The 57,173-nt window shown below is 54.2% G+C and overlaps 4 protein-coding genes and 1 pseudogene across 4 annotated transcripts; 4 read left to right on the plus strand and 1 right to left on the minus strand.

Moving 5' to 3' along the window:
• Nucleotides 1-6,669: 6,669 nt before the first annotated feature.
• On the plus strand, nt 6,670-7,890 carry LOC134807094 (putative uncharacterized protein FLJ44672). Its single transcript, XM_063781234.1, has one exon. The coding sequence runs from the start codon at nt 6,903-6,905 to the stop codon at nt 7,752-7,754; it is 852 nt and encodes a 283-aa protein (XP_063637304.1). The 5' UTR covers nt 6,670-6,902; the 3' UTR covers nt 7,755-7,890.
• Nucleotides 7,891-21,450: 13,560 nt separating this feature from the next.
• LOC134807082 (putative uncharacterized protein FLJ44672) lies at nt 21,451-22,625 on the plus strand. The gene has a single exon (XM_063781222.1). It carries the CDS (start codon nt 21,638-21,640, stop codon nt 22,487-22,489), a length of 852 nt encoding a protein of 283 aa, XP_063637292.1. The 5' UTR covers nt 21,451-21,637; the 3' UTR covers nt 22,490-22,625.
• A 13,064-nt stretch (nt 22,626-35,689) lies between these two features.
• On the plus strand, nt 35,690-36,922 carry LOC134807089 (putative uncharacterized protein FLJ44672). Its single transcript, XM_063781229.1, has one exon. It carries the CDS (start codon nt 35,935-35,937, stop codon nt 36,784-36,786), a length of 852 nt encoding a protein of 283 aa, XP_063637299.1. The 5' UTR covers nt 35,690-35,934; the 3' UTR covers nt 36,787-36,922.
• A 44-nt stretch (nt 36,923-36,966) lies between these two features.
• LOC134807055 (protein capicua homolog) lies at nt 36,967-42,604 on the minus strand (annotated as a pseudogene).
• A 7,870-nt stretch (nt 42,605-50,474) lies between these two features.
• LOC134807086 (putative uncharacterized protein FLJ44672) lies at nt 50,475-51,649 on the plus strand. Its single transcript, XM_063781226.1, has one exon. The coding sequence runs from the start codon at nt 50,662-50,664 to the stop codon at nt 51,511-51,513; it is 852 nt and encodes a 283-aa protein (XP_063637296.1). The 5' UTR covers nt 50,475-50,661; the 3' UTR covers nt 51,514-51,649.
• The last annotated feature ends 5,524 nt before the right edge of the window (nt 51,650-57,173 follow it).

Here is a 57,173-nt window from a genome sequence, read left to right on the forward strand (position 1 = left end):
TCTCCAGGCCCTGAACTTTCTCCGTAAGTTGAGGTAGCTGGGACTGTAGGTATACATGACGATACTTGGGTAATTTTTAAATTGTTTTGTAGACATGGGGTCTCACTTTGTTGGCCAGGCTGGTTTCAAACTAATGGCCTCAAGTGACCCTTCCACCCCTGCCTCCCATCCTCGAGGTATTTGCCACCACAAGGAGCACTTGTTCAATTTTCTAAAAAAAAAATTTCTAAAGTAAGGCTGTGGGATGATGGCAGGAAGATAAAAGAAAAACAGAAGAATAAGTTAAAGTGACTTATTCACACATATTCTTTTGGCAGCAAGAAGAACTTTTAGTATATACATTCCTTACAAACAAACAAAGGGCAGGTAAACAATGTTGTATAGGAACTTCAACACACACTGTACAGTATTCCCACTTTGCTGACATAAGTTACGGAAATTTCGTAGTTTACTTGAGTGTCGCTACCAGTGTTTTGCTTCTCTGATGATTTTTATCAACTTCCTCATCTGTTAACTTCTCTCCAAGGTATGTCATGTCACGACATACTGCCGCTGCACGAACATGGCCAGTGTCTTCCTATTCAACATGTAGAATGCTTTCCTAATTTCTCTTTTTACTCTCTGTCTTTGTGTTCTGCATTTTCCTTACTTTTATTGTCAGAAACTCCAGAAAGTCAATCGTACTAATTTATCACGATTTGCTTTATTAATTTATACTTTGCTTATATGGAATTTTGCCCAGCAGACCTCATTACAGTTTCTAACCTGTTTTATTTATTTATTTATTTTCCGAGACAGGGTCTCCCTCTGTTGTCCAAGGCTGGAGTGTAGTAGCGCTATCGCAGCTGACTGCAGCCTCAACCTTCCAGGCTGAAGCGATCCTCCCACCTCAACCTCCCACGTGGCTGAGACTACAGGTGCTTGCCACTATGCCCAACTAATATTTGGAATTTTCGTATACGTGGATTCCAGAGGGGTGACAGCGTAACGTGAGTAAGCATGGATTTTGGTATATGCAGAGATGGGGTGCTGGAACTGATTCTGTATACTGAGGGATGACGACTGTATATGTTTTTACAATTACGCTGTAGGATACATACTGTTGCATAGCCTTGAAAATAATCATTTTTAATTGAGTGGAATAATAATAATAATATTGCTAAAAGTAGCAGCTGGCCAGGTGTGGTGGCTCACACTGGTAATCGCAACACTTTGGGAGGCTGAGGCGGGAGGATGGCTTGAGGCCAAGAGTTTGCGATAGGCCTTGGAAACAAAGGGGGAGTCACCATCCCTACAGAAAAACACATGAATTAGCCTAGTGTGGTGGCATGTTCCTGTAGTCCCAGCTACTTGGGAGGCTGAGGTGGGAGGATCACTTGAGCCCAGGGAGGCTGAGACTGCAGTGAGTCATGATCAGGCCTCTGCACTCCAGCCTGGGTGACAGAGTGAGACCCTGTCTCAAAACAACAAAAAAGTAGCAGCTAACATCAACTGACCTTTTACCAGGTGCCTACCGATACCATAGTTTAATTTCTTAGAACTGTTTCTTATTTCACTTACCAACTCTGTCTTCAGTTACTCCCAGATTTCTACTGTGTGTGTACAGATGATCTTTTGTTTGGATTGAATTGTCTCCCCAGAAGTAAGATTACTGTGAGTCATGGTGAATGGACATTCTCATTACCTTTGATGTAAATTGACAGGGTTTTGGGTGCCTCCCAGGTATAATCTTAGCACTTTGGGAGGCTAAGAGAGGAGGATTGCTTGAGGCCAAGAGTTGGAGGAGGCAGTATGGCAGTATGGTGAGACCCTGTCTCCATTATTTTAAAAAATTGACAGGCTTTACCCTGGAAGGCTTATACACAATTTAAACACCCCTCATAGTATAAGAAAGTGCCCATTTCACTGCACCTTTGCCAGCACAGGGTATTATAATTTAGTAAGTCATTTTTTGTTTGATTATTTTAAATAGACAAAAGACCTCATGTTACTCTACTTGTCACATTTCAACGTCTTTCCTCAGCTTATTAGCTCTATTTCTTTTCTGTCTGTAAATGGTTGTTGTTGTTTTGTTCTTGGAGACAGGGTCTTGCTCTGTCACCAGGCTGGACTGTAGTGGCATAATCATGCCTCACTGCAGCCTTGACCTCCCAGGCTCAAACTTCAGCATTCCGAGTAGCTGGGACTACAAGTGTGCACCACCACTCCCAGCTAACTTTTTTCTTCTTTTGGATAGAGACAGGGTCTCACTGTGTTGTCCAGACCGGTCTCTAGCTCCTGGCCTTAAGCAATCCTCCTGCATTAGCTTCTCAAATGGCTGGAATTTCAGGCATGAGCCACCATGCCTGGCCTGGGCTAGTCCCATATTCTCTAGAGTTCTCTTTACTTTGTGCTAGCCAATCTCTCATTATGCTGTTCACCTGTTATAATGAATAATTCTCCATATTAAATTTTACCACTTTAAACTTTTGAGTGGTTTATGCTTCCTGATTGGACTCTGACTAATATGTTAGGAAGGGTCCCAGGAGGTAAACCCACACAGATGGGATTTGGGCATAGGTTTGGTTTCCCAGGGGGCAGTGCTGAGCTCTTTGCCAGTGGGAAATGGGATGCTGGTGATTTCCAGTAGGTGACCTCACAGTGACTCAAGCTACCTCTTACTGTTGATTGTGATGAAATGCCAGCTGAGGCACATGCCTTGGGAGCTAAGTGGTTGCTGCCCTTGACCACTGTGAAGACTGTTTTGGGAAGGGTCGCTTTGGATGCACTTGAGCAGGGGTCCCCAACCCCTGAGCCATGGAGCCGTAGGCAGCCACACAGCAGGAGGTGAGTGGTGTCGAGTGAGGGAGTGAGGGAAGCTTCGTCTGTATTTACAGCCACTCCCCTTTGCTCACATTCCCGCCTGAGCTCCGCCTTCTCAGATGAGCAGCAGCATTAGATTCTCATAGGAGAACGCACCCTGTTGTGAACCGTGCATGTGAGGGATCTAGGTTGCGCTGTCCTTATGAGAATCTAATACCTATTGATCTGTCACTTTCTCCCATCACGCTCAGGTGGGACCATCCAGTTTCAGGAAAACAAGCTTAACACGCCCACTGATTCGACATTATGGTGAGTTCTATAATTATTTTATTATATATGGGATATATAATAAATATATATATTTATTATATATATTAATATGTTAAATATATTAATATATGAAATATATTATTATATATTGTAATAATGGAAATAAAGTCCCTAATAAATGTAAATGTGCTTAAATCTTTTGGCCCAGCTCCTACCTCCCGGCAGCCTCTCCAGGCCCAGAACTTTCTCCAGTCAACCTCTACAGACCAAGCTCATGACTCACAATGGCCTATTTAGGCCCATACCCTACGTCACGGCAGTCTCCGCAGATGAGGCTGCTGCCTCACAACAGCCTCCACAGGCACAGCTCCATCGGATATGGGATATATCCAATATCCACAGCCCACAGCTTCCTCAAGCCAAGCTCCCCAGGCCCAGGTCAGGCCTCACGGTGGCCTCTCCAGGATGAGCTCCTGCCCTCCGATGGCACCTGCAGGCCCCAAATGGTCTCCGGTCGGTGGGCTCCTCCACGCCAAGCTTGGGCCTCCCGGCGACCTCTGCAGGCCCAAGTTGTCCTGAAGTTGGCATCTCCCGGCCGTGCCTCCCAGCAAGTAAGCAAGCTCTTTTGGCTCAACTCCTGCCCAGCTCCCAACCGCCTTTGTGGGCCCCGAACTTTCTCCAGCCAAGTTCTTCGGGCCTAATTCCTGCCGCCCGGTGGCCTGTACGGGCCCAGCAATGGTTGGAGAACAGCCTATGCAGGTCCCGCTCTTGCCTCCCAGGGGCCTCTCCAGGCCCAGCTCTTGACCCCACGGCAGCCTCTCAGGGCCAAGTCCCTGCCTGCCTCCCAGCAGCCCGCGTGCGGCCCAGCTCCTCCCTCACGGTGGCCTGTTGATGCCCATGCCTCTGGTACCCTGCCCAGAGGCATGAGCCCCTGCCTCACACCGGCCCCTCCCACGCTGAGAGAGGTCAGCGTGAGCCCTTGCCTCACACCGGCCCCTCCCATGCTGAGAGAGGTCAGAGTGAGCCCCATGCCTCACACCGGCCCCTCCCATGCTGAGAGAGGTCAGCGTGAGCCCTTGCCTCACACCGGCCCCTCCCACGCTGAGAGAGGTCAGCGTGAACCCCTTGCCTCACACCGGCCCCTCCCACGCTGAGAGAGGTCGTGAGCCCTTGCCTCACACCAGCCCCTCCCATGCTGAGAGAGGTCAGAGTGAGCCCCATGCCTCACACCGGCCCCTCCCACGCTGAGAGACGTCAGCGTGAGCCCTTGCCTCATACCTTCCCCTCCCACGCTGAGAGAGGTCAGCGTGAGCCCTTGCCTCACACCGGCCCCTCCCACACTGAGAGAAGTCAGAGTGAGCCCCATGCCTCACACCGGCCCCTCCCAGGCTGAGAGAGGTCAGCGTGAGCCCTTGCCTCACACCGGCCCCTCCCACGCTGAGAGAGGTCAGCGTGAGCCCCTTGCCTCACACCGGCCCCTCCCACGCTGAGAGAGGTCAGCGTGAGCCCTTGCCTCACACCGGCCCCTCCCTCGCTGAGAGAGGTCAGCGTGAGCCCTTGCCTCACACCGGCCCCTCCCACGCTGAGAGAGGTCAGCGTGAGCCCTTGCCTCACACCGGCCCCTCCCACGCTGAGAGAGGTCAGAGTGAGCCCCATGCCTCACACCGGCCCCTCCCACGCTGAGAGAGGTCAGCGTGAGCCCTTGCCTCACACCGGCCCCTCCCACGCTGAGACAGGTCACAGTGAGCCCCATGCCTCACACCGGCCCCTCCCACGCTGAGAGAGGTCAGCGTGAGCCCTTGCCTCACACCGGCCCCTCCCACGCTGAGAGAGGTCAGAGTGAGCCCCATGCCTCACACCGGCCCCTCCCACGCTGAGAGAGGTCAGCGTGAGCCCTTGCCTCACACCGGCCCCTCCCACGCTGAGAGAGGTCAGAGTGAGCCCCATGCCTCACACCGGCCCCTCCCACACTGAGAGAGGTCAGCGTGAGCCCCATGCCTCACACCGGCCCCTCCCACGCTGAGAGAGGTCAGCGTGAGCCCTTGCCTCACACCGGCCCCTCTCACGCTGAGAGAGGTCAGAGTGAGCCCCATGCCCCACACCGGCCCCTCCCACGCTGAGAGAGGTCAGCGTGAGCCCTTGCCTCACACCGGCCCCTCCCACGCTGAGAGAGGTCAGCGTGAGCCCTTGCCTCACACCGGCCCCTCCCTGGCTGACAGAGGTCAGCCTGGGCCCCATGCCTCACACCGGCCCCTCCCACAGTGAGAGAGGTCAGCATGAGCCCTTGCCTCACACCGGCCCCTCCCACGCTGAGAGAGGTCAGCGTGAGCCCTTGCCTCACACCGGCCCCTCCCACGCTGAGAGAGGTCAGAGTGAGCCCCATGCCTCACACCGGCCCCTCCCACGCTGAGAGAGGTCAGCGTGAGCCCCATGCCTCACACCGGCCCCTCCCACGGTGAGAGAGGTCAGCGTGAGCCCTTGCCTCACACCGGCCCCTCTCACGCTGAGAGAGGTCAGCGTGAGCCCCATGCCTCACACCGGCCCCTCCCACGCTGAGAGAGGTCAGCGTGAGCCCTTGCCTCACACCGGCCCCTCCCACGCTGAGAGAGGTCAGCGTGAGCCCTTGCCTCACACCGGCCCCTCCCTCGCTGACAGAGGTCAGCGTGAGCCCCTTGCCTCACACCGGCCCCTCCCACGCTGAGAGAGGTCAGCGTGAGCCCTTGCCTCACACCGGCCCCTCCCACGCTGAGAGAGGTCAGCGCGAGCCCCTTGCCTCACACCGGCCCCTCCCACGCTGAGAGAGGTCAGCGTGAGCCCTTGCCTCACACCGGCCCCTCCCACGCTGAGAGAGGTCAGCGTGAGCCCCTTGCCTCACACCGGCCCCTCCCACGCTGAGAGAGGTCAGCGTGAGCCCTTGCCTCACACCGGCCCCTCCCACGCTGAGAGAGGTCAGCGTGAGCCCCTTGCCTCACACCGGCCCCTCCCACGCTGAGAGAGGTCAGCGTGAGCCCTTGCCTCACACCGGCCCCTCCCACGCTGAGAGAGGTCAGCGTGAGCCCCTTGCCTCACACCGGCCCCTCCCACGCTGAGAGAGGTCAGCGTGAGCCCTTGCCTCACACCGGCCCCTCCCACGCTGAGAGAGGTCAGCGTGAGCCCCTTGCCTCACACCGGCCCCTCCCACGCTGAGAGAGGTCAGCGTGAGCCCTTGCCTCACACCGGCCCCTCCCACGCTGAGAGAGGTCAGCGTGAGCCCCTTGCCTCACACCGGCCCCTCCCACGCTGAGAGAGGTCAGCGTGAGCCCTTGCCTCACACCGGCCCCTCCCACGCTGAGAGAGGTCAGCGTGAGCCCCTTGCCTCACACCGGCCCCTCCCACGCTGAGAGAGGTCAGTGTGAGCCCTTGCCTCACACCGGCCCCTCCCACGCTGAGAGAGGTCAGCGTGAGCCCCTTGCCTCACACCGGCCCCTCCCACGCTGAGAGAGGTCAGTGTGAGCCCTTGCCTCACACCGGCCCCTCCCACGCTGAGAGAGGTCAGCGTGAGCCCCTGCCTCAACAGGCCACCGTGAGGGAGGAGCAGGGTCGCACGCGGGCTGCTGGGAGGCAGGCAGGGACTTGGGCCTGGGAGGTCGCGGTGGGGCGAGAGCTGGGCCTGGAGACACCCCTCTGAGGGAACGGCGGGGCCTACAGACTCTGTTCTCCAGCCGGAGCTGGGACTGTTCAGGTACTGGGAGGCGGGATGTGGGTCTGAAGAGCTTGGTTGCCGAAACTTCGGGGTCTACAAACGCAGGCGGGAGCTGAGCCAAAAGAGCTTGTTTCCTGGGAGGCGGGAGATGCAGCCAGGAGAAACAGCTGTGCCTGCAGAGGCCGCCATGTGGGAGGCGGAGGCCGGGCCTCCTCAAATCGGCCTCTCCAGACCCACTTGCAGCCTCCCGGCGTCCTCCCCGGGCCCAGCTCTTCCTCCCGGCTGTGTCTCCAGGCCTGACTCTGGCCTCCCAACACCGTCTTTGGACTCAGCTCCTGCCCAGCTCCCAGCGGCCCTGGTAGGCCCACCACTTCCCCAAGCCAAGCTCCCCAGGCCCAGCTCAGGCCTCACGGTGGCCTCTCCAGGCTCAGCTCCTGCCCTCCGATGGCAAGGTCGGTGGGCTCCTCTAGGCCCAGCTTGGGCCTCCCGGCGGCCTCTGCAGGCCCAAATCGTCCTGAAGTCGGCCTCTCCAGGCCCAGCTCCGGCCTCCCGGCGGCCTCTGCAGGCCCAAGTCGTCGTCAAGTCGGCCTGGAATTGGGCCTGGAAGAGCAGCAAGTCGGCCTTCCCGGGCCCAGCTCCGTCCTCTCGGCGGCCTCTCCAGGTGCAAAACTTCCTCGAGTCAGCCTCTCCAGGCCCAGCTCCTCCTGCCTCCCAGTGGCCTCTTTCAGCCCAGACCAGCTCATGGCTCTTGGCGGCCTTCCCAGGCCCCGCTTTTGACTTTTGGTGGCCTCTTCAGGCCCAGAAGTTGACCTCCAGTGGGCCTTTGCAGGCCCGGCCTCCTGCCTCTCGAAGGCCTGCATGGGCCTGGACTCACAGCAGACTCACAGCGGACTCTCCATGCCCAGCTAGCTCTTGCCTCATTGCGGCCTCCCGAGTCCAAAGCTCCTGCCTCTCGGCCGCTTCGGCAGGCCCAGCTCCCGCCTGCCAGCGGCCTCTTTAGGCCCAGCTCATTCCTCACAACGGCCTTCCCAGGCCCCGTTTTTCCCTTCCGGCAGCCTCTTGGCCTCTAATTTGTTTATCTTTTGTGTATAAATCCCAAAATATTGAATTTTGGAATATTTCCACCATTATGTAAATATTTTGGTAGGTGATTTATTTGGGGTGAGTTTCTGCACCAAGCCCGAATTTTTTATTTTATTTTACTTATTATTTGGTGTTAAACAGGTTTAATGACGGTCACGGCAACTTTTTGGCACAATGAAAAATATCGCCCATGATCAACGTGTTCTGTTCTGGGGAAGGGGGCAAAGGCAGGGTGAATCACTTTCTTAAAAAGTATAGCTCAAGGTGGGAGTGCAGAGGGAATGGGGAGAAAACCCTCCCGCTGCCTGTGTCGAAGTGCAGGAGCCCCCACCCCCATACTCACCTGAGTCCAGCCCCCCTCTGCCCCCCGGGTGGCTCAGCCCAGCTCCTGCCTAGGAAAGCCTTAGTGTTGGGAGGGACCCTGATGACTGAGGAGCCTGGTAGCTCCAGGTCGCCCACACTTTCAGGTCTCTTGCCCCAGAAGGTGGCAGGATCCATTGGGAGGAAACAGGTCGCCTTGGAAGGCGTCCGTGGGTCCCCATCCCCAGGGGTAGGGGCCACAGGGGGCCCGCTCTGCTGCCTTGACCATACTCCTGGGCTTTGAAGGATCCTGGGCCCAGTAAGAAGGAGGTGGGTGCCAAGGTTGAGGAGGAAGCATCCGAGTATGTGTAGGGGGAGGACAGGGTGGGACCATAGACTTTGCCAAAAGCTGCAGGTGGATCGGGGGACCCTGGGAGCTCAGGATCCAGCAAGGGGCGGCAGGAGTAAAGGAGGAAGGAATGACAGGTGCAGGTACCTTCCCACCAAAGCCCTTGTTGCCCTCTGGCTCCTCCCCAGAGTTGTCCCCACTCTCAAGTCAGTCACCCACTCCTTGAACTTGAGATCAGTGTCAGTGGTGCTAAAGCCATCATCAGCAATGACATCATCACCCCCTCCTCCTCATGGATGACCGTGTGCTCCTCGTCACTCGCTATGTCCTCACTGGCCATGTGCTGGGAATGAGCATCTCAAGTGGGCAGCAGCAGGGCTGCCCACTGGTCACCTCCCTCACCAGGGGCTGCAAAGTGGCCTGGAGCTTCATACTGAGTAGAAGGCTTTGGGCCAGAGTATGATGCAGTGCCAGACACCACCTGTGTCAGTTCCTGTAGTGCCTGACGGTCTATTTCCCTGCCGTCCAGGCTGTGTACCCCCCTGTGGGAGAAGGCTTGGGCCAGGCTGAGCCAGGTTCCCTGACTGTGTGCAGCCGTTCTGCCCCACAGAAGCTGCTCCTTGGTATCCGAGCTCTGGAGTGTTTAGGCTGCAACTGACAGGAGTTCAGAGGACACCCCAGGGGCAGTGGCAGTGCCCGTCTCTGATATGCTCCGCTCCCACGAGCCCTTGTTACACTCCTGCTAGCCCCTGGCTTGTGGGCTTGGCCTCTGAGCTGGACTTCTTTCGGTCCTTGTTGCAAGTGGGCCACCTTCACCTGGAAGGCCAGGTCGTGGTATTTCTGCGTCTCATTGGGCCCCAGGGTGTACCACCGCTCGCTCAGCATCTGGCTGACGGTCCGGATATCCTGGTTGGAGTGACCCTGGTGCGCCCTGCCAGGGCCTGGTGCCGCTTGCTGAAGATCATGACCGCCACTCATGGGCCACCGGATGTGGTCCTTGTCCCATTTGTTGGGGCTGCGTCCATCCTTCTCAGAAGATGAGTCCTGTTCCTTGCGCAGGGCACTGAGGGACTGGGCCTGACATCATCTGAGTGGTAGAGGCAACTGGGTGTCAGGAGACATGATGGAGAGGAAAGCATCATCATGGTCATTCTCTGTCTCACTGTCCAGCAGGGACTCCCCTGAGGGGCCCAGGGCTCCTCCTCCATGGTGGGAGGTGAGCTTTTACCAGGTTCCACCACCCCCAAAGTGTGTGGGGTTGCGGGCCCTGGGCTTTCAGGGCAGGTGGCTCCAGGGGGCTGCCCAGGGTCAACACTCCCTGTCCCACCTGGTGGATGCTCATGAGCAACAGCTGCCAACTTGGCAGGTTGTTTTCTCTGGTTGGAGGCCACTGAGTGACTGGCAGGTTGCTGGGCCTCGTGTGGCTGCAGGGAGGGGTGAGGAAGGGGATGGAGTACCAGGGGAACATGGCCACAGAGTGACCTTCCACATTCCTCCACACGAACATGCTGACGCCACGGGAGGCCTCACTGAACGCAGGCCTGGGGGCCGAGTACTTGGTCCGGGCGGGGGGTTCCTGGCAGGCGCTCACACCTCGCCCCCTCCTCAGCCAAGGTGGCTTGGGCCCAGAGAAGGGGGGGTTGGAGAGGAGCAGAAGGCCAGGCCTCAAGTTTTGTTTTTTTTGTTTTTTTGTTTTTGAAATGTAGTTTGACTCTTGTCACCCAGGCTGGAGTGCAGTGGCACGATCTCAGTGGCCTTCATACCTGGCTAATTTTTTGTATTTTTACTGGAGGTGGGGTTTTGCCATGTTGGCCAGGCTGGTCTTGACCTCCCGACCTCAGGTGATCCACCCACCTCAGCCTCCCAAAATGGGATTACAGGCATGAGCCACTGCTCCCAACTTCATTCATGTTTACTTGAAAAACTCCGTTAAGCATTTTTTTAAGGTAGACCTAGTGGTCCTGAATGCCCTCAGCTTTGTTTGTCGAGGAAGCACGTTATTTCTTTTTTCTTTCTGAAGGACAGCTTTGTCAGACATAGTATTAGTTGCTGGCAGTTTTTTTCTTTCAGCACTTTGAATGTATTACTCGAGTCTGTCCTGACCTGCAAAGTTTCTTTAACTTTTGACTATTTGATTATATTGTGACTTGGTGAGTATCTATTTGGTTTGAACCTCTTTAGGAATCTTTAAGCTTCATGGATTTAGATGTCTAAATCTTTCCCATGATTTAGGCAGTTTTCAGCCATTCTTTAAATAAGCTTTCTTCTCCTTTCTCTACTTTCCTTCCCAAACTCCCATAACCTGACAATGGTTTGCCTAATGGTGTCTTGTTGGCTTTCTTTTCTCTGTCTTTTTTTCTTTTTCTTTTTCTTTTTTTTTTTTTTTTTTTGAGACAGAGTCATGCTCTGTCACCCAGGCTGGAGTGCAATGTGTGGTCTCGGCTCACTAGGGTTAGGGTTAGGGTTTTAGGGTTGTTAGGGTTAGGGTTTTAGGGTTGTTAGGGTTAGGGTTTTAGGGTTGTTAGGGTTAGGGTTAGGGTTTTAGGGTTGTTAGGGTTAGGGTTAGGGTTTTAGGGTTGTTAGGGTAAGGGTTAGGGTTTTAGGGTTGTTAGGGTTAGGGTTTAGGGTTAGGGTTAGGGATAGGGTTAGGGTTAGGGTTTAGGGTTAGGGTTCGGGTTCGGGTTCCGGTTAGGCTTAGGGTTTAGGGTTAGGGTTAGGGTTATTGGTTAAAGTTAGGGTTAGGGTTCGGGTTAGGGGTTAGGGTTTAGGGTTAAGGTTAGGGTTATTGGTTAGGGTTAGGGTTCGGGTTTGGGTTCTGGTTGAGGTTGGGGTTTGGGTTCGGGTTCGGGTTAGGGTTAGGGTTAGGGTCAGGGGTTAGGGGTTAGGGGTTAGGGTTTGGGGTTAGGGTTTAGGGTTAGGGTTAGGGTTTTTGGTTAGGGTTTGGGTTCGGGTTGGGGTTGTGGTTTGGGTTAGGGTTAGGGTTAGGGTTAGGGTTTGGTGTTAGCGTTAGGGGTTAGTGGTTAGGGTTAGTGTAGGGGTTAGGAGTTAGGGGTTAGGGTTAGGGTTTTGTGTTAGGTTTAGGGTTAGGGAAGGGTTAGGGTTAGGGTTAAGGTTAGGGTAAAGGCGTTAGGGTTAGGGTTAGATTACAATTTCTAACCTGTTTTATTTTGTTTTTTTTCTGAGACAGGGTCTCCCTCTGTTGTCCAAGGCTGGAGTGTAGTAGTGCTATCGCAGCTGACTGCAGCCTCAACCTTCCAGGCTGAAGCGATCCTCCTACCTCACCCTCCCACGTGGCTGAGACTACAGGTGCTTGACACTATGCCCAACTAATATTTGGAATTTTCGTATACGTGGATTCCAGAGGGGTGACAGCGAAACGTGAGTAAGCATGGATTTTGGTATATGCAGAGATGGGGTGCTGGAACTGATTCTGTATACTGAGGGACGACGACTGTATATGTTTTTACAATTACGCTGTAGGATACATTCTGTTGCATAGCCTTGAAAATAATCATTTTTAATTGAGTGGAATAATAATAATAATATTGCTAAAAGTAGCAGCTGGCCAGGTGTGGTGGCTCACACTGGTAATCGCAACACTTTGGGAGGCTGAGGCGGGAGGATGGCTTGAGGCCAAGAGTTTGCGATAGGCCTTGGAAACGCAGGGGGAGTCACCGTCCCTACAGAAAAATACATGAATTAGCCTAGTGTGGTGGCATGTTCCTGTAGTCCCAGCTACTTGGGAGGCTGAGGTGGGAGGATCGCTTGAGCCCAGGGAGGCTGAGACTGCAGTGAGTCATGATCAGGCCTCTGCACTCCAGCCTGGGTGACAGAGTGAGACCCTGTCTCAAAACAACAGAAAAGTAGCCGCTAACGTCAACTGAACTTTTATACCAGGTGCCTATTGATACCATAGTTTAATTTCTTAGAACTGTTTCTTATTTCACTTACCAACTCTGTCTTCAGTTACTCCCAGATTTCTACTGTGTGTGTCCAGATGACCTTTTGTTTAGATTGAATTGTCTCCCCAGAAGTAAGATTACTGTGAGTCATGGTGAATGGACATTCTCATTACCCTTGATGTAAGTTGACAGGGTTTTGAGTGCCTCCCAGCTATAATCTTAGCACTTTGGGAGGCCAAGAGAGGAGGATTGCTTGAGGCCAAGAGTTGGAGGAGGCAGTATGGCAGTATGGTGAGACCCTGTCTCCACTATTTTAAAAAATTGACAGGCTTTACCCTGGAAGGCTTATACACAATTTCAACACCCCTCGTAGTATAAGAAAGTGCCCATTTCACTGCACCTTTGCCAGCACAGGGTATTATAATTTAGTAAGTCATTTTTTGTTTGATTATTTTAAATAGATAAAAGACCTCATGTTACTTTACTTGTCACATTTCAACATCTTTCCTTAGCTTATTAGCTCTATCTCTTCTCTGTCTGTAAATGGTTGTTGTTGTTGTTTTGTTCTTTGAGACAGGGTCTTGCTCTGTCACCAGGCTGGACTGTAGCGGCATAATCATGCCTCGCTGCAGCCTTGACCTCCCAGGCTCAAACTTCAGCATTCCGAGTAGCTGGGACTACAAGTGTGCACCACCACTCCCAGCTAACTTTTTTTCATTTTTTTTTTGGATAGAGACAGGGTCTCACTGTGTTGTCCAGACCGGTCTCTAGCTCCTGGCCTTAAGCAATCTTCCTGCATTAGCTTCTCAAATGGCTGGAATTTCAGGCATGAGCCACCATGCCTGGCCTGGGCTAGTCCCATATTCTCTAGAGTTCTCTTTACTTTGTGCTAGCCAATCTCTCATTGTGCTGTTCACCTGTTATAATGAATAATTCTCTGTATTAAATTTTACCACTTTAAACTTTTGAGTGGTTTATGCTTCCTGATTGGACTCTGACTAATATGTTAGGAAGGGTCCCAGGAGGTAAACCCACACAGATGGGATTTGGGCATAGGTTTGGTTTCCCAGGGGGCAGTGCTGAGCTCTTTGCCAGTGGGAAATGGGATGCTGGTGATTTCCAGTAGGTGACCTCACAGTGACTCAAGCTACCACTTACTGCTGATTGTGACAAAATGCCAGCTGAGGCACATGCCTTGGGAGCTAAGTGGTTTCTGCCCTTGACCACTGTGAAGACTGTTTTGGGAAGGGTCGCTTTGGATGCACTTGAGCAGGGGTCCCCAACCCCTGAGCCATGGAGCCGTAAGGAGCCACACAGCAGGAGGTGAGTGGTGTCCAGTGAGGGAGTGAGGGAAGCTTCGTCTGTATTTACAGCCACTCCCCTTTGCTCACATTCCCGCCTGAGCTCCGCCTTCTCAGATGAGCAGCAGCATTAGATTCTCACAGGAGAACGCACCCTGTTGTGAACCGGGTATGTGAGGGATCTAGGTTGCGCTGTCCTTATGAGAATCTAATACCTATTGATCTGTCACTTTCTCCCATCACGCTCAGGTGGGACCATCCAGTTTCAGGAAAACAAGCTTAACACGCCCACTGATTCGACATTATGGTGAGTTCTATAATTATTTTATTATATATTACAGTGTAATAATGGAAATAAAGTGCCTAATAAATGTAAATGTGCTTACATCTTTTGGCCCAGCTCCTACCTCCCGGCAGCCTCTCCAGGCCCAGAACTTTCTCCAGTCAGTCTCTACAGACCAAGCTCCTGACTCACAATGGCCTATTTAGGCCCATACCCTACGTCACGGCAGTCTCCGCAGATGAGGCTACTGCCTCACAACAGCCTCCACAGGCACAGCTCCATCGTTACAATGGCCTCTTTAGACCCAGCTCCTGCCTCCCAGCCTTCTCTCCAGGCCCTGAACTTTCTCCGTAAGTTGAGGTAGCTGGGACTGTAGGTATACATGACGATACTTGGGTAATTTTTAAATTGTTTTGTAGACATGGGGTCTCACTTTGTTGGCCAGGCTGGTTTCAAACTAATGGCCTCAAGTGACCCTTCCACCCCTGCCTCCCATCCTCGAGGTATTTGCCACCACAAGGAGCACTTGTTCAATTTTCTAAAAAAAAAATTTCTAAAGTAAGGCTGTGGGATGATGGCAGGAAGATAAAAGAAAAACAGAAGAATAAGTTAAAGTGACTTATTCACACATATTCTTTTGGCAGCAAGAAGAACTTTTAGTATATACATTCCTTACAAACAAACAAAGGGCAGGTAAACAATGTTGTATAGGAACTTCAACACACACTGTACAGTATTCCCACTTTGCTGACATAAGTTACGGAAATTTCGTAGTTTACTTGAGTGTCGCTACCAGTGTTTTGCTTCTCTGATGATTTTTATCAACTTCCTCATCTGTTAACTTCTCTCCAAGGTATGTCATGTCACGACATACTGCCGCTGCACGAACATGGCCAGTGTCTTCCTATTCAACATGTAGAATGCTTTCCTAATTTCTCTTTTTACTCTCTGTCTTTGTGTTCTGCATTTTCCTTACTTTTATTGTCAGAAACTCCAGAAAGTCAATCGTACTAATTTATCACGATTTGCTTTATTAATTTATACTTTGCTTATATGGAATTTTGCCCAGCAGACCTCATTACAGTTTCTAACCTGTTTTATTTATTTATTTATTTTCCGAGACAGGGTCTCCCTCTGTTGTCCAAGGCTGGAGTGTAGTAGCGCTATCGCAGCTGACTGCAGCCTCAACCTTCCAGGCTGAAGCGATCCTCCCACCTCAACCTCCCACGTGGCTGAGACTACAGGTGCTTGCCACTATGCCCAACTAATATTTGGAATTTTCGTATACGTGGATTCCAGAGGGGTGACAGCGTAACGTGAGTAAGCATGGATTTTGGTATATGCAGAGATGGGGTGCTGGAACTGATTCTGTATACTGAGGGATGACGACTGTATATGTTTTTACAATTACGCTGTAGGATACATACTGTTGCATAGCCTTGAAAATAATCATTTTTAATTGAGTGGAATAATAATAATAATATTGCTAAAAGTAGCAGCTGGCCAGGTGTGGTGGCTCACACTGGTAATCGCAACACTTTGGGAGGCTGAGGCGGGAGGATGGCTTGAGGCCAAGAGTTTGCGATAGGCCTTGGAAACAAAGGGGGAGTCACCATCCCTACAGAAAAACACATGAATTAGCCTAGTGTGGTGGCATGTTCCTGTAGTCCCAGCTACTTGGGAGGCTGAGGTGGGAGGATCACTTGAGCCCAGGGAGGCTGAGACTGCAGTGAGTCATGATCAGGCCTCTGCACTCCAGCCTGGGTGACAGAGTGAGACCCTGTCTCAAAACAACAAAAAAGTAGCAGCTAACATCAACTGACCTTTTACCAGGTGCCTACCGATACCATAGTTTAATTTCTTAGAACTGTTTCTTATTTCACTTACCAACTCTGTCTTCAGTTACTCCCAGATTTCTACTGTGTGTGTACAGATGATCTTTTGTTTGGATTGAATTGTCTCCCCAGAAGTAAGATTACTGTGAGTCATGGTGAATGGACATTCTCATTACCTTTGATGTAAATTGACAGGGTTTTGGGTGCCTCCCAGGTATAATCTTAGCACTTTGGGAGGCTAAGAGAGGAGGATTGCTTGAGGCCAAGAGTTGGAGGAGGCAGTATGGCAGTATGGTGAGACCCTGTCTCCATTATTTTAAAAAATTGACAGGCTTTACCCTGGAAGGCTTATACACAATTTAAACACCCCTCATAGTATAAGAAAGTGCCCATTTCACTGCACCTTTGCCAGCACAGGGTATTATAATTTAGTAAGTCATTTTTTGTTTGATTATTTTAAATAGACAAAAGACCTCATGTTACTCTACTTGTCACATTTCAACGTCTTTCCTCAGCTTATTAGCTCTATTTCTTTTCTGTCTGTAAATGGTTGTTGTTGTTTTGTTCTTGGAGACAGGGTCTTGCTCTGTCACCAGGCTGGACTGTAGTGGCATAATCATGCCTCACTGCAGCCTTGACCTCCCAGGCTCAAACTTCAGCATTCCGAGTAGCTGGGACTACAAGTGTGCACCACCACTCCCAGCTAACTTTTTTCTTCTTTTGGATAGAGACAGGGTCTCACTGTGTTGTCCAGACCGGTCTCTAGCTCCTGGCCTTAAGCAATCCTCCTGCATTAGCTTCTCAAATGGCTGGAATTTCAGGCATGAGCCACCATGCCTGGCCTGGGCTAGTCCCATATTCTCTAGAGTTCTCTTTACTTTGTGCTAGCCAATCTCTCATTATGCTGTTCACCTGTTATAATGAATAATTCTCCATATTAAATTTTACCACTTTAAACTTTTGAGTGGTTTATGCTTCCTGATTGGACTCTGACTAATATGTTAGGAAGGGTCCCAGGAGGTAAACCCACACAGATGGGATTTGGGCATAGGTTTGGTTTCCCAGGGGGCAGTGCTGAGCTCTTTGCCAGTGGGAAATGGGATGCTGGTGATTTCCAGTAGGTGACCTCACAGTGACTCAAGCTACCTCTTACTGTTGATTGTGATGAAATGCCAGCTGAGGCACATGCCTTGGGAGCTAAGTGGTTGCTGCCCTTGACCACTGTGAAGACTGTTTTGGGAAGGGTCGCTTTGGATGCACTTGAGCAGGGGTCCCCAACCCCTGAGCCATGGAGCCGTAGGCAGCCACACAGCAGGAGGTGAGTGGTGTCGAGTGAGGGAGTGAGGGAAGCTTCGTCTGTATTTACAGCCACTCCCCTTTGCTCACATTCCCGCCTGAGCTCCGCCTTCTCAGATGAGCAGCAGCATTAGATTCTCATAGGAGAACGCACCCTGTTGTGAACCGTGCATGTGAGGGATCTAGGTTGCGCTGTCCTTATGAGAATCTAATACCTATTGATCTGTCACTTTCTCCCATCACGCTCAGGTGGGACCATCCAGTTTCAGGAAAACAAGCTTAACACGCCCACTGATTCGACATTATGGTGAGTTCTATAATTATTTTATTATATATGGGATATATAATAAATATATATATTTATTATATATATTAATATGTTAAATATATTAATATATGAAATATATTATTATATATTGTAATAATGGAAATAAAGTCCCTAATAAATGTAAATGTGCTTAAATCTTTTGGCCCAGCTCCTACCTCCCGGCAGCCTCTCCAGGCCCAGAACTTTCTCCAGTCAACCTCTACAGACCAAGCTCATGACTCACAATGGCCTATTTAGGCCCATACCCTACGTCACGGCAGTCTCCGCAGATGAGGCTGCTGCCTCACAACAGCCTCCACAGGCACAGCTCCATCGGATATGGGATATATCCAATATCCACAGCCCACAGCTTCCTCAAGCCAAGCTCCCCAGGCCCAGGTCAGGCCTCACGGTGGCCTCTCCAGGATGAGCTCCTGCCCTCCGATGGCACCTGCAGGCCCCAAATGGTCTCCGGTCGGTGGGCTCCTCCACGCCAAGCTTGGGCCTCCCGGCGACCTCTGCAGGCCCAAGTTGTCCTGAAGTTGGCATCTCCCGGCCGTGCCTCCCAGCAAGTAAGCAAGCTCTTTTGGCTCAACTCCTGCCCAGCTCCCAACCGCCTTTGTGGGCCCCGAACTTTCTCCAGCCAAGTTCTTCGGGCCTAATTCCTGCCGCCCGGTGGCCTGTACGGGCCCAGCAATGGTTGGAGAACAGCCTATGCAGGTCCCGCTCTTGCCTCCCAGGGGCCTCTCCAGGCCCAGCTCTTGACCCCACGGCAGCCTCTCAGGGCCAAGTCCCTGCCTGCCTCCCAGCAGCCCGCGTGCGGCCCAGCTCCTCCCTCACGGTGGCCTGTTGATGCCCATGCCTCTGGTACCCTGCCCAGAGGCATGAGCCCCTGCCTCACACCGGCCCCTCCCACGCTGAGAGAGGTCAGCGTGAGCCCTTGCCTCACACCGGCCCCTCCCATGCTGAGAGAGGTCAGAGTGAGCCCCATGCCTCACACCGGCCCCTCCCATGCTGAGAGAGGTCAGCGTGAGCCCTTGCCTCACACCGGCCCCTCCCACGCTGAGAGAGGTCAGCGTGAACCCCTTGCCTCACACCGGCCCCTCCCACGCTGAGAGAGGTCGTGAGCCCTTGCCTCACACCAGCCCCTCCCATGCTGAGAGAGGTCAGAGTGAGCCCCATGCCTCACACCGGCCCCTCCCACGCTGAGAGACGTCAGCGTGAGCCCTTGCCTCATACCTTCCCCTCCCACGCTGAGAGAGGTCAGCGTGAGCCCTTGCCTCACACCGGCCCCTCCCACACTGAGAGAAGTCAGAGTGAGCCCCATGCCTCACACCGGCCCCTCCCAGGCTGAGAGAGGTCAGCGTGAGCCCTTGCCTCACACCGGCCCCTCCCACGCTGAGAGAGGTCAGCGTGAGCCCCTTGCCTCACACCGGCCCCTCCCACGCTGAGAGAGGTCAGCGTGAGCCCTTGCCTCACACCGGCCCCTCCCTCGCTGAGAGAGGTCAGCGTGAGCCCTTGCCTCACACCGGCCCCTCCCACGCTGAGAGAGGTCAGCGTGAGCCCTTGCCTCACACCGGCCCCTCCCACGCTGAGAGAGGTCAGAGTGAGCCCCATGCCTCACACCGGCCCCTCCCACGCTGAGAGAGGTCAGCGTGAGCCCTTGCCTCACACCGGCCCCTCCCACGCTGAGACAGGTCACAGTGAGCCCCATGCCTCACACCGGCCCCTCCCACGCTGAGAGAGGTCAGCGTGAGCCCTTGCCTCACACCGGCCCCTCCCACGCTGAGAGAGGTCAGAGTGAGCCCCATGCCTCACACCGGCCCCTCCCACGCTGAGAGAGGTCAGCGTGAGCCCTTGCCTCACACCGGCCCCTCCCACGCTGAGAGAGGTCAGAGTGAGCCCCATGCCTCACACCGGCCCCTCCCACACTGAGAGAGGTCAGCGTGAGCCCCATGCCTCACACCGGCCCCTCCCACGCTGAGAGAGGTCAGCGTGAGCCCTTGCCTCACACCGGCCCCTCTCACGCTGAGAGAGGTCAGAGTGAGCCCCATGCCCCACACCGGCCCCTCCCACGCTGAGAGAGGTCAGCGTGAGCCCTTGCCTCACACCGGCCCCTCCCACGCTGAGAGAGGTCAGCGTGAGCCCTTGCCTCACACCGGCCCCTCCCTGGCTGACAGAGGTCAGCCTGGGCCCCATGCCTCACACCGGCCCCTCCCACAGTGAGAGAGGTCAGCATGAGCCCTTGCCTCACACCGGCCCCTCCCACGCTGAGAGAGGTCAGCGTGAGCCCTTGCCTCACACCGGCCCCTCCCACGCTGAGAGAGGTCAGAGTGAGCCCCATGCCTCACACCGGCCCCTCCCACGCTGAGAGAGGTCAGCGTGAGCCCCATGCCTCACACCGGCCCCTCCCACGGTGAGAGAGGTCAGCGTGAGCCCTTGCCTCACACCGGCCCCTCTCACGCTGAGAGAGGTCAGCGTGAGCCCCATGCCTCACACCGGCCCCTCCCACGCTGAGAGAGGTCAGCGTGAGCCCTTGCCTCACACCGGCCCCTCCCACGCTGAGAGAGGTCAGCGTGAGCCCTTGCCTCACACCGGCCCCTCCCTCGCTGACAGAGGTCAGCGTGAGCCCCTTGCCTCACACCGGCCCCTCCCACGCTGAGAGAGGTCAGCGTGAGCCCTTGCCTCACACCGGCCCCTCCCACGCTGAGAGAGGTCAGCGCGAGCCCCTTGCCTCACACCGGCCCCTCCCACGCTGAGAGAGGTCAGCGTGAGCCCTTGCCTCACACCGGCCCCTCCCACGCTGAGAGAGGTCAGCGTGAGCCCCTTGCCTCACACCGGCCCCTCCCACGCTGAGAGAGGTCAGCGTGAGCCCTTGCCTCACACCGGCCCCTCCCACGCTGAGAGAGGTCAGCGTGAGCCCCTTGCCTCACACCGGCCCCTCCCACGCTGAGAGAGGTCAGCGTGAGCCCCTTGCCTCACACCGGCCCCTCCCACGCTGAGAGAGGTCAGCGTGAGCCCTTGCCTCACACCGGCCCCTCCCACGCTGAGAGAGGTCAGCGTGAGCCCCTTGCCTCACACCGGCCCCTCCCACGCTGAGAGAGGTCAGCGTGAGCCCTTGCCTCACACCGGCCCCTCCCTCGCTGACAGAGGTCAGCGTGAGCCCCTTGCCTCACACCGGCCCCTCCCACGCTGAGAGAGGTCAGCGTGAGCCCTTGCCTCACACCGGCCCCTCCCACGCTGAGAGAGGTCAGCGTGAGCCCTTGCCTCACACCGGCCCCTCCCACGCTGAGAGAGGTCAGCGTGAGCCCTTGCCTCACACCGGCCCCTCCCTCGCTGACAGAGGTCAGCGTGAGCCCCTTGCCTCACACCGGCCCCTCCCACGCTGAGAGAGGTCAGCGTGAGCCCTTGCCTCACACCGGCCCCTCCCACGCTGAGAGAGGTCAGCGCGAGCCCCTTGCCTCACACCGGCCCCTCCCACGCTGAGAGAGGTCAGCGTGAGCCCTTGCCTCACACCGGCCCCTCCCACGCTGAGAGAGGTCAGCGTGAGCCCCTTGCCTCACACCGGCCCCTCCCACGCTGAGAGAGGTCAGCGTGAGCCCTTGCCTCACACCGGCCCCTCCCACGCTGAGAGAGGTCAGCGTGAGCCCCTTGCCTCACACCGGCCCCTCCCACGCTGAGAGAGGTCAGTGTGAGCCCTTGCCTCACACCGGCCCCTCCCACGCTGAGAGAGGTCAGCGTGAGCCCCTTGCCTCACACCGGCCCCTCCCACGCTGAGAGAGGTCAGTGTGAGCCCTTGCCTCACACCGGCCCCTCCCACGCTGAGAGAGGTCAGCGTGAGCCCCTTGCCTCACACCGGCCCCTCCCACGCTGAGAGAGGTCAGTGTGAGCCCTTGCCTCACACCGGCCCCTCCCACGCTGAGAGAGGTCAGCGTGAGCCCCTGCCTCAACAGGCCACCGTGAGGGAGGAGCAGGGTCGCACGCGGGCTGCTGGGAGGCAGGCAGGGACTTGGGCCTGGGAGGTCGCGGTGGGGCGAGAGCTGGGCCTGGAGACACCCCTCTGAGGGAACGGCGGGGCCTACAGACTCTGTTCTCCAGCCGGAGCTGGGACTGTTCAGGTACTGGGAGGCGGGATGTGGGTCTGAAGAGCTTGGTTGCCGAAACTTCGGGGTCTACAAACGCAGGCGGGAGCTGAGCCAAAAGAGCTTGTTTCCTGGGAGGCGGGAGATGCAGCCAGGAGAAACAGCTGTGCCTGCAGAGGCCGCCATGTGGGAGGCGGAGGCCGGGCCTCCTCAAATCGGCCTCTCCAGACCCACTTGCAGCCTCCCGGCGTCCTCCCCGGGCCCAGCTCTTCCTCCCGGCTGTGTCTCCAGGCCTGACTCTGGCCTCCCAACACCGTCTTTGGACTCAGCTCCTGCCCAGCTCCCAGCGGCCCTGGTAGGCCCACCACTTCCCGAAGCCAAGCTCCCCAGGCCCAGCTCAGGCCTCACGGTGGCCTCTCCAGGCTCAGCTCCTGCCCTCCGATGGCAAGGTCGGTGGGCTCCTCTAGGCCCAGCTTGGGCCTCCCGGCGGCCTCTGCAGGCCCAAATCGTCCTGAAGTCGGCCTCTCCAGGCCCAGCTCCGGCCTCCCGGCGGCCTCTGCAGGCCCAAGTCGTCGTCAAGTCGGCCTGGAATTGGGCCTGGAAGAGCAGCAAGTCGGCCTTCCCGGGCCCAGCTCCGTCCTCTCGGCGGCCTCTCCAGGTGCAAAACTTCCTCGAGTCAGCCTCTCCAGGCCCAGCTCCTCCTGCCTCCCAGTGGCCTCTTTCAGCCCAGACCAGCTCATGGCTCTTGGCGGCCTTCCCAGGCCCCGCTTTTGACTTTTGGTGGCCTCTTCAGGCCCAGAAGTTGACCTCCAGTGGGCCTTTGCAGGCCCGGCCTCCTGCCTCTCGAAGGCCTGCATGGGCCTGGACTCACAGCAGACTCACAGCGGACTCTCCATGCCCAGCTAGCTCTTGCCTCATTGCGGCCTCCCGAGTCCAAAGCTCCTGCCTCTCGGCCGCTTCGGCAGGCCCAGCTCCCGCCTGCCAGCGGCCTCTTTAGGCCCAGCTCATTCCTCACAACGGCCTTCCCAGGCCCCGTTTTTCCCTTCCGGCAGCCTCTTGGCCTCTAATTTGTTTATCTTTTGTGTATAAATCCCAAAATATTGAATTTTGGAATATTTCCACCATTATGTAAATATTTTGGTAGGTGATTTATTTGGGGTGAGTTTCTGCACCAAGCCCGAATTTTTTATTTTATTTTACTTATTATTTGGTGTTAAACAGGTTTAATGACGGTCACGGCAACTTTTTGGCACAATGAAAAATATCGCCCATGATCAACGTGTTCTGTTCTGGGGAAGGGGGCAAAGGCAGGGTGAATCACTTTCTTAAAAAGTATAGCTCAAGGTGGGAGTGCAGAGGGAATGGGGAGAAAACCCTCCCGCTGCCTGTGTCGAAGTGCAGGAGCCCCCACCCCCATACTCACCTGAGTCCAGCCCCCCTCTGCCCCCCGGGTGGCTCAGCCCAGCTCCTGCCTAGGAAAGCCTTAGTGTTGGGAGGGACCCTGATGACTGAGGAGCCTGGTAGCTCCAGGTCGCCCACACTTTCAGGTCTCTTGCCCCAGAAGGTGGCAGGATCCATTGGGAGGAAACAGGTCGCCTTGGAAGGCGTCCGTGGGTCCCCATCCCCAGGGGTAGGGGCCACAGGGGGCCCGCTCTGCTGCCTTGACCATACTCCTGGGCTTTGAAGGATCCTGGGCCCAGTAAGAAGGAGGTGGGTGCCAAGGTTGAGGAGGAAGCATCCGAGTATGTGTAGGGGGAGGACAGGGTGGGACCATAGACTTTGCCAAAAGCTGCAGGTGGATCGGGGGACCCTGGGGGCTCAGGATCCAGCAAGGGGCGGCAGGAGTAAAGGAGGAAGGAATGACAGGTGCAGGTACCTTCCCACCAAAGCCCTTGTTGCCCTCTGGCTCCTCCCCAGAGTTGTCCCCACTCTCAAGTCAGTCACCCACTCCTTGAACTTGAGATCAGTGTCAGTGGTGCTAAAGCCATCATCAGCAATGACATCATCACCCCCTCCTCCTCATGGATGACCGTGTGCTCCTCGTCACTCGCTATGTCCTCACTGGCCATGTGCTGGGAATGAGCATCTCAAGTGGGCAGCAGCAGGGCTGCCCACTGGTCACCTCCCTCACCAGGGGCTGCAAAGTGGCCTGGAGCTTCATACTGAGTAGAAGGCTTTGGGCCAGAGTATGATGCAGTGCCAGACACCACCTGTGTCAGTTCCTGTAGTGCCTGACGGTCTATTTCCCTGCCGTCCAGGCTGTGTACCCCCCTGTGGGAGAAGGCTTGGGCCAGGCTGAGCCAGGTTCCCTGACTGTGTGCAGCCGTTCTGCCCCACAGAAGCTGCTCCTTGGTATCCGAGCTCTGGAGTGTTTAGGCTGCAACTGACAGGAGTTCAGAGGACACCCCAGGGGCAGTGGCAGTGCCCGTCTCTGATATGCTCCGCTCCCACGAGCCCTTGTTACACTCCTGCTAGCCCCTGGCTTGTGGGCTTGGCCTCTGAGCTGGACTTCTTTCGGTCCTTGTTGCAAGTGGGCCACCTTCACCTGGAAGGCCAGGTCGTGGTATTTCTGCGTCTCATTGGGCCCCAGGGTGTACCACCGCTCGCTCAGCATCTGGCTGACGGTCCGGATATCCTGGTTGGAGTGACCCTGGTGCGCCCTGCCAGGGCCTGGTGCCGCTTGCTGAAGATCATGACCGCCACTCATGGGCCACCGGATGTGGTCCTTGTCCCATTTGTTGGGGCTGCGTCCATCCTTCTCAGAAGATGAGTCCTGTTCCTTGCGCAGGGCACTGAGGGACTGGGCCTGACATCATCTGAGTGGTAGAGGCAACTGGGTGTCAGGAGACATGATGGAGAGGAAAGCATCATCATGGTCATTCTCTGTCTCACTGTCCAGCAGGGACTCCCCTGAGGGGCCCAGGGCTCCTCCTCCATGGTGGGAGGTGAGCTTTTACCAGGTTCCACCACCCCCAAAGTGTGTGGGGTTGCGGGCCCTGGGCTTTCAGGGCAGGTGGCTCCAGGGGGCTGCCCAGGGTCAACACTCCCTGTCCCACCTGGTGGATGCTCATGAGCAACAGCTGCCAACTTGGCAGGTTGTTTTCTCTGGTTGGAGGCCACTGAGTGACTGGCAGGTTGCTGGGCCTCGTGTGGCTGCAGGGAGGGGTGAGGAAGGGGATGGAGTACCAGGGGAACATGGCCACAGAGTGACCTTCCACATTCCTCCACACGAACATGCTGACGCCACGGGAGGCCTCACTGAACGCAGGCCTGGGGGCCGAGTACTTGGTCCGGGCGGGGGGTTCCTGGCAGGCGCTCACACCTCGCCCCCTCCTCAGCCAAGGTGGCTTGGGCCCAGAGAAGGGGGGGTTGGAGAGGAGCAGAAGGCCAGGCCTCAAGTTTTGTTTTTTTTGTTTTTTTGTTTTTGAAATGTAGTTTGACTCTTGTCACCCAGGCTGGAGTGCAGTGGCACGATCTCAGTGGCCTTCATACCTGGCTAATTTTTTGTATTTTTACTGGAGGTGGGGTTTTGCCATGTTGGCCAGGCTGGTCTTGACCTCCCGACCTCAGGTGATCCACCCACCTCAGCCTCCCAAAATGGGATTACAGGCATGAGCCACTGCTCCCAACTTCATTCATGTTTACTTGAAAAACTCCGTTAAGCATTTTTTTAAGGTAGACCTAGTGGTCCTGAATGCCCTCAGCTTTGTTTGTCGAGGAAGCACGTTATTTCTTTTTTCTTTCTGAAGGACAGCTTTGTCAGACATAGTATTAGTTGCTGGCAGTTTTTTTCTTTCAGCACTTTGAATGTATTACTCGAGTCTGTCCTGACCTGCAAAGTTTCTTTAACTTTTGACTATTTGATTATATTGTGACTTGGTGAGTATCTATTTGGTTTGAACCTCTTTAGGAATCTTTAAGCTTCATGGATTTAGATGTCTAAATCTTTCCCATGATTTAGGCAGTTTTCAGCCATTCTTTAAATAAGCTTTCTTCTCCTTTCTCTACTTTCCTTCCCAAACTCCCATAACCTGACAATGGTTTGCCTAATGGTGTCTTGTTGGCTTTCTTTTCTCTGTCTTTTTTTCTTTTTCTTTTTCTTTTTTTTTTTTTTTTTGAGACAGAGTCATGCTCTGTCACCCAGGCTGGAGTGCAATGTGTGGTCTCGGCTCACTAGGGTTAGGGTTAGGGTTTTAGGGTTGTTAGGGTTAGGGTTTTAGGGTTGTTAGGGTTAGGGTTTTAGGGTTGTTAGGGTTAGGGTTAGGGTTTTAGGGTTGTTAGGGTTAGGGTTAGGGTTTTAGGGTTGTTAGGGTAAGGGTTAGGGTTTTAGGGTTGTTAGGGTTAGGGTTTAGGGTTAGGGTTAGGGATAGGGTTAGGGTTAGGGTTTAGGGTTAGGGTTCGGGTTCGGGTTCCGGTTAGGCTTAGGGTTTAGGGTTAGGGTTAGGGTTATTGGTTAAAGTTAGGGTTAGGGTTCGGGTTAGGGGTTAGGGTTTAGGGTTAAGGTTAGGGTTATTGGTTAGGGTTAGGGTTCGGGTTTGGGTTCTGGTTGAGGTTGGGGTTTGGGTTCGGGTTCGGGTTAGGGTTAGGGTTAGGGTCAGGGGTTAGGGGTTAGGGGTTAGGGTTTGGGGTTAGGGTTTAGGGTTAGGGTTAGGGTTTTTGGTTAGGGTTTGGGTTCGGGTTGGGGTTGTGGTTTGGGTTAGGGTTAGGGTTAGGGTTAGGGTTTGGTGTTAGCGTTAGGGGTTAGTGGTTAGGGTTAGTGTAGGGGTTAGGAGTTAGGGGTTAGGGTTAGGGTTTTGTGTTAGGTTTAGGGTTAGGGAAGGGTTAGGGTTAGGGTTAAGGTTAGGGTAAAGGCGTTAGGGTTAGGGTTAGATTACAATTTCTAACCTGTTTTATTTTGTTTTTTTTCTGAGACAGGGTCTCCCTCTGTTGTCCAAGGCTGGAGTGTAGTAGTGCTATCGCAGCTGACTGCAGCCTCAACCTTCCAGGCTGAAGCGATCCTCCTACCTCACCCTCCCACGTGGCTGAGACTACAGGTGCTTGACACTATGCCCAACTAATATTTGGAATTTTCGTATACGTGGATTCCAGAGGGGTGACAGCGAAACGTGAGTAAGCATGGATTTTGGTATATGCAGAGATGGGGTGCTGGAACTGATTCTGTATACTGAGGGACGACGACTGTATATGTTTTTACAATTACGCTGTAGGATACATTCTGTTGCATAGCCTTGAAAATAATCATTTTTAATTGAGTGGAATAATAATAATAATATTGCTAAAAGTAGCAGCTGGCCAGGTGTGGTGGCTCACACTGGTAATCGCAACACTTTGGGAGGCTGAGGCGGGAGGATGGCTTGAGGCCAAGAGTTTGCGATAGGCCTTGGAAACGCAGGGGGTGTCACCGTCCCTACAGAAAAATACATGAATTAGCCTAGTGTGGTGGCATGTTCCTGTAGTCCCAGCTACTTGGGAGGCTGAGGTGGGAGGATCGCTTGAGCCCAGGGAGGCTGAGACTGCAGTGAGTCATGATCAGGCCTCTGCACTCCAGCCTGGGTGACAGAGTGAGACCCTGTCTCAAAACAACAGAAAAGTAGCCGCTAACGTCAACTGAACTTTTATACCAGGTGCCTATTGATACCATAGTTTAATTTCTTAGAACTGTTTCTTATTTCACTTACCAACTCTGTCTTCAGTTACTCCCAGATTTCTACTGTGTGTGTCCAGATGACCTTTTGTTTAGATTGAATTGTCTCCCCAGAAGTAAGATTACTGTGAGTCATGGTGAATGGACATTCTCATTACCCTTGATGTAAGTTGACAGGGTTTTGAGTGCCTCCCAGCTATAATCTTAGCACTTTGGGAGGCCAAGAGAGGAGGATTGCTTGAGGCCAAGAGTTGGAGGAGGCAGTATGGCAGTATGGTGAGACCCTGTCTCCACTATTTTAAAAAATTGACAGGCTTTACCCTGGAAGGCTTATACACAATTTCAACACCCCTCGTAGTATAAGAAAGTGCCCATTTCACTGCACCTTTGCCAGCACAGGGTATTATAATTTAGTAAGTCATTTTTTGTTTGATTATTTTAAATAGATAAAAGACCTCATGTTACTTTACTTGTCACATTTCAACATCTTTCCTTAGCTTATTAGCTCTATCTCTTCTCTGTCTGTAAATGGTTGTTGTTGTTGTTTTGTTCTTTGAGACAGGGTCTTGCTCTGTCACCAGGCTGGACTGTAGCGGCATAATCATGCCTCGCTGCAGCCTTGACCTCCCAGGCTCAAACTTCAGCATTCCGAGTAGCTGGGACTACAAGTGTGCACCACCACTCCCAGCTAACTTTTTTTCATTTTTTTTTTGGATAGAGACAGGGTCTCACTGTGTTGTCCAGACCGGTCTCTAGCTCCTGGCCTTAAGCAATCTTCCTGCATTAGCTTCTCAAATGGCTGGAATTTCAGGCATGAGCCACCATGCCTGGCCTGGGCTAGTCCCATATTCTCTAGAGTTCTCTTTACTTTGTGCTAGCCAATCTCTCATTGTGCTGTTCACCTGTTATAATGAATAATTCTCTGTATTAAATTTTACCACTTTAAACTTTTGAGTGGTTTATGCTTCCTGATTGGACTCTGACTAATATGTTAGGAAGGGTCCCAGGAGGTAAACCCACACAGATGGGATTTGGGCATAGGTTTGGTTTCCCAGGGGGCAGTGCTGAGCTCTTTGCCAGTGGGAAATGGGATGCTGGTGATTTCCAGTAGGTGACCTCACAGTGACTCAAGCTACCACTTACTGCTGATTGTGACAAAATGCCAGCTGAGGCACATGCCTTGGGAGCTAAGTGGTTTCTGCCCTTGACCACTGTGAAGACTGTTTTGGGAAGGGTCGCTTTGGATGCACTTGAGCAGGGGTCCCCAACCCCTGAGCCATGGAGCCGTAAGGAGCCACACAGCAGGAGGTGAGTGGTGTCCAGTGAGGGAGTGAGGGAAGCTTCGTCTGTATTTACAGCCACTCCCCTTTGCTCACATTCCCGCCTGAGCTCCGCCTTCTCAGATGAGCAGCAGCATTAGATTCTCACAGGAGAACGCACCCTGTTGTGAACCGGGTATGTGAGGGATCTAGGTTGCGCTGTCCTTATGAGAATCTAATACCTATTGATCTGTCACTTTCTCCCATCACGCTCAGGTGGGACCATCCAGTTTCAGGAAAACAAGCTTAACACGCCCACTGATTCGACATTATGGTGAGTTCTATAATTATTTTATTATATATTACAGTGTAATAATGGAAATAAAGTGCCTAATAAATGTAAATGTGCTTACATCTTTTGGCCCAGCTCCTACCTCCCGGCAGCCTCTCCAGGCCCAGAACTTTCTCCAGTCAGTCTCTACAGACCAAGCTCCTGACTCACAATGGCCTATTTAGGCCCATACCCTACGTCACGGCAGTCTCCGCAGATGAGGCTACTGCCTCACAACAGCCTCCACAGGCACAGCTCCATCGTTACAATGGCCTCTTTAGACCCAGCTCCTGCCTCCCAGCCTTCTCTCCAGGCCCTGAACTTTCTCCGTAAGTTGAGGTAGCTGGGACTGTAGGTATACATGACGATACTTGGGTAATTTTTAAATTGTTTTGTAGACATGGGGTCTCACTTTGTTGGCCAGGCTGGTTTCAAACTAATGGCCTCAAGTGACCCTTCCACCCCTGCCTCCCATCCTCGAGGTATTTGCCACCACAAGGAGCACTTGTTCAATTTTCTAAAAAAAAAATTTCTAAAGTAAGGCTGTGGGATGATGGCAGGAAGATAAAAGAAAAACAGAAGAATAAGTTAAAGTGACTTATTCACACATATTCTTTTGGCAGCAAGAAGAACTTTTAGTATATACATTCCTTACAAACAAACAAAGGGCAGGTAAACAATGTTGTATAGGAACTTCAACACACACTGTACAGTATTCCCACTTTGCTGACATAAGTTACGGAAATTTCGTAGTTTACTTGAGTGTCGCTACCAGTGTTTTGCTTCTCTGATGATTTTTATCAACTTCCTCATCTGTTAACTTCTCTCCAAGGTATGTCATGTCACGACATACTGCCGCTGCACGAACATGGCCAGTGTCTTCCTATTCAACATGTAGAATGCTTTCCTAATTTCTCTTTTTACTCTCTGTCTTTGTGTTCTGCATTTTCCTTACTTTTATTGTCAGAAACTCCAGAAAGTCAATCGTACTAATTTATCACGATTTGCTTTATTAATTTATACTTTGCTTATATGGAATTTTGCCCAGCAGACCTCATTACAGTTTCTAACCTGTTTTATTTATTTATTTATTTTCCGAGACAGGGTCTCCCTCTGTTGTCCAAGGCTGGAGTGTAGTAGCGCTATCGCAGCTGACTGCAGCCTCAACCTTCCAGGCTGAAGCGATCCTCCCACCTCAACCTCCCACGTGGCTGAGACTACAGGTGCTTGCCACTATGCCCAACTAATATTTGGAATTTTCGTATACGTGGATTCCAGAGGGGTGACAGCGTAACGTGAGTAAGCATGGATTTTGGTATATGCAGAGATGGGGTGCTGGAACTGATTCTGTATACTGAGGGATGACGACTGTATATGTTTTTACAATTACGCTGTAGGATACATACTGTTGCATAGCCTTGAAAATAATCATTTTTAATTGAGTGGAATAATAATAATAATATTGCTAAAAGTAGCAGCTGGCCAGGTGTGGTGGCTCACACTGGTAATCGCAACACTTTGGGAGGCTGAGGCGGGAGGATGGCTTGAGGCCAAGAGTTTGCGATAGGCCTTGGAAACAAAGGGGGAGTCACCATCCCTACAGAAAAACACATGAATTAGCCTAGTGTGGTGGCATGTTCCTGTAGTCCCAGCTACTTGGGAGGCTGAGGTGGGAGGATCACTTGAGCCCAGGGAGGCTGAGACTGCAGTGAGTCATGATCAGGCCTCTGCACTCCAGCCTGGGTGACAGAGTGAGACCCTGTCTCAAAACAACAAAAAAGTAGCAGCTAACATCAACTGACCTTTTACCAGGTGCCTACCGATACCATAGTTTAATTTCTTAGAACTGTTTCTTATTTCACTTACCAACTCTGTCTTCAGTTACTCCCAGATTTCTACTGTGTGTGTACAGATGATCTTTTGTTTGGATTGAATTGTCTCCCCAGAAGTAAGATTACTGTGAGTCATGGTGAATGGACATTCTCATTACCTTTGATGTAAATTGACAGGGTTTTGGGTGCCTCCCAGGTATAATCTTAGCACTTTGGGAGGCTAAGAGAGGAGGATTGCTTGAGGCCAAGAGTTGGAGGAGGCAGTATGGCAGTATGGTGAGACCCTGTCTCCATTATTTTAAAAAATTGACAGGCTTTACCCTGGAAGGCTTATACACAATTTAAACACCCCTCATAGTATAAGAAAGTGCCCATTTCACTGCACCTTTGCCAGCACAGGGTATTATAATTTAGTAAGTCATTTTTTGTTTGATTATTTTAAATAGACAAAAGACCTCATGTTACTCTACTTGTCACATTTCAACGTCTTTCCTCAGCTTATTAGCTCTATTTCTTTTCTGTCTGTAAATGGTTGTTGTTGTTTTGTTCTTGGAGACAGGGTCTTGCTCTGTCACCAGGCTGGACTGTAGTGGCATAATCATGCCTCACTGCAGCCTTGACCTCCCAGGCTCAAACTTCAGCATTCCGAGTAGCTGGGACTACAAGTGTGCACCACCACTCCCAGCTAACTTTTTTCTTCTTTTGGATAGAGACAGGGTCTCACTGTGTTGTCCAGACCGGTCTCTAGCTCCTGGCCTTAAGCAATCCTCCTGCATTAGCTTCTCAAATGGCTGGAATTTCAGGCATGAGCCACCATGCCTGGCCTGGGCTAGTCCCATATTCTCTAGAGTTCTCTTTACTTTGTGCTAGCCAATCTCTCATTATGCTGTTCACCTGTTATAATGAATAATTCTCCATATTAAATTTTACCACTTTAAACTTTTGAGTGGTTTATGCTTCCTGATTGGACTCTGACTAATATGTTAGGAAGGGTCCCAGGAGGTAAACCCACACAGATGGGATTTGGGCATAGGTTTGGTTTCCCAGGGGGCAGTGCTGAGCTCTTTGCCAGTGGGAAATGGGATGCTGGTGATTTCCAGTAGGTGACCTCACAGTGACTCAAGCTACCTCTTACTGTTGATTGTGATGAAATGCCAGCTGAGGCACATGCCTTGGGAGCTAAGTGGTTGCTGCCCTTGACCACTGTGAAGACTGTTTTGGGAAGGGTCGCTTTGGATGCACTTGAGCAGGGGTCCCCAACCCCTGAGCCATGGAGCCGTAGGCAGCCACACAGCAGGAGGTGAGTGGTGTCGAGTGAGGGAGTGAGGGAAGCTTCGTCTGTATTTACAGCCACTCCCCTTTGCTCACATTCCCGCCTGAGCTCCGCCTTCTCAGATGAGCAGCAGCATTAGATTCTCATAGGAGAACGCACCCTGTTGTGAACCGTGCATGTGAGGGATCTAGGTTGCGCTGTCCTTATGAGAATCTAATACCTATTGATCTGTCACTTTCTCCCATCACGCTCAGGTGGGACCATCCAGTTTCAGGAAAACAAGCTTAACACGCCCACTGATTCGACATTATGGTGAGTTCTATAATTATTTTATTATATATGGGATATATAATAAATATATATATTTATTATATATATTAATATGTTAAATATATTAATATATGAAATATATTATTATATATTGTAATAATGGAAATAAAGTCCCTAATAAATGTAAATGTGCTTAAATCTTTTGGCCCAGCTCCTACCTCCCGGCAGCCTCTCCAGGCCCAGAACTTTCTCCAGTCAACCTCTACAGACCAAGCTCATGACTCACAATGGCCTATTTAGGCCCATACCCTACGTCACGGCAGTCTCCGCAGATGAGGCTGCTGCCTCACAACAGCCTCCACAGGCACAGCTCCATCGGATATGGGATATATCCAATATCCACAGCCCACAGCTTCCTCAAGCCAAGCTCCCCAGGCCCAGGTCAGGCCTCACGGTGGCCTCTCCAGGATGAGCTCCTGCCCTCCGATGGCACCTGCAGGCCCCAAATGGTCTCCGGTCGGTGGGCTCCTCCACGCCAAGCTTGGGCCTCCCGGCGACCTCTGCAGGCCCAAGTTGTCCTGAAGTTGGCATCTCCCGGCCGTGCCTCCCAGCAAGTAAGCAAGCTCTTTTGGCTCAACTCCTGCCCAGCTCCCAACCGCCTTTGTGGGCCCCGAACTTTCTCCAGCCAAGTTCTTCGGGCCTAATTCCTGCCGCCCGGTGGCCTGTACGGGCCCAGCAATGGTTGGAGAACAGCCTATGCAGGTCCCGCTCTTGCCTCCCAGGGGCCTCTCCAGGCCCAGCTCTTGACCCCACGGCAGCCTCTCAGGGCCAAGTCCCTGCCTGCCTCCCAGCAGCCCGCGTGCGGCCCAGCTCCTCCCTCACGGTGGCCTGTTGATGCCCATGCCTCTGGTACCCTGCCCAGAGGCATGAGCCCCTGCCTCACACCGGCCCCTCCCACGCTGAGAGAGGTCAGCGTGAGCCCTTGCCTCACACCGGCCCCTCCCATGCTGAGAGAGGTCAGAGTGAGCCCCATGCCTCACACCGGCCCCTCCCATGCTGAGAGAGGTCAGCGTGAGCCCTTGCCTCACACCGGCCCCTCCCACGCTGAGAGAGGTCAGCGTGAACCCCTTGCCTCACACCGGCCCCTCCCACGCTGAGAGAGGTCGTGAGCCCTTGCCTCACACCAGCCCCTCCCATGCTGAGAGAGGTCAGAGTGAGCCCCATGCCTCACACCGGCCCCTCCCACGCTGAGAGACGTCAGCGTGAGCCCTTGCCTCATACCTTCCCCTCCCACGCTGAGAGAGGTCAGCGTGAGCCCTTGCCTCACACCGGCCCCTCCCACACTGAGAGAAGTCAGAGTGAGCCCCATGCCTCACACCGGCCCCTCCCAGGCTGAGAGAGGTCAGCGTGAGCCCTTGCCTCACACCGGCCCCTCCCACGCTGAGAGAGGTCAGCGTGAGCCCCTTGCCTCACACCGGCCCCTCCCACGCTGAGAGAGGTCAGCGTGAGCCCTTGCCTCACACCGGCCCCTCCCTCGCTGAGAGAGGTCAGCGTGAGCCCTTGCCTCACACCGGCCCCTCCCACGCTGAGAGAGGTCAGCGTGAGCCCTTGCCTCACACCGGCCCCTCCCACGCTGAGAGAGGTCAGAGTGAGCCCCATGCCTCACACCGGCCCCTCCCACGCTGAGAGAGGTCAGCGTGAGCCCTTGCCTCACACCGGCCCCTCCCACGCTGAGACAGGTCACAGTGAGCCCCATGCCTCACACCGGCCCCTCCCACGCTGAGAGAGGTCAGCGTGAGCCCTTGCCTCACACCGGCCCCTCCCACGCTGAGAGAGGTCAGAGTGAGCCCCATGCCTCACACCGGCCCCTCCCACGCTGAGAGAGGTCAGCGTGAGCCCTTGCCTCACACCGGCCCCTCCCACGCTGAGAGAGGTCAGAGTGAGCCCCATGCCTCACACCGGCCCCTCCCACACTGAGAGAGGTCAGCGTGAGCCCCATGCCTCACACCGGCCCCTCCCACGCTGAGAGAGGTCAGCGTGAGCCCTTGCCTCACACCGGCCCCTCTCACGCTGAGAGAGGTCAGAGTGAGCCCCATGCCCCACACCGGCCCCTCCCACGCTGAGAGAGGTCAGCGTGAGCCCTTGCCTCACACCGGCCCCTCCCACGCTGAGAGAGGTCAGCGTGAGCCCTTGCCTCACACCGGCCCCTCCCTGGCTGACAGAGGTCAGCCTGGGCCCCATGCCTCACACCGGCCCCTCCCACAGTGAGAGAGGTCAGCATGAGCCCTTGCCTCACACCGGCCCCTCCCACGCTGAGAGAGGTCAGCGTGAGCCCTTGCCTCACACCGGCCCCTCCCACGCTGAGAGAGGTCAGAGTGAGCCCCATGCCTCACACCGGCCCCTCCCACGCTGAGAGAGGTCAGCGTGAGCCCCATGCCTCACACCGGCCCCTCCCACGGTGAGAGAGGTCAGCGTGAGCCCTTGCCTCACACCGGCCCCTCTCACGCTGAGAGAGGTCAGCGTGAGCCCCATGCCTCACACCGGCCCCTCCCACGCTGAGAGAGGTCAGCGTGAGCCCTTGCCTCACACCGGCCCCTCCCACGCTGAGAGAGGTCAGCGTGAGCCCTTGCCTCACACCGGCCCCTCCCTCGCTGACAGAGGTCAGCGTGAGCCCCTTGCCTCACACCGGCCCCTCCCACGCTGAGAGAGGTCAGCGTGAGCCCTTGCCTCACACCGGCCCCTCCCACGCTGAGAGAGGTCAGCGCGAGCCCCTTGCCTCACACCGGCCCCTCCCACGCTGAGAGAGGTCAGCGTGAGCCCTTGCCTCACACCGGCCCCTCCCACGCTGAGAGAGGTCAGCGTGAGCCCCTTGCCTCACACCGGCCCCTCCCACGCTGAGAGAGGTCAGCGTGAGCCCTTGCCTCACACCGGCCCCTCCCACGCTGAGAGAGGTCAGCGTGAGCCCCTTGCCTCACACCGGCCCCTCCCACGCTGAGAGAGGTCAGCGTGAGCCCTTGCCTCACACCGGCCCCTCCCACGCTGAGAGAGGTCAGCGTGAGCCCCTTGCCTCACACCGGCCCCTCCCACGCTGAGAGAGGTCAGCGTGAGCCCTTGCCTCACACCGGCCCCTCCCACGCTGAGAGAGGTCAGCGTGAGCCCCTTGCCTCACACCGGCCCCTCCCACGCTGAGAGAGGTCAGCGTGAGCCCTTGCCTCACACCGGCCCCTCCCACGCTGAGAGAGGTCAGCGTGAGCCCCTTGCCTCACACCGGCCCCTCCCACGCTGAGAGAGGTCAGCGTGAGCCCTTGCCTCACACCGGCCCCTCCCACGCTGAGAGAGGTCAGCGTGAGCCCCTTGCCTCACACCGGCCCCTCCCACGCTGAGAGAGGTCAGTGTGAGCCCTTGCCTCACACCGGCCCCTCCCACGCTGAGAGAGGTCAGCGTGAGCCCCTTGCCTCACACCGGCCCCTCCCACGCTGAGAGAGGTCAGTGTGAGCCCTTGCCTCACACCGGCCCCTCCCACGCTGAGAGAGGTCAGCGTGAGCCCCTGCCTCAACAGGCCACCGTGAGGGAGGAGCAGGGTCGCACGCGGGCTGCTGGGAGGCAGGCAGGGACTTGGGCCTGGGAGGTCGCGGTGGGGCGAGAGCTGGGCCTGGAGACACCCCTCTGAGGGAACGGCGGGGCCTACAGACTCTGTTCTCCAGCCGGAGCTGGGACTGTTCAGGTACTGGGAGGCGGGATGTGGGTCTGAAGAGCTTGGTTGCCGAAACTTCGGGGTCTACAAACGCAGGCGGGAGCTGAGCCAAAAGAGCTTGTTTCCTGGGAGGCGGGAGATGCAGCCAGGAGAAACAGCTGTGCCTGCAGAGGCCGCCATGTGGGAGGCGGAGGCCGGGCCTCCTCAAATCGGCCTCTCCAGACCCACTTGCAGCCTCCCGGCGTCCTCCCCGGGCCCAGCTCTTCCTCCCGGCTGTGTCTCCAGGCCTGACTCTGGCCTCCCAACACCGTCTTTGGACTCAGCTCCTGCCCAGCTCCCAGCGGCCCTGGTAGGCCCACCACTTCCCGAAGCCAAGCTCCCCAGGCCCAGCTCAGGCCTCACGGTGGCCTCTCCAGGCTCAGCTCCTGCCCTCCGATGGCAAGGTCGGTGGGCTCCTCTAGGCCCAGCTTGGGCCTCCCGGCGGCCTCTGCAGGCCCAAATCGTCCTGAAGTCGGCCTCTCCAGGCCCAGCTCCGGCCTCCCGGCGGCCTCTGCAGGCCCAAGTCGTCGTCAAGTCGGCCTGGAATTGGGCCTGGAAGAGCAGCAAGTCGGCCTTCCCGGGCCCAGCTCCGTCCTCTCGGCGGCCTCTCCAGGTGCAAAACTTCCTCGAGTCAGCCTCTCCAGGCCCAGCTCCTCCTGCCTCCCAGTGGCCTCTTTCAGCCCAGACCAGCTCATGGCTCTTGGCGGCCTTCCCAGGCCCCGCTTTTGACTTTTGGTGGCCTCTTCAGGCCCAGAAGTTGACCTCCAGTGGGCCTTTGCAGGCCCGGCCTCCTGCCTCTCGAAGGCCTGCATGGGCCTGGACTCACAGCAGACTCACAGCGGACTCTCCATGCCCAGCTAGCTCTTGCCTCATTGCGGCCTCCCGAGTCCAAAGCTCCTGCCTCTCGGCCGCTTCGGCAGGCCCAGCTCCCGCCTGCCAGCGGCCTCTTTAGGCCCAGCTCATTCCTCACAACGGCCTTCCCAGGCCCCGTTTTTCCCTTCCGGCAGCCTCTTGGCCTCTAATTTGTTTATCTTTTGTGTATAAATCCCAAAATATTGAATTTTGGAATATTTCCACCATTATGTAAATATTTTGGTAGGTGATTTATTTGGGGTGAGTTTCTGCACCAAGCCCGAATTTTTTATTTTATTTTACTTATTATTTGGTGTTAAACAGGTTTAATGACGGTCACGGCAACTTTTTGGCACAATGAAAAATATCGCCCATGATCAACGTGTTCTGTTCTGGGGAAGGGGGCAAAGGCAGGGTGAATCACTTTCTTAAAAAGTATAGCTCAAGGTGGGAGTGCAGAGGGAATGGGGAGAAAACCCTCCCGCTGCCTGTGTCGAAGTGCAGGAGCCCCCACCCCCATACTCACCTGAGTCCAGCCCCCCTCTGCCCCCCGGGTGGCTCAGCCCAGCTCCTGCCTAGGAAAGCCTTAGTGTTGGGAGGGACCCTGATGACTGAGGAGCCTGGTAGCTCCAGGTCGCCCACACTTTCAGGTCTCTTGCCCCAGAAGGTGGCAGGATCCATTGGGAGGAAACAGGTCGCCTTGGAAGGCGTCCGTGGGTCCCCATCCCCAGGGGTAGGGGCCACAGGGGGCCCGCTCTGCTGCCTTGACCATACTCCTGGGCTTTGAAGGATCCTGGGCCCAGTAAGAAGGAGGTGGGTGCCAAGGTTGAGGAGGAAGCATCCGAGTATGTGTAGGGGGAGGACAGGGTGGGACCATAGACTTTGCCAAAAGCTGCAGGTGGATCGGGGGACCCTGGGGGCTCAGGATCCAGCAAGGGGCGGCAGGAGTAAAGGAGGAAGGAATGACAGGTGCAGGTACCTTCCCACCAAAGCCCTTGTTGCCCTCTGGCTCCTCCCCAGAGTTGTCCCCACTCTCAAGTCAGTCACCCACTCCTTGAACTTGAGATCAGTGTCAGTGGTGCTAAAGCCATCATCAGCAATGACATCATCACCCCCTCCTCCTCATGGATGACCGTGTGCTCCTCGTCACTCGCTATGTCCTCACTGGCCATGTGCTGGGAATGAGCATCTCAAGTGGGCAGCAGCAGGGCTGCCCACTGGTCACCTCCCTCACCAGGGGCTGCAAAGTGGCCTGGAGCTTCATACTGAGTAGAAGGCTTTGGGCCAGAGTATGATGCAGTGCCAGACACCACCTGTGTCAGTTCCTGTAGTGCCTGACGGTCTATTTCCCTGCCGTCCAGGCTGTGTACCCCCCTGTGGGAGAAGGCTTGGGCCAGGCTGAGCCAGGTTCCCTGACTGTGTGCAGCCGTTCTGCCCCACAGAAGCTGCTCCTTGGTATCCGAGCTCTGGAGTGTTTAGGCTGCAACTGACAGGAGTTCAGAGGACACCCCAGGGGCAGCGGCAGTGCCCGTCTCTGATATGCTCCGCTCCCACGAGCCCTTGTTACACTCCTGCTAGCCCCTGGCTTGTGGGCTTGGCCTCTGAGCTGGACTTCTTTCGGTCCTTGTTGCAAGTGGGCCACCTTCACCTGGAAGGCCAGGTCGTGGTATTTCTGCGTCTCATTGGGCCCCAGGGTGTACCACCGCTCGCTCAGCATCTGGCTGACGGTCCGGATATCCTGGTTGGAGTGACCCTGGTGCGCCCTGCCAGGGCCTGGTGCCGCTTGCTGAAGATCATGACCGCCACTCATGGGCCACCGGATGTGGTCCTTGTCCCATTTGTTGGGGCTGCGTCCATCCTTCTCAGAAGATGAGTCCTGTTCCTTGCGCAGGGCACTGAGGGACTGGGCCTGACATCATCTGAGTGGTAGAGGCAACTGGGTGTCAGGAGACATGATGGAGAGGAAAGCATCATCATGGTCATTCTCTGTCTCACTGTCCAGCAGGGACTCCCCTGAGGGGCCCAGGGCTCCTCCTCCATGGTGGGAGGTGAGCTTTTACCAGGTTCCACCACCCCCAAAGTGTGTGGGGTTGCGGGCCCTGGGCTTTCAGGGCAGGTGGCTCCAGGGGGCTGCCCAGGGTCAACACTCCCTGTCCCACCTGGTGGATGCTCATGAGCAACAGCTGCCAACTTGGCAGGTTGTTTTCTCTGGTTGGAGGCCACTGAGTGACTGGCAGGTTGCTGGGCCTCGTGTGGCTGCAGGGAGGGGTGAGGAAGGGGATGGAGTACCAGGGGAACATGGCCACAGAGTGACCTTCCACATTCCTCCACACGAACATGCTGACGCCACGGGAGGCCTCACTGAACGCAGGCCTGGGGGCCGAGTACTTGGTCCGGGCGGGGGGTTCCTGGCAGGCGCTCACACCTCGCCCCCTCCTCAGCCAAGGTGGCTTGGGCCCAGAGAAGGGGGGGTTGGAGAGGAGCAGAAGGCCAGGCCTCAAGTTTTGTTTTTTTTGTTTTTTTGTTTTTGAAATGTAGTTTGACTCTTGTCACCCAGGCTGGAGTGCAGTGGCACGATCTCAGTGGCCTTCATACCTGGCTAATTTTTTGTATTTTTACTGGAGGTGGGGTTTTGCCATGTTGGCCAGGCTGGTCTTGACCTCCCGACCTCAGGTGATCCACCCACCTCAGCCTCCCAAAATGGGATTACAGGCATGAGCCACTGCTCCCAACTTCATTCATGTTTACTTGAAAAACTCCGTTAAGCATTTTTTTAAGGTAGACCTAGTGGTCCTGAATGCCCTCAGCTTTGTTTGTCGAGGAAGCACGTTATTTCTTTTTTCTTTCTGAAGGACAGCTTTGTCAGACATAGTATTAGTTGCTGGCAGTTTTTTTCTTTCAGCACTTTGAATGTATTACTCGAGTCTGTCCTGACCTGCAAAGTTTCTTTAACTTTTGACTATTTGATTATATTGTGACTTGGTGAGTATCTATTTGGTTTGAACCTCTTTAGGAATCTTTAAGCTTCATGGATTTAGATGTCTAAATCTTTCCCATGATTTAGGCAGTTTTCAGCCATTCTTTAAATAAGCTTTCTTCTCCTTTCTCTACTTTCCTTCCCAAACTCCCATAACCTGACAATGGTTTGCCTAATGGTGTCTTGTTGGCTTTCTTTTCTCTGTCTTTTTTTCTTTTTCTTTTTCTTTTTTTTTTTTTTTTTGAGACAGAGTCATGCTCTGTCACCCAGGCTGGAGTGCAATGTGTGGTCTCGGCTCACTAGGGTTAGGGTTAGGGTTTTAGGGTTGTTAGGGTTAGGGTTTTAGGGTTGTTAGGGTTAGGGTTTTAGGGTTGTTAGGGTTAGGGTTAGGGTTTTAGGGTTGTTAGGGTTAGGGTTAGGGTTTTAGGGTTGTTAGGGTAAGGGTTAGGGTTTTAGGGTTGTTAGGGTTAGGGTTTAGGGTTAGGGTTAGGGATAGGGTTAGGGTTAGGGTTTAGGGTTAGGGTTCGGGTTCGGGTTCCGGTTAGGCTTAGGGTTTAGGGTTAGGGTTAGGGTTATTGGTTAAAGTTAGGGTTAGGGTTCGGGTTAGGGGTTAGGGTTTAGGGTTAAGGTTAGGGTTATTGGTTAGGGTTAGGGTTCGGGTTTGGGTTCTGGTTGAGGTTGGGGTTTGGGTTCGGGTTCGGGTTAGGGTTAGGGTTAGGGTCAGGGGTTAGGGGTTAGGGGTTAGGGTTTGGGGTTAGGGTTTAGGGTTAGGGTTAGGGTTTTTGGTTAGGGTTTGGGTTCGGGTTGGGGTTGTGGTTTGGGTTAGGGTTAGGGTTAGGGTTTGGTGTTAGCGTTAGGGGTTAGTGGTTAGGGTTAGTGTAGGGGTTAGGAGTTAGGGGTTAGGGTTAGGGTTTTGTGTTAGGTTTAGGGTTAGGGAAGGGTTAGGGTTAGGGTTAAGGTTAGGGTAAAGGCGTTAGGGTTAGGGTTAGATTACAATTTCTAACCTGTTTTATTTTGTTTTTTTTCTGAGACAGGGTCTCCCTCTGTTGTCCAAGGCTGGAGTGTAGTAGTGCTATCGCAGCTGACTGCAGCCTCAACCTTCCAGGCTGAAGCGATCCTCCTACCTCACCCTCCCACGTGGCTGAGACTACAGGTGCTTGACACTATGCCCAACTAATATTTGGAATTTTCGTATACGTGGATTCCAGAGGGGTGACAGCGAAACGTGAGTAAGCATGGATTTTGGTATATGCAGAGATGGGGTGCTGGAACTGATTCTGTATACTGAGGGACGACGACTGTATATGTTTTTACAATTACGCTGTAGGATACATTCTGTTGCATAGCCTTGAAAATAATCATTTTTAATTGAGTGGAATAATAATAATAATATTGCTAAAAGTAGCAGCTGGCCAGGTGTGGTGGCTCACACTGGTAATCGCAACACTTTGGGAGGCTGAGGCGGGAGGATGGCTTGAGGCCAAGAGTTTGCGATAGGCCTTGGAAACGCAGGGGGAGTCACCGTCCCTACAGAAAAATACATGAATTAGCCTAGTGTGGTGGCATGTTCCTGTAGTCCCAGCTACTTGGGAGGCTGAGGTGGGAGGATCGCTTGAGCCCAGGGAGGCTGAGACTGCAGTGAGTCATGATCAGGCCTCTGCACTCCAGCCTGGGTGACAGAGTGAGACCCTGTCTCAAAACAACAGAAAAGTAGCCGCTAACGTCAACTGAACTTTTATACCAGGTGCCTATTGATACCATAGTTTAATTTCTTAGAACTGTTTCTTATTTCACTTACCAACTCTGTCTTCAGTTACTCCCAGATTTCTACTGTGTGTGTCCAGATGACCTTTTGTTTAGATTGAATTGTCTCCCCAGAAGTAAGATTACTGTGAGTCATGGTGAATGGACATTCTCATTACCCTTGATGTAAGTTGACAGGGTTTTGAGTGCCTCCCAGCTATAATCTTAGCACTTTGGGAGGCCAAGAGAGGAGGATTGCTTGAGGCCAAGAGTTGGAGGAGGCAGTATGGCAGTATGGTGAGACCCTGTCTCCACTATTTTAAAAAATTGACAGGCTTTACCCTGGAAGGCTTATACACAATTTCAACACCCCTCGTAGTATAAGAAAGTGCCCATTTCACTGCACCTTTGCCAGCACAGGGTATTATAATTTAGTAAGTCATTTTTTGTTTGATTATTTTAAATAGATAAAAGACCTCATGTTACTTTACTTGTCACATTTCAACATCTTTCCTTAGCTTATTAGCTCTATCTCTTCTCTGTCTGTAAATGGTTGTTGTTGTTGTTTTGTTCTTTGAGACAGGGTCTTGCTCTGTCACCAGGCTGGACTGTAGCGGCATAATCATGCCTCGCTGCAGCCTTGACCTCCCAGGCTCAAACTTCAGCATTCCGAGTAGCTGGGACTACAAGTGTGCACCACCACTCCCAGCTAACTTTTTTTCATTTTTTTTTTGGATAGAGACAGGGTCTCACTGTGTTGTCCAGACCGGTCTCTAGCTCCTGGCCTTAAGCAATCTTCCTGCATTAGCTTCTCAAATGGCTGGAATTTCAGGCATGAGCCACCATGCCTGGCCTGGGCTAGTCCCATATTCTCTAGAGTTCTCTTTACTTTGTGCTAGCCAATCTCTCATTGTGCTGTTCACCTGTTATAATGAATAATTCTCTGTATTAAATTTTACCACTTTAAACTTTTGAGTGGTTTATGCTTCCTGATTGGACTCTGACTAATATGTTAGGAAGGGTCCCAGGAGGTAAACCCACACAGATGGGATTTGGGCATAGGTTTGGTTTCCCAGGGGGCAGTGCTGAGCTCTTTGCCAGTGGGAAATGGGATGCTGGTGATTTCCAGTAGGTGACCTCACAGTGACTCAAGCTACCACTTACTGCTGATTGTGACAAAATGCCAGCTGAGGCACATGCCTTGGGAGCTAAGTGGTTTCTGCCCTTGACCACTGTGAAGACTGTTTTGGGAAGGGTCGCTTTGGATGCACTTGAGCAGGGGTCCCCAACCCCTGAGCCATGGAGCCGTAAGGAGCCACACAGCAGGAGGTGAGTGGTGTCCAGTGAGGGAGTGAGGGAAGCTTCGTCTGTATTTACAGCCACTCCCCTTTGCTCACATTCCCGCCTGAGCTCCGCCTTCTCAGATGAGCAGCAGCATTAGATTCTCACAGGAGAACGCACCCTGTTGTGAACCGGGTATGTGAGGGATCTAGGTTGCGCTGTCCTTATGAGAATCTAATACCTATTGATCTGTCACTTTCTCCCATCACGCTCAGGTGGGACCATCCAGTTTCAGGAAAACAAGCTTAACACGCCCACTGATTCGACATTATGGTGAGTTCTATAATTATTTTATTATATATTACAGTGTAATAATGGAAATAAAGTGCCTAATAAATGTAAATGTGCTTACATCTTTTGGCCCAGCTCCTACCTCCCGGCAGCCTCTCCAGGCCCAGAACTTTCTCCAGTCAGTCTCTACAGACCAAGCTCCTGACTCACAATGGCCTATTTAGGCCCATACCCTACGTCACGGCAGTCTCCGCAGATGAGGCTACTGCCTCACAACAGCCTCCACAGGCACAGCTCCATCGTTACAATGGCCTCTTTAGACCCAGCTCCTGCCTCCCAGCCTTCTCTCCAGGCCCTGAACTTTCTCCGTAAGTTGAGGTAGCTGGGACTGTAGGTATACATGACGATACTTGGGTAATTTTTAAATTGTTTTGTAGACATGGGGTCTCACTTTGTTGGCCAGGCTGGTTTCAAACTAATGGCCTCAAGTGACCCTTCCACCCCTGCCTCCCATCCTCGAGGTATTTGCCACCACAAGGAGCACTTGTTCAATTTTCTAAAAAAAAAATTTCTAAAGTAAGGCTGTGGGATGATGGCAGGAAGATAAAAGAAAAACAGAAGAATAAGTTAAAGTGACTTATTCACACATATTCTTTTGGCAGCAAGAAGAACTTTTAGTATATACATTCCTTACAAACAAACAAAGGGCAGGTAAACAATGTTGTATAGGAACTTCAACACACACTGTACAGTATTCCCACTTTGCTGACATAAGTTACGGAAATTTCGTAGTTTACTTGAGTGTCGCTACCAGTGTTTTGCTTCTCTGATGATTTTTATCAACTTCCTCATCTGTTAACTTCTCTCCAAGGTATGTCATGTCACGACATACTGCCGCTGCACGAACATGGCCAGTGTCTTCCTATTCAACATGTAGAATGCTTTCCTAATTTCTCTTTTTACTCTCTGTCTTTGTGTTCTGCATTTTCCTTACTTTTATTGTCAGAAACTCCAGAAAGTCAATCGTACTAATTTATCACGATTTGCTTTATTAATTTATACTTTGCTTATATGGAATTTTGCCCAGCAGACCTCATTACAGTTTCTAACCTGTTTTATTTATTTATTTATTTTCCGAGACAGGGTCTCCCTCTGTTGTCCAAGGCTGGAGTGTAGTAGCGCTATCGCAGCTGACTGCAGCCTCAACCTTCCAGGCTGAAGCGATCCTCCCACCTCAACCTCCCACGTGGCTGAGACTACAGGTGCTTGCCACTATGCCCAACTAATATTTGGAATTTTCGTATACGTGGATTCCAGAGGGGTGACAGCGTAACGTGAGTAAGCATGGATTTTGGTATATGCAGAGATGGGGTGCTGGAACTGATTCTGTATACTGAGGGATGACGACTGTATATGTTTTTACAATTACGCTGTAGGATACATACTGTTGCATAGCCTTGAAAATAATCATTTTTAATTGAGTGGAATAATAATAATAATATTGCTAAAAGTAGCAGCTGGCCAGGTGTGGTGGCTCACACTGGTAATCGCAACACTTTGGGAGGCTGAGGCGGGAGGATGGCTTGAGGCCAAGAGTTTGCGATAGGCCTTGGAAACAAAGGGGGAGTCACCATCCCTACAGAAAAACACATGAATTAGCCTAGTGTGGTGGCATGTTCCTGTAGTCCCAGCTACTTGGGAGGCTGAGGTGGGAGGATCACTTGAGCCCAGGGAGGCTGAGACTGCAGTGAGTCATGATCAGGCCTCTGCACTCCAGCCTGGGTGACAGAGTGAGACCCTGTCTCAAAACAACAAAAAAGTAGCAGCTAACATCAACTGACCTTTTACCAGGTGCCTACCGATACCATAGTTTAATTTCTTAGAACTGTTTCTTATTTCACTTACCAACTCTGTCTTCAGTTACTCCCAGATTTCTACTGTGTGTGTACAGATGATCTTTTGTTTGGATTGAATTGTCTCCCCAGAAGTAAGATTACTGTGAGTCATGGTGAATGGACATTCTCATTACCTTTGATGTAAATTGACAGGGTTTTGGGTGCCTCCCAGGTATAATCTTAGCACTTTGGGAGGCTAAGAGAGGAGGATTGCTTGAGGCCAAGAGTTGGAGGAGGCAGTATGGCAGTATGGTGAGACCCTGTCTCCATTATTTTAAAAAATTGACAGGCTTTACCCTGGAAGGCTTATACACAATTTAAACACCCCTCATAGTATAAGAAAGTGCCCATTTCACTGCACCTTTGCCAGCACAGGGTATTATAATTTAGTAAGTCATTTTTTGTTTGATTATTTTAAATAGACAAAAGACCTCATGTTACTCTACTTGTCACATTTCAACGTCTTTCCTCAGCTTATTAGCTCTATTTCTTTTCTGTCTGTAAATGGTTGTTGTTGTTTTGTTCTTGGAGACAGGGTCTTGCTCTGTCACCAGGCTGGACTGTAGTGGCATAATCATGCCTCACTGCAGCCTTGACCTCCCAGGCTCAAACTTCAGCATTCCGAGTAGCTGGGACTACAAGTGTGCACCACCACTCCCAGCTAACTTTTTTCTTCTTTTGGATAGAGACAGGGTCTCACTGTGTTGTCCAGACCGGTCTCTAGCTCCTGGCCTTAAGCAATCCTCCTGCATTAGCTTCTCAAATGGCTGGAATTTCAGGCATGAGCCACCATGCCTGGCCTGGGCTAGTCCCATATTCTCTAGAGTTCTCTTTACTTTGTGCTAGCCAATCTCTCATTATGCTGTTCACCTGTTATAATGAATAATTCTCCATATTAAATTTTACCACTTTAAACTTTTGAGTGGTTTATGCTTCCTGATTGGACTCTGACTAATATGTTAGGAAGGGTCCCAGGAGGTAAACCCACACAGATGGGATTTGGGCATAGGTTTGGTTTCCCAGGGGGCAGTGCTGAGCTCTTTGCCAGTGGGAAATGGGATGCTGGTGATTTCCAGTAGGTGACCTCACAGTGACTCAAGCTACCTCTTACTGTTGATTGTGATGAAATGCCAGCTGAGGCACATGCCTTGGGAGCTAAGTGGTTGCTGCCCTTGACCACTGTGAAGACTGTTTTGGGAAGGGTCGCTTTGGATGCACTTGAGCAGGGGTCCCCAACCCCTGAGCCATGGAGCCGTAGGCAGCCACACAGCAGGAGGTGAGTGGTGTCGAGTGAGGGAGTGAGGGAAGCTTCGTCTGTATTTACAGCCACTCCCCTTTGCTCACATTCCCGCCTGAGCTCCGCCTTCTCAGATGAGCAGCAGCATTAGATTCTCATAGGAGAACGCACCCTGTTGTGAACCGTGCATGTGAGGGATCTAGGTTGCGCTGTCCTTATGAGAATCTAATACCTATTGATCTGTCACTTTCTCCCATCACGCTCAGGTGGGACCATCCAGTTTCAGGAAAACAAGCTTAACACGCCCACTGATTCGACATTATGGTGAGTTCTATAATTATTTTATTATATATGGGATATATAATAAATATATATATTTATTATATATATTAATATGTTAAATATATTAATATATGAAATATATTATTATATATTGTAATAATGGAAATAAAGTCCCTAATAAATGTAAATGTGCTTAAATCTTTTGGCCCAGCTCCTACCTCCCGGCAGCCTCTCCAGGCCCAGAACTTTCTCCAGTCAACCTCTACAGACCAAGCTCATGACTCACAATGGCCTATTTAGGCCCATACCCTACGTCACGGCAGTCTCCGCAGATGAGGCTGCTGCCTCACAACAGCCTCCACAGGCACAGCTCCATCGGATATGGGATATATCCAATATCCACAGCCCACAGCTTCCTCAAGCCAAGCTCCCCAGGCCCAGGTCAGGCCTCACGGTGGCCTCTCCAGGATGAGCTCCTGCCCTCCGATGGCACCTGCAGGCCCCAAATGGTCTCCGGTCGGTGGGCTCCTCCACGCCAAGCTTGGGCCTCCCGGCGACCTCTGCAGGCCCAAGTTGTCCTGAAGTTGGCATCTCCCGGCCGTGCCTCCCAGCAAGTAAGCAAGCTCTTTTGGCTCAACTCCTGCCCAGCTCCCAACCGCCTTTGTGGGCCCCGAACTTTCTCCAGCCAAGTTCTTCGGGCCTAATTCCTGCCGCCCGGTGGCCTGTACGGGCCCAGCAATGGTTGGAGAACAGCCTATGCAGGTCCCGCTCTTGCCTCCCAGGGGCCTCTCCAGGCCCAGCTCTTGACCCCACGGCAGCCTCTCAGGGCCAAGTCCCTGCCTGCCTCCCAGCAGCCCGCGTGCGGCCCAGCTCCTCCCTCACGGTGGCCTGTTGATGCCCATGCCTCTGGTACCCTGCCCAGAGGCATGAGCCCCTGCCTCACACCGGCCCCTCCCACGCTGAGAGAGGTCAGCGTGAGCCCTTGCCTCACACCGGCCCCTCCCATGCTGAGAGAGGTCAGAGTGAGCCCCATGCCTCACACCGGCCCCTCCCATGCTGAGAGAGGTCAGCGTGAGCCCTTGCCTCACACCGGCCCCTCCCACGCTGAGAGAGGTCAGCGTGAACCCCTTGCCTCACACCGGCCCCTCCCACGCTGAGAGAGGTCGTGAGCCCTTGCCTCACACCAGCCCCTCCCATGCTGAGAGAGGTCAGAGTGAGCCCCATGCCTCACACCGGCCCCTCCCACGCTGAGAGACGTCAGCGTGAGCCCTTGCCTCATACCTTCCCCTCCCACGCTGAGAGAGGTCAGCGTGAGCCCTTGCCTCACACCGGCCCCTCCCACACTGAGAGAAGTCAGAGTGAGCCCCATGCCTCACACCGGCCCCTCCCAGGCTGAGAGAGGTCAGCGTGAGCCCTTGCCTCACACCGGCCCCTCCCACGCTGAGAGAGGTCAGCGTGAGCCCCTTGCCTCACACCGGCCCCTCCCACGCTGAGAGAGGTCAGCGTGAGCCCTTGCCTCACACCGGCCCCTCCCTCGCTGAGAGAGGTCAGCGTGAGCCCTTGCCTCACACCGGCCCCTCCCACGCTGAGAGAGGTCAGCGTGAGCCCTTGCCTCACACCGGCCCCTCCCACGCTGAGAGAGGTCAGAGTGAGCCCCATGCCTCACACCGGCCCCTCCCACGCTGAGAGAGGTCAGCGTGAGCCCTTGCCTCACACCGGCCCCTCCCACGCTGAGACAGGTCACAGTGAGCCCCATGCCTCACACCGGCCCCTCCCACGCTGAGAGAGGTCAGCGTGAGCCCTTGCCTCACACCGGCCCCTCCCACGCTGAGAGAGGTCAGAGTGAGCCCCATGCCTCACACCGGCCCCTCCCACGCTGAGAGAGGTCAGCGTGAGCCCTTGCCTCACACCGGCCCCTCCCACGCTGAGAGAGGTCAGAGTGAGCCCCATGCCTCACACCGGCCCCTCCCACACTGAGAGAGGTCAGCGTGAGCCCCATGCCTCACACCGGCCCCTCCCACGCTGAGAGAGGTCAGCGTGAGCCCTTGCCTCACACCGGCCCCTCTCACGCTGAGAGAGGTCAGAGTGAGCCCCATGCCCCACACCGGCCCCTCCCACGCTGAGAGAGGTCAGCGTGAGCCCTTGCCTCACACCGGCCCCTCCCACGCTGAGAGAGGTCAGCGTGAGCCCTTGCCTCACACCGGCCCCTCCCTGGCTGACAGAGGTCAGCCTGGGCCCCATGCCTCACACCGGCCCCTCCCACAGTGAGAGAGGTCAGCATGAGCCCTTGCCTCACACCGGCCCCTCCCACGCTGAGAGAGGTCAGCGTGAGCCCTTGCCTCACACCGGCCCCTCCCACGCTGAGAGAGGTCAGAGTGAGCCCCATGCCTCACACCGGCCCCTCCCACGCTGAGAGAGGTCAGCGTGAGCCCCATGCCTCACACCGGCCCCTCCCACGGTGAGAGAGGTCAGCGTGAGCCCTTGCCTCACACCGGCCCCTCTCACGCTGAGAGAGGTCAGCGTGAGCCCCATGCCTCACACCGGCCCCTCCCACGCTGAGAGAGGTCAGCGTGAGCCCTTGCCTCACACCGGCCCCTCCCACGCTGAGAGAGGTCAGCGTGAGCCCTTGCCTCACACCGGCCCCTCCCTCGCTGACAGAGGTCAGCGTGAGCCCCTTGCCTCACACCGGCCCCTCCCACGCTGAGAGAGGTCAGCGTGAGCCCTTGCCTCACACCGGCCCCTCCCACGCTGAGAGAGGTCAGCGCGAGCCCCTTGCCTCACACCGGCCCCTCCCACGCTGAGAGAGGTCAGCGTGAGCCCTTGCCTCACACCGGCCCCTCCCACGCTGAGAGAGGTCAGCGTGAGCCCCTTGCCTCACACCGGCCCCTCCCACGCTGAGAGAGGTCAGCGTGAGCCCTTGCCTCACACCGGCCCCTCCCACGCTGAGAGAGGTCAGCGTGAGCCCCTTGCCTCACACCGGCCCCTCCCACGCTGAGAGAGGTCAGCGTGAGCCCCTTGCCTCACACCGGCCCCTCCCACGCTGAGAGAGGTCAGCGTGAGCCCTTGCCTCACACCGGCCCCTCCCACGCTGAGAGAGGTCAGCGTGAGCCCCTTGCCTCACACCGGCCCCTCCCACGCTGAGAGAGGTCAGCGTGAGCCCTTGCCTCACACCGGCCCCTCCCTCGCTGACAGAGGTCAGCGTGAGCCCCTTGCCTCACACCGGCCCCTCCCACGCTGAGAGAGGTCAGCGTGAGCCCTTGCCTCACACCGGCCCCTCCCACGCTGAGAGAGGTCAGCGTGAGCCCTTGCCTCACACCGGCCCCTCCCACGCTGAGAGAGGTCAGCGTGAGCCCTTGCCTCACACCGGCCCCTCCCTCGCTGACAGAGGTCAGCGTGAGCCCCTTGCCTCACACCGGCCCCTCCCACGCTGAGAGAGGTCAGCGTGAGCCCTTGCCTCACACCGGCCCCTCCCACGCTGAGAGAGGTCAGCGCGAGCCCCTTGCCTCACACCGGCCCCTCCCACGCTGAGAGAGGTCAGCGTGAGCCCTTGCCTCACACCGGCCCCTCCCACGCTGAGAGAGGTCAGCGTGAGCCCCTTGCCTCACACCGGCCCCTCCCACGCTGAGAGAGGTCAGCGTGAGCCCTTGCCTCACACCGGCCCCTCCCACGCTGAGAGAGGTCAGCGTGAGCCCCTTGCCTCACACCGGCCCCTCCCACGCTGAGAGAGGTCAGTGTGAGCCCTTGCCTCACACCGGCCCCTCCCACGCTGAGAGAGGTCAGCGTGAGCCCCTTGCCTCACACCGGCCCCTCCCACGCTGAGAGAGGTCAGTGTGAGCCCTTGCCTCACACCGGCCCCTCCCACGCTGAGAGAGGTCAGCGTGAGCCCCTTGCCTCACACCGGCCCCTCCCACGCTGAGAGAGGTCAGTGTGAGCCCTTGCCTCACACCGGCCCCTCCCACGCTGAGAGAGGTCAGCGTGAGCCCCTGCCTCAACAGGCCACCGTGAGGGAGGAGCAGGGTCGCACGCGGGCTGCTGGGAGGCAGGCAGGGACTTGGGCCTGGGAGGTCGCGGTGGGGCGAGAGCTGGGCCTGGAGACACCCCTCTGAGGGAACGGCGGGGCCTACAGACTCTGTTCTCCAGCCGGAGCTGGGACTGTTCAGGTACTGGGAGGCGGGATGTGGGTCTGAAGAGCTTGGTTGCCGAAACTTCGGGGTCTACAAACGCAGGCGGGAGCTGAGCCAAAAGAGCTTGTTTCCTGGGAGGCGGGAGATGCAGCCAGGAGAAACAGCTGTGCCTGCAGAGGCCGCCATGTGGGAGGCGGAGGCCGGGCCTCCTCAAATCGGCCTCTCCAGACCCACTTGCAGCCTCCCGGCGTCCTCCCCGGGCCCAGCTCTTCCTCCCGGCTGTGTCTCCAGGCCTGACTCTGGCCTCCCAACACCGTCTTTGGACTCAGCTCCTGCCCAGCTCCCAGCGGCCCTGGTAGGCCCACCACTTCCCGAAGCCAAGCTCCCCAGGCCCAGCTCAGGCCTCACGGTGGCCTCTCCAGGCTCAGCTCCTGCCCTCCGATGGCAAGGTCGGTGGGCTCCTCTAGGCCCAGCTTGGGCCTCCCGGCGGCCTCTGCAGGCCCAAATCGTCCTGAAGTCGGCCTCTCCAGGCCCAGCTCCGGCCTCCCGGCGGCCTCTGCAGGCCCAAGTCGTCGTCAAGTCGGCCTGGAATTGGGCCTGGAAGAGCAGCAAGTCGGCCTTCCCGGGCCCAGCTCCGTCCTCTCGGCGGCCTCTCCAGGTGCAAAACTTCCTCGAGTCAGCCTCTCCAGGCCCAGCTCCTCCTGCCTCCCAGTGGCCTCTTTCAGCCCAGACCAGCTCATGGCTCTTGGCGGCCTTCCCAGGCCCCGCTTTTGACTTTTGGTGGCCTCTTCAGGCCCAGAAGTTGACCTCCAGTGGGCCTTTGCAGGCCCGGCCTCCTGCCTCTCGAAGGCCTGCATGGGCCTGGACTCACAGCAGACTCACAGCGGACTCTCCATGCCCAGCTAGCTCTTGCCTCATTGCGGCCTCCCGAGTCCAAAGCTCCTGCCTCTCGGCCGCTTCGGCAGGCCCAGCTCCCGCCTGCCAGCGGCCTCTTTAGGCCCAGCTCATTCCTCACAACGGCCTTCCCAGGCCCCGTTTTTCCCTTCCGGCAGCCTCTTGGCCTCTAATTTGTTTATCTTTTGTGTATAAATCCCAAAATATTGAATTTTGGAATATTTCCACCATTATGTAAATATTTTGGTAGGTGATTTATTTGGGGTGAGTTTCTGCACCAAGCCCGAATTTTTTATTTTATTTTACTTATTATTTGGTGTTAAACAGGTTTAATGACGGTCACGGCAACTTTTTGGCACAATGAAAAATATCGCCCATGATCAACGTGTTCTGTTCTGGGGAAGGGGGCAAAGGCAGGGTGAATCACTTTCTTAAAAAGTATAGCTCAAGGTGGGAGTGCAGAGGGAATGGGGAGAAAACCCTCCCGCTGCCTGTGTCGAAGTGCAGGAGCCCCCACCCCCATACTCACCTGAGTCCAGCCCCCCTCTGCCCCCCGGGTGGCTCAGCCCAGCTCCTGCCTAGGAAAGCCTTAGTGTTGGGAGGGACCCTGATGACTGAGGAGCCTGGTAGCTCCAGGTCGCCCACACTTTCAGGTCTCTTGCCCCAGAAGGTGGCAGGATCCATTGGGAGGAAACAGGTCGCCTTGGAAGGCGTCCGTGGGTCCCCATCCCCAGGGGTAGGGGCCACAGGGGGCCCGCTCTGCTGCCTTGACCATACTCCTGGGCTTTGAAGGATCCTGGGCCCAGTAAGAAGGAGGTGGGTGCCAAGGTTGAGGAGGAAGCATCCGAGTATGTGTAGGGGGAGGACAGGGTGGGACCATAGACTTTGCCAAAAGCTGCAGGTGGATCGGGGGACCCTGGGGGCTCAGGATCCAGCAAGGGGCGGCAGGAGTAAAGGAGGAAGGAATGACAGGTGCAGGTACCTTCCCACCAAAGCCCTTGTTGCCCTCTGGCTCCTCCCCAGAGTTGTCCCCACTCTCAAGTCAGTCACCCACTCCTTGAACTTGAGATCAGTGTCAGTGGTGCTAAAGCCATCATCAGCAATGACATCATCACCCCCTCCTCCTCATGGATGACCGTGTGCTCCTCGTCACTCGCTATGTCCTCACTGGCCATGTGCTGGGAATGAGCATCTCAAGTGGGCAGCAGCAGGGCTGCCCACTGGTCACCTCCCTCACCAGGGGCTGCAAAGTGGCCTGGAGCTTCATACTGAGTAGAAGGCTTTGGGCCAGAGTATGATGCAGTGCCAGACACCACCTGTGTCAGTTCCTGTAGTGCCTGACGGTCTATTTCCCTGCCGTCCAGGCTGTGTACCCCCCTGTGGGAGAAGGCTTGGGCCAGGCTGAGCCAGGTTCCCTGACTGTGTGCAGCCGTTCTGCCCCACAGAAGCTGCTCCTTGGTATCCGAGCTCTGGAGTGTTTAGGCTGCAACTGACAGGAGTTCAGAGGACACCCCAGGGGCAGTGGCAGTGCCCGTCTCTGATATGCTCCGCTCCCACGAGCCCTTGTTACACTCCTGCTAGCCCCTGGCTTGTGGGCTTGGCCTCTGAGCTGGACTTCTTTCGGTCCTTGTTGCAAGTGGGCCACCTTCACCTGGAAGGCCAGGTCGTGGTATTTCTGCGTCTCATTGGGCCCCAGGGTGTACCACCGCTCGCTCAGCATCTGGCTGACGGTCCGGATATCCTGGTTGGAGTGACCCTGGTGCGCCCTGCCAGGGCCTGGTGCCGCTTGCTGAAGATCATGACCGCCACTCATGGGCCACCGGATGTGGTCCTTGTCCCATTTGTTGGGGCTGCGTCCATCCTTCTCAGAAGATGAGTCCTGTTCCTTGCGCAGGGCACTGAGGGACTGGGCCTGACATCATCTGAGTGGTAGAGGCAACTGGGTGTCAGGAGACATGATGGAGAGGAAAGCATCATCATGGTCATTCTCTGTCTCACTGTCCAGCAGGGACTCCCCTGAGGGGCCCAGGGCTCCTCCTCCATGGTGGGAGGTGAGCTTTTACCAGGTTCCACCACCCCCAAAGTGTGTGGGGTTGCGGGCCCTGGGCTTTCAGGGCAGGTGGCTCCAGGGGGCTGCCCAGGGTCAACACTCCCTGTCCCACCTGGTGGATGCTCATGAGCAACAGCTGCCAACTTGGCAGGTTGTTTTCTCTGGTTGGAGGCCACTGAGTGACTGGCAGGTTGCTGGGCCTCGTGTGGCTGCAGGGAGGGGTGAGGAAGGGGATGGAGTACCAGGGGAACATGGCCACAGAGTGACCTTCCACATTCCTCCACACGAACATGCTGACGCCACGGGAGGCCTCACTGAACGCAGGCCTGGGGGCCGAGTACTTGGTCCGGGCGGGGGGTTCCTGGCAGGCGCTCACACCTCGCCCCCTCCTCAGCCAAGGTGGCTTGGGCCCAGAGAAGGGGGGGTTGGAGAGGAGCAGAAGGCCAGGCCTCAAGTTTTGTTTTTTTTGTTTTTTTGTTTTTGAAATGTAGTTTGACTCTTGTCACCCAGGCTGGAGTGCAGTGGCACGATCTCAGTGGCCTTCATACCTGGCTAATTTTTTGTATTTTTACTGGAGGTGGGGTTTTGCCATGTTGGCCAGGCTGGTCTTGACCTCCCGACCTCAGGTGATCCACCCACCTCAGCCTCCCAAAATGGGATTACAGGCATGAGCCACTGCTCCCAACTTCATTCATGTTTACTTGAAAAACTCCGTTAAGCATTTTTTTAAGGTAGACCTAGTGGTCCTGAATGCCCTCAGCTTTGTTTGTCGAGGAAGCACGTTATTTCTTTTTTCTTTCTGAAGGACAGCTTTGTCAGACATAGTATTAGTTGCTGGCAGTTTTTTTCTTTCAGCACTTTGAATGTATTACTCGAGTCTGTCCTGACCTGCAAAGTTTCTTTAACTTTTGACTATTTGATTATATTGTGACTTGGTGAGTATCTATTTGGTTTGAACCTCTTTAGGAATCTTTAAGCTTCATGGATTTAGATGTCTAAATCTTTCCCATGATTTAGGCAGTTTTCAGCCATTCTTTAAATAAGCTTTCTTCTCCTTTCTCTACTTTCCTTCCCAAACTCCCATAACCTGACAATGGTTTGCCTAATGGTGTCTTGTTGGCTTTCTTTTCTCTGTCTTTTTTTCTTTTTCTTTTTCTTTTTTTTTTTTTTTTTGAGACAGAGTCATGCTCTGTCACCCAGGCTGGAGTGCAATGTGTGGTCTCGGCTCACTAGGGTTAGGGTTAGGGTTTTAGGGTTGTTAGGGTTAGGGTTTTAGGGTTGTTAGGGTTAGGGTTTTAGGGTTGTTAGGGTTAGGGTTAGGGTTTTAGGGTTGTTAGGGTTAGGGTTAGGGTTTTAGGGTTGTTAGGGTAAGGGTTAGGGTTTTAGGGTTGTTAGGGTTAGGGTTTAGGGTTAGGGTTAGGGATAGGGTTAGGGTTAGGGTTTAGGGTTAGGGTTCGGGTTCGGGTTCCGGTTAGGCTTAGGGTTTAGGGTTAGGGTTAGGGTTATTGGTTAAAGTTAGGGTTAGGGTTCGGGTTAGGGGTTAGGGTTTAGGGTTAAGGTTAGGGTTATTGGTTAGGGTTAGGGTTCGGGTTTGGGTTCTGGTTGAGGTTGGGGTTTGGGTTCGGGTTCGGGTTAGGGTTAGGGTTAGGGTTAGGGTTAGGGTTAGGGTTAGGGTTAGGGTTAGGGTTAGGGTTAGGGTTAGGGTTAGGGTTAGGGTTAGGGTTAGGGTTAGGGTTAGGGTTAGGGTTAGGGTTAGGGTTAGGGTTAGGGTTAGGGTTAGGGTTAGGGTTAGGGTTAGGGTTAGGGTTAGGGTTAGGGTTAGGGTTAGGGTTAGGGTTAGGGTTAGGGTTAGGGTTAGGGTTAGGGTTAGGGTTAGGGTTAGGGTTAGGGTTAGGGTTAGGGTTAGGGTTAGGGTTAGGGTTAGGGTTAGGGTTAGGGTTAGGGTTAGGGTTAGGGTTAGGGTTAGGGTTAGGGTTAGGGTTAGGGTTAGGGTTAGGGTTAGGGTTAGGGTTAGGGTTAGGGTTAGGGTTAGGGTTAGGGTTAGGGTTAGGGTTAGGGTTAGGGTTAGGGTTAGGGTTAGGGTTAGGGTTAGGGTTAGGGTTAGGGTTAGGGTTAGGGTTAGGGTTAGGGTTAGGGTTAGGGTTAGGGTTAGGGTTAGGGTTAGGGTTAGGGTTAGGGTTAGGGTTAGGGTTAGGGTTAGGGTTAGGGTTAGGGTTAGGGTTAGGGTTAGGGTTAGGGTTAGGGTTAGGGTTAGGGTTAGGGTTAGGGTTAGGGTTAGGGTTAGGGTTAGGGTTAGGGTTAGGGTTAGGGTTAGGGTTAGGGTTAGGGTTAGGGTTAGGGTTAGGGTTAGGGTTAGGGTTAGGGTTAGGGTTAGGGTTAGGGTTAGGGTTAGGGTTAGGGTTAGGGTTAGGGTTAGGGTTAGGGTTAGGGTTAGGGTTAGGGTTAGGTTAGGGTTAGGGTTAGGGTTAGGGTTAGGGTTAGGGTTAGGGTTAGGGTTAGGGTTAGGGTTAGGGTTAGGGTTAGGGTTAGGGTTAGGGTTAGGGTTAGGGTTAGGGTTAGGGTTAGGGTTAGGGTTAGGGTTAGGGTTAGGGTTAGGGTTAGGGTTAGGGTTAGGGTTAGGGTTAGGGTTAGGGTTAGGGTTAGGGTTAGGGTTAGGGTTAGGGTTAGGGTTAGGGTTAGGGTTAGGGTTAGGGTTAGGGTTAGGGTTAGGGTTAGGGTTAGGGTTAGGGTTAGGGTTAGGGTTAGGGTTAGGGTTAGGGTTAGGGTTAGGGTTAGGGTTAGGGTTAGGGTTAGGGTTAGGGTTAGGGTTAGGGTTAGGGTTAGGGTTAGGGTTAGGGTTAGGGTTAGGGTTAGGGTTAGGGTTAGGGTTAGGGTTAGGGTTAGGGTTAGGGTTAGGGTTAGGGTTAGGGTTAGGGTTAGGGTTAGGGTTAGGGTTAGGGTTAGGGTTAGGGTTAGGGTTAGGGTTAGGGTTAGGGTTAGGGTTAGGGTTAGGGTTAGGGTTAGGGTTAGGGTTAGGGTTAGGGTTAGGGTTAGGGTTAGGGTTAGGGTTAGGGTTAGGGTTAGGGTTAGGGTTAGGGTTAGGGTTAGGGTTAGGGTTAGGGTTAGGGTTAGGGTTAGGGTTAGGGTTAGGGTTAGGGTTAGGGTTAGGGTTAGGGTTAGGGTTAGGGTTAGGGTTAGGGTTAGGGTTAGGGTTAGGGTTAGGGTTAGGGTTAGGGTTAGGGTTAGGGTTAGGGTTAGGGTTAGGGTTAGGGTTAGGGTTAGGGTTAGGGTTAGGGTTAGGGTTAGGGTTAGGGTTAGGGTTAGGGTTAGGGTTAGGGTTAGGGTTAGGGTTAGGGTTAGGGTTAGGGTTAGGGTTAGGGTTAGGGTTAGGGTTAGGGTTAGGGTTAGGGTTAGGGTTAGGGTTAGGGTTAGGGTTAGGGTTAGGGTTAGGGTTAGGGTTAGGGTTAGGGTTAGGGTTAGGGTTAGGGTTAGGGTTAGGGTTAGGGTTAGGGTTAGGGTTAGGGTTAGGGTTAGGGTTAGGGTTAGGGTTAGGGTTAGGGTTAGGGTTAGGGTTAGGGTTAGGGTTAGGTTAGGGTTAGGGTTAGGGTTAGGGTTAGGGTTAGGGTTAGGGTTAGGGTTAGGGTTAGGGTTAGGGTTAGGGTTAGGGTTAGGGTTAGGGTTAGGGTTAGGGTTAGGGTTAGGGTTAGGGTTAGGGTTAGGGTTAGGGTTAGGGT

Source organism: Pan troglodytes, chromosome 8 (genome assembly GCF_028858775.2).
Source record: "Pan troglodytes isolate AG18354 chromosome 8, NHGRI_mPanTro3-v2.0_pri, whole genome shotgun sequence".
Classification (NCBI taxonomy): domain Eukaryota; kingdom Metazoa; phylum Chordata; class Mammalia; order Primates; family Hominidae; genus Pan; species Pan troglodytes.

What these genes read in the sequence shown, in the direction of transcription:
- LOC134807094 (XM_063781234.1), top strand. Translation starts at nt 6,903, where the DNA reads ATGCAGCCAGGAGAAACAGCTGTGCCTGCAGAGGCCGCCATGTGGGAG.
- LOC134807089 (XM_063781229.1), top strand. Translation starts at nt 35,935, where the DNA reads ATGCAGCCAGGAGAAACAGCTGTGCCTGCAGAGGCCGCCATGTGGGAG.
- LOC134807086 (XM_063781226.1), top strand. Translation starts at nt 50,662, where the DNA reads ATGCAGCCAGGAGAAACAGCTGTGCCTGCAGAGGCCGCCATGTGGGAG.
- LOC134807082 (XM_063781222.1), top strand. Translation starts at nt 21,638, where the DNA reads ATGCAGCCAGGAGAAACAGCTGTGCCTGCAGAGGCCGCCATGTGGGAG.